Source organism: Metopolophium dirhodum, chromosome 1 (genome assembly GCF_019925205.1).
Source record: "Metopolophium dirhodum isolate CAU chromosome 1, ASM1992520v1, whole genome shotgun sequence".
Classification (NCBI taxonomy): Eukaryota; Metazoa; Arthropoda; class Insecta; order Hemiptera; family Aphididae; genus Metopolophium; species Metopolophium dirhodum.
Window position 1 is genome coordinate 114,338,972 of NC_083560.1, and position 72,089 is coordinate 114,411,060.

Below are 72,089 nucleotides of genomic sequence, written 5' to 3' on the forward strand. Positions count from 1 at the left end.
TTTGAGTAATTTATTTTTTGAATTATAAAATGTGTCAAACAATTCATTACACATTAACACACAATATTTTTTTTAAATGAACCAAGCGTGAAATATGAATAGATTTCTAAAATGATACAGCCTTACAAGTTTTAAATTATACATAGGTACATAATAATATATATATCCATATGTTGGTATTTTGATAGGTATAATCTACTAAACAAGTGATTAATGATTATACCTTATTTTAATACCTTTTTAATGATTTTTTTAAAAATTAAATCGAGTTAACTTAAGTTAACAGTATTTGTTAACTTAATCGATATATTAAAAATGTCTATTAACTTAACTTTTAATTTAATTGAAAAAAAATACTTAACTTAACTGATTTAAAAATATCATTAACTTGCCCAGCCTTGTTAATACTACGTACCTATACACGGCTACACAGGGGGCCACCAATCATGCTCACATACATTTTTTTCTTTTAATAATGGATTTATTCTAAATTCTGATTTTTAGCATTTTTAAGTATAGGTTAGGTTTTTTTACTACTTGAGGATTATCCTGCACCGATACAACCTTCTGTTTTAAAACGAGAACCCCACCTTTTATACTGTAAATTATTTAGTAGATAACTTTTTGAAAATTTCAATGTACCACATTCAAAATTTGAATGAGTAGCTTCTTAGCTATTAAAATATTTGTATTGAGGATAAGTCCTTAAAAATGGTTTTATATAAATATAAAATAGACGTAAAATTGGATCGAATATTTATTACACTTGGGCCATTTTTACAAATTATCGATAGATTAATATTAATAACTACAATTTTCATATCACCATAGCCCCCATATCTTATAAACACATTACCTACCATGGCTCTTTTATCTTTTTAACACAAAGTTAAATAACTAAAAACTATTTGTAAGCATTTTGAATTTAATACGTCAACAATTTCAGAAAAATGATCTACTGTATAATTTATAGATGATTAGGGGTGTTCTCGTATGAAAAACAGAAGTTAGTGCCTCCACAGAACACTTCTTAGATAATACAAAAAATCCTAAGAATTTAAAAAAATGGTCTTAAAACATATTTTAAAATTCGAAAATTCAGATTTTGAACAACTACTTATTGAAGAAGAAAAAGGGGGTGAGCATGTTTGGCGGATCGCCCTCTATAATAAGTCGTTTTATGAGCGTTTCTGAAAGAATTACATGGAAACAACTGCAAATCATCTAGATCCAGTATCGATAAACTATCAAAATTTTAATTTATTGAATGTCGATAGGTAGATCTTGAAACAATGATGTTTTAATTATTTTGTTTCTTGTTATATTCCACATTTTATCAGATTACTTAAATTATTTACTTATGACATGTAGGTAGGTACTTTTAATATTTTATTACCTGTTTATATTTATTTTTTGTCACAAACTAAATATGTATGTATAAGATAATTTGGTGATTAATATGATTTACCTATTGGCATTGGTTTACAGTTGTTTAATATTTATATAAAAATATTATGTGGGTAATTGAATAGTATCACTACTATGGTTTTATATTATACTTATAAATATATATATATATTATATTGTATAGGAAATATCTTACCTGTTGTATCTTAAAGTCGTCTATATCTGCGGAAACGACATCGGTTTAAAATACCCGTGTAATTGCCACGTTCGAGACTTATTGGATCGTTAATGTGTTCCTATATCCCATATAGAAATGTATAATACCTATATATAAGTTATACCTACATATTATAACCTATAAGTACCGTCAACATATACCGTTTATTTCCTATTTGACTGCGATCATTTCAAATGTGTTAATCGATACTATACAGTATGATAAATATAATGTTGCTATAATATCATCAAGAAAATCTGGGACAGGTATCAAAAATAGTAAATTAAATTCGATTAAAATTAGCATTGAATTTTACTATCAATTATTCAATTACATATATACCTATTTAACAACCAACACATCATTGAATAGTCAATACACATTGTATAAGTTATTATAGCAGTACAACAACAATGATTATCATTTATTATCTTATTGGTTATTGTTGTATAGTTGTATAACAGCGGTCCTTAACCGCTGTAGTCGGTGAGCCCCATATCAAGGAACCGCGATTTTATTATAGCAGATACCTATTTCAGGGCTTGACACCGAAAACAATTTGTTTGTCAAGCCTGCACCGAAAGTTTAGTTTTCGATGACGACTGAAGGCTTGAAGCGATGGAAAGCGACCTTTTTCCGTCCAGCTGGCGTAAAGTGGGAATCCCCAAAAGTGCTAGGCACGCATATCACGCGTATCCACTGCACAACCAGACACTGTAACATGGTCCTTACAAAACATTAACATTTGGTTACATCTTATATTCATATTATCATGGCTAAATATATAGGTATGATCGCATTGAGACGCATTTTCGTTATGGGCTGCGCACGTACAATTATTGCATGTTTTAGCGTGGAAAGGAATCTCAGCTGGCAGTGATTTTTGGATTTATTTAGCCAAGAAATTAATAATTTGTATGGTTTTGATATCAAATAAATCGAAGTGATAATATTCACTGCCAGTGGCGGCCATGACACCTGCGTATCACAAGTTGCGATCATACCTATATATTTAGCCATGCATACATTATAACCTCCTTGCATAACACCTGAACGTTTTTCTTTCATGAAATATTATTTTCGTACAATAATCTGGTTGTTGCATAGATCCCCGCCGCATAGTGCATTACGATTGCCGTGATTATATATATTTTTATTCTTATTTTATTTTAAAATAATAATTATTATTTATCCTGACATCTATATACCACGGTCCTTAAAAAACATAAACTTTTGGTTACATCTAATAAATGAAGTTGGATAGCGGGTATTTACTTACGACTAACACTCTATACCTTGTTTCCAATTTAGTACAATTTTCTAATTATGATATAAAATTATATCTTATCACCATCGTTACGTCGGGTATCGCCGTCGTATTATGCGAGGCTGAGGCGCATTATAGCTAACGGAATAATAAATGACAATACACAGCAAATTAAATATTGACATATATAATTATATTAATTGTTTTATTGTTATTTTTATCGTCATTGTATTTTTACAGTGGATATATACGAAAGACTCAAAAAGAAAACGTAATGATAATGTTATACTTTATAATGATAATTACACGTGTGTACCTATATAATTATTATGTATAATGTAATTAGGTACGTATATATCTATGAAAAAGTTGATATAGGTAAATATAAACGTAATTTGATCCTATGGAACATCGTTTAGGTACACCTAAACACAAATACATATAATATAGAAGTCGAGTACATAATATATGGTATATATATATATATATATATATATATGTGTGTACACTGTATACAGACAATAAAATAGTACATTTAGCATATAATGATATAATATATAATATATAATATAATAATACATATATAGTTATTAATGACTAGAAATACAATTAAAAATAAAAATATGTAATCGTAAACTTCTTAAAAAAATCTAAATATTTCAGTCTACGTTATTTCTAAAATATACATGTCTTACATGCTATGTAGAGCTATATTACTAGATGCGCTGGTTTAAGACGTACATTCTATACCTATTATACCTATGAACATCACGACCGTGAAACACATACCTTGTAGTAGGTACTAAACATAATTCACACCATCTACTTTCGTCTGTCGTCCTCTATACCTACCTACATTGTATCACGATGAAACGCCACCGTACGATTAGTCCAATGAAATATTATCGTCTCGAGCTTATTGATTCTATGCCTACATTAAGTACACGTCTATCCTACGTCTTGTAGACACTCTGAACCGACTCTGATAAGGACGATAGCTCTTTTTTGTCCTGCGGGCTATAGAAAAATGTCGATATTTGTTCAAACGAACCATTTCACGGCGAGCGATTGTGTGTAAATTAAGCCACATTAGTATGCCATAATAATTATGGCTACACTAGTTAATCGTACCTAAATAAAATTATAAGACACGATAATGGCGATAGGATCCCATATACTGAACCCATGTCTGTATACAGAAATATTCGATTGCGAGACCACGATTACACCCTCGGTGGTATTTCGTTCAAGGGGATGGGAATATCGGATTGCATAAAAAATAAATTAAATGTTGTTTTTTGAAATGGAAATTACCGATAACAATCATCGCGGTTCCACGATTATCGTGTAATCAAGTACCTATTAACAATAAGTAATTACAAAATTAATGATTTAGTTTATTTATATTCTCGAAGAAAGTGGCGAAAAAGAATTGATATTGATCAAAATACGCCTTAACACACTTTATCGAATCGACGACCGTCGCCTGACAACATATTCGGCTGTACAGTTTTTTCAGGCTAATTTTGCATATTCGAAAATATAATAGAATATTAGGCTTTTAGCGATGAAAAACACCCACAGCCATTATATATTTATATCTATATTTTTACGTACACACAATACAAAAATGCGCGCCTAAGGTAACCCAGCAAACAAAATGCGAAAAGTACAGAAAAAAATGTTGCGAGTAGACTCGACGGTGATACAATATATAACAGCAGCCCTACAGCTGGTGTAGGTACATAACAATAGATAGATCATCGACCTATGTCGCTCGTATAAATTCGCACTAATAATAATTATCAAAGACCTAAGGTAAGACTGCTATATTTTAAGATATAAACCTATAATCTATAATATTATGCATTATTTACACGACACGTAATACAATTATAATATATAATATGTACACTCGTACGCGGTGTACGAACCGGAGTCGTACAATTAAAATTTAAGTATAATTTTAACACGTTATCTAACTATAGGCACACTGTATGTGCATAGAAACGAAAAACAAAGTCTTAACAAAATAAAAAAACGCGTCAAATATATATTTATTGTACCTATAATATAATATCGCACGTAAATAATATAAAATATTCGCAGAGGTGGACCACGGGAGAGGAGACGTGAGATTATCGGAAGATGAAACAAGAAAAACACTATTGGAAGTGGAAGAAACGGAAGAAAAACCGACGAATATACACTTATCGCGGAGTCCACCTGTTGGCGGTGGCTATGGTAGGACTGAGGAAGGGTTGATGGAGGACACGTCGTCGGTTAAGTTTGTATTGTATACAGCGTGCGCAGTATACCGTCAGAAGGAACTCTGGTTAACCCGCGTATAAAGATTTTAGAGAGAAAAACAATTTCCAACGGGAAAGACGCTCGATGTGTATAAACAGCCGACTGGTAAAATAAAAGCGGCTACAAGAAGGGAGCCAGCTGACATTACGAGGACGCAACCGTCAGGTGGTCGTCCATCTCTTCGTCGGACATGGCGACCGTGGTGTGGTTGTACAGGCCCTGTGCCATCAGCTGCAAGGCCAGCGGGTTCTTGGAGCCGCTAGACTTCTTGATCTTGGCCCGCTTGTTCTGAAACCATATCTTTATCTGGGCTTCGTTCAGACCCAGCTCGTTGGCCAGTTCCTGGCGTCTGCGCTCGGTCAGGTACCGGTTCTCGTTGAACTCCTTCTTCAACCGGGACAGCTGCTCTCCACTGAACGCGGTCCTGGGTCGCTTCTCCTCCGGACACTTGTCCTTCCGCTTCATCCTCCTCGAACGGGGTCCTGCAAATGGCCAAAAAAACATCCGATTATTATATGAAAAACGAGCACAAATTGCACGTTATTTTAATATTATATAGGTATATTACAGGTACCTAGGTACTTTTAGGTGGTGGGTATAGGTGGGTAATAATCGGTGCCAATCATGTTAAAAACTGTTAAACTATTAATTGTGCCTTTATTCACACGATTACCTATAGCCTATAGGTAATGCAAATAGTTCGCGGAAATTCTAAAAACTATACTAAACATTCCTCCAAGTGTACCGTAAAAAAATTAATGGGCGAAGGCGAGGAGCTGCAATAAATTTAAATACGTATTTACGTGCACGGTGCACCGAAGTGATTTATTTAGATTTTTAAACGCCGATCGATTTTTTTCCTTTTTAAGTTTTATGTATATCCCAAACAAGAACATTTTTCTGAAAATCTCATATATTATGTATTGCTATAATTATATTCATAATTTTGTATATTTTGTACACTAATTTATTAATGCATATTGCATTTTTAGCCAGCCGATAAGGTAGGACCTGAGCCAACTTGGGTCACAGAAAAAAGCTCAAACATCGACAAAGCTCGCTTTCGTTTTTCAAATTCGCGGCTATTAAACCATCGTTCAACGACGTAGTGATCTCTCCGACGTACACTCGTTTCGGTATTTAATGGTCGGCGGGCTCGGGATATTTATAATAATAATATATATCATGTCGTACAGCGCAAACACGCGCGTTATATTAATTATCGCATAACGCGTTGTCCCTCGTCCACGATTGTTCGTCGGCCGGTTGCGCAGGTTTTTGGCCCCGCGCCAAACACGACGACGACAGACGATTGTGCGGCGAATGTATTATTATAATATGTTTTATACGCGCGATGCACACATCGATATCGCGATAATAAATTATTATCATATTATATTTTGTCGTATTTTATACGTGTGCGGGTGTGTATAATGCTGTACTATAAATACGGCGGAAAACCGGCGATCTCTGCCCTGCAGTATAAGCACAATAATAATATTATTTAATATATTATACGCCTGAGCCGCCTATATAATATACCTGCCCGCCTATAGCGATGTGTACAACGTGCAGAGTTCCCACGTCAATTATTACCATCATAATATTATTATTACACACACGTTAGGTTAGTACCGACTGGTGTGTGTGTGTGTCTGTGTCTGTGTGTATAGCATAATATACTTACTCGAGTAATAAATGATACTGTGATCGCCGCACGATCGCAATTAAAAAAAAAATCAAGCTCGTTTGGCAAACGTTCGCGCGACGCCGCGACGTGCCGGTGGTAATATTAGGTATATTATTATTTGTTAATGATATAATATTAATACAATAACGGTTCCTTACATACATAATAACAACAGTGGTAATGATACCGGCCACGGCGTTGTCGACAAGATATTAGGTAATTAAAATAGTTAAATTTGAAATAATAATGAGTCACACCCCTCCCCATAGTAAAAAATACCTTCCACATTTCTGATTTCATGAGTTTATACAATTTTAAGTCGTATAAGTAATTTCTGCCTGATTTATTGAGTACCTAAATGTCAAATTTGTGTGAGAATTAAAATGTTTACCATCTCCATGTCCAAACCAATATAAATCCTGCAGAAAATCAGCAAGTAGCTAATTCGTAAAAACGGTTTGTTTGTTTTTCTTAAATACCAACATATTAATATTGAAAACAGTACCTAGGTATACTAATTAGGTATACATTTTTATTTTATTTTGGTAATAATTAATATTTATATATGAATAAACAACAGTGTTTACATAATGTGATCTAAAAATCGTTCAAGTTCCTTGAAAACATAAATTTCATTCACTTTACGAGTTTATTTCTATATGTTATTACCAGCAAAACAGTTAAAGCCGGGAAACTATACTGCCGTCTAATTTACACAAATTAAAAATTACTTTTCATGAAATTGAACAACCCTATGCATATATTAGTGTTTATTATTGGGTCCGGGAATTGGGGTTCAACTTAGCGATTCACCCCTTCACCAGCATCGCGCCTCACGGAAATTTGCGTTAAATATATGTCCGACTTTCTGTGTATACGAGTAACGGAGTTTTCGCGCCCCACCGCAAAATGTCAGACGTGTATTAGTACTTACATATAACAAATGTAGGAAGCCGAATATAGGTGGGTATATTATTATATTCATGAGCTGTAATGAGGGTGTCTCCGCGCAACAGCTATTACAGATACATGGAAACGTCAACTTGAATGCTGCTGTTAATATAATATATAGAGCTGTTATAATAATATAGCGAAACGCTTCCAAACTTTACATTGCATACCTACGTTTCGTATACATAGTACTGTATACGATTCATGAAGGTGCTCGGCAGACTAATCAAGGTAAATGCAACCGCACCGACTGACTAGGGAAAATGAACTTCGCCAACTCGAGCAGATATAGTGACGATTACGTATAAGTATGTGTTTTAGCATCCCTGTAGACTGCATCGCTCGAATTTGCTGCCCATCAGCATCGACTAACGTCATACACTAATACTATACTAGTATATTATTTAATAAGTTATTTATCAATATCAAAAAACATATAGGTACTTGATATTACAAGGTTGACGGACCAGCTCATCCGCTCAGAATTTTCTTTTCGTATATAAACGTGCAATATGATATATCATTGAATACAAATTTAACACATCGATTACAATGACCCACTTGCTATGTAGGTACCTGCAGATCGATACCCATTTGCCCACCTTATACATTAATTTCTATGGATAAATATCGGTTTTGTTATAATTTAAGTATTAGTCTTCACGTTTTTCAATCATTTGAATAAAGCAACATAATATTTATGTTCTAGCAGTTTCGAAGTTTTTTATCATTACGTATAACTTTAGACTATTATAGGTATGGAGTAAGATGAAATTTATCATAGATCGCATAAAGAGATAGATAAAGAGTATAAAACTACTTTTCTGGATGACTGTTTTTTTATTATTATAATATTATATTATTGTTATAGCATTGTAACATGCTATATAAAGGGCAGAATTAAAAAGGTGGAGATTACTGCGACCACCGAAGCCGCCTTGTACCGTAGCGAATAAACGAGTATTTGAACGAGTTAGATTGATACAATAATTGTATGACTGTCATATTATCTATAACGATTATATAAACGCCAATTTGCATTTATATCCAAACACCGTAAAAAAGTTTAATTATATATACAGTATTTCTGTTTACGGTTGAGCTTACGTGTAGCGCGTGTCTTATGAATAAATAAAATGTTTCGGCCAACAATAATTGGAGATGTAAATCCCTACCAACAACATTATTCAGTATAAGTTTAACTCGGATGTCATATAGAATCATATTGCTGTATAATGCATTAATGCTACAATATAAAACAAAACTAGATTTTAAATTCGTATTCGCAACGTTTTCGTCTTAATCGAAATTCAAACACGAAAAAAATCAATGATTCCTACTGAGTCTCGTTAAAAAAATTAATTTTCGTGGGCTAATAACATCCGCCGGCGACTACTTACAAAAAAAAAAAATGAAAATTATTTAATATTGTTGATACAATATAAAGAGCTACTTGAAAGGCACGATCAAATTATATGACACCTAGAACCATTTTTAGGTAATCAAACGCAATTTATAGGGTCTTATATTCTTTATTCGGCAAATCAATTTTGGGGCGCCAAGCCGGAAGCCCTCCTAGCACACCACTTCCCGCATCACCGGTACACAATGTCCCCATAAGGATAACCTCATTATATTTGTACGCGCGTTATACTGCACTGTCTATATATAGGAATGGCGGAATCCGGCTCTGAGTACCTACGAGTATAATGTTATATATATCTGACGTGCTGACCTAACCACCGTTGTCCGGGAATTTTTCAATTCGAGTCGGCAATCGTAAGACACGTATAATAACAATATATACTTATATACCTAGCGTAATTACGACGACAACCAACGATAACATATTATGATATTTACTATACGCCGCCAAAGTCGTTTCTACGGGGATGATGATACTTTACAATACATTATATTGTGTTACACGTTTCTACATCGTTATAACAATATTGTGTAGGTCTATGCGATGAAAATATTGTATACCTGTGTTTCACCTGTGCTCCGCAGCCGAGTGGGCGGAGCCGTCAGACGAATCCCCTCGGCAACCCATAATACTACGAGCCTGTTGTAACGTCGATTATTATTTGGGAACCATCGTGAAAAAAATCTAATGTACCCATCTATATTATATACGTGTGTGTGTGTGTGTAAGTATACCCGCAGCATTACGTCCCCATGATCTTTTTGGTTTTTTTCTCCCATTCTTTCCATCTAAAAAATATTTCATCACTGCGTATGTGCATATCATAGTGTAACTACGACAGCCGGAAGTCGTATTTTAGGTCCGACTCGTACACGTTATTATAATCACCATCATTCATAGTCGTCGTCGTCGTCTCACATTCACCGTCGTCTAGGTGACATTAATTAGTTAAGCAATTAAGCTTAATTGAACTTTTTAATTCCACATTTGTTATAGAATGACCACTTTGCTGATTTATGTAGTTAACACCTTCCGTCGAATTAACACCATAATCGCATGCCGCTTTTCACTATAAAAGTCAAAAAACCAACCGATGACATGCCGATCAAAAAATAAATACATAAGGACCAACCGTTCCACTTTAAACTAATTTTAAATTTATATAGAAAAATGTTATCAATCAAGTAGCAATCAGTCACACGACAGCTCTATACGGTTTGGATCCAAGAAAAAAGACCACGGGTTGCAAAACTAACCAATTGATTTATATTAATTATATTATTTTTATAACTAGTAATTGAGACTTATGAAATATTTTATCAACAATTTATTTTAGCAACTCAAATGTTAAAAAAAATGAAAAATACTAGAGGTAGTGAATGACTAAAAAAAGTATTACATTTTATTTATTTCTACAGTGGATAATAACATTATAGGCACCCAGTATATAACCTCAGATGCAAAATACTGACAATTTAACTTAATGTTTTGGATTTTTTTATTTAAAAAAAATGTTAGATTGGTTTTTGAAATATCCGGTAGTTTTCAACTATTTTACGTTAAGAATAACAAGGTTATATAGGTACATAAGATTGTTTATATTGGTACATAAATTCAAAATATTAGATAATATATTATTGTTTATCTACGAAACCTCTAAGGTTTCTAAACTTTCTAAGGATTAGTTATAAACTGTTAGACGAAATACTTTCAGATTCAGAAATGTATCTCCAGCCTCCACCCTCCGGTATTCCAGGACTAATCAGTGTAGAATATAATTTCCGGAATAGCATTACCATTAACCGTACGATGTGTGTTATACTGTGATTTTTATGCACAAACAATTAATATTATCTTCACAGCATCTCAAAAAAACAAACATATATTGACACGTGTGATATGATGGTATCGATTAGACCGAACGTCGGAGAATCGCGTCAGTACGACACCCCCATCGTGCTAATGCGTTTCCGGTATTATAATGGGTACCTGCGTCTTTGAGACGCGCGCAGGACCGCCTCGAACGACGTTCTTCGCATACGCACATCAAACCGCATATAGAACCGCCGTTTCGGAAGTGTATACTCGATCGAACAATAATATAATATGCACGTTTCATTAATAACGAATAACGTTTCCGGACGTCTGAAAGGCAGATACCATTAGCGCGCGATCGTCCGGAAGTGGTGGTGTATGCACACACACACATCGGACAAGTGCGATCTTTTTACCACCTACCTACCTATTACTCGGGCGATGAAAAATCGCGTGTATAATAAAATATCGCACGCGCATTGTGTGTGTGTGTGCGCACTGACGTGTTCGCCATTATGTAAACGGGTAAATCACGACGTTTGACAAATGAAAACGCCGCGCGTACATAAATAACACGATGACGACGTGTAGACGGCGGCCGCGGTGGCGGTTTTCCGGGGTGCCGCCGCGGACGTGTTTACGCGATTTTTCGTCGGTGTCTATCGTCATCTGTTTGCGTTTTTAACGTTTCCTGTCGAAATCCAAACGAAGCGCGACGAATGTATTATAAATACAATATTTTTTCGTTCGCCTTCCTATATATCAACCCGTACTATCATGTGTGTGCGATAAAAATCGAGACAACGTCCGTCGACGCCAATACTATAACAGTGGATAGCTACTTAAAACATCGGAAGTAAGTAAATATCAACGATAAAATATATATATATATACATGCATCAATGCATAAAATAATTAACGTAAGCACTCTTGAAACATAAATCATTATTATTTTTTCTATATATGCGTATGCATTGACAAGTGACACGCGTGGAGGTAAATGAACAAATGTGCAGTGTTGGTTTATCCGCTGTTTGCCTCTTTCTATTAAGGTAGATACATATTTTTTTACTATAAATATTGACGATTCTTTTGTACATTATAATGTACTTTTGTATCTTTCTAAGTTATTTTAAATTTTAATGATGTTTTTGATTTTTTTCCTTGAGTAAATCAAGTGACATACTACATACATAATATTTAAGCAAAAATGAGATGTATCTGTGACCGCTGCATATATTGTATTTTATACGAACGTAATTTTTACTCAGATCCAAAAGTATTACACATTGACTTTGAGTAAGTGACTATCTTGCAGGCGGCTTGTCAAATAATTGGATATTATTTAGAAACAATAGAATGTTTTTATCACCTATATGTCAGCACTGAACACACATACATTTAGGTTTACAGAATAATATTTTAATAATAACATATTATGTTGTTTATAAATAATGAACATTTTTTTATATTTTTTCACGAACTATAATTTTAACTAAATAATAATAATTTTATAGTAATAGTTAGCTATTATAATGATAAGTACATAATTAATAACATTAATAAAATATTTTTTTCCATTTATTCTGGCTTTTTTCCTAAAATCAGTCAGTATACCTACTATAATAATATAAATTCCTAATTAATTGTTTTAATATTGTTTTAAACCTTATTTTCAGTTTCGTTGTGGTTTATAATAAATATAATTGTTGATTGTTTTATTAGTTATTTCAGATTGGTTGATACAACATCTTAAAATAAAAACAATACAATTCTTAAATTAAACAATTAATTGATGACAACCAAAATTTTTATGTTCAGTGTTTCTAAGCTATGTTTTAATCTATGTATATCCAAATAGTTGCCAGTGAAACATTTTTTTCGTTTAATGTGGCCCCGCTGTGTTAGTTACCCGATAGAGTGGTAGAAAGGGTGATATTAAAATTGTAAATACGTCTCTGAATCTAAATACCTTTAAAAGTGTATTTATTTTATTTCAGAGCGCTGTGCAGGGCCACCAAACTCGCGCAGGTACATTTTATTTATATTGTAGAACCTACAACGTTGTTTTTTAATGTTCCGACGACGAAATGACGATATGATATTATTATAATGGGTACAGTAATGGGTACTATGTAATAGGTATACACAAAATGTTATGACGATATTATTACCATGTTATATACACTATAATATATTAATATGTATACAACAACGGTAGTAATATATCGTCGACCGGTGAAGGCGTAAATAAACGTTCCCGCGGTGACGGTACAGACTACAGACAGACGCGCGCGCGGTTCTGGTATTCCAACGCGTTGTTTTTAGACCATTAAACGAGCGTTGCTGTCATGACGAGCGGTGGAGTGGGACGAGGAGCGATGAAAAATGAAAAAAAATACTAGTCCGTTCCGTCCAAACCGATTATAATCGAAAAATAAAAAATAAATACGAAACAGAAGAAAAAAGGACGCGCGGGGTCCGTCGTAGTCCTCTATACCTACATATAATAATATTATATTGTACAGGTACGCCATGGCGGCTATTATATACGCGTTTACGTAATGATACGGAAAAAGTAATAATAAAAGCGCGTCTGCGTGTGTGTGTGGACGACGGAAAAACACCATCGTACCAGTGTAATATAATATCCATACCGGCTATTACCGGACACGACCGACGCGACGACTCGTAAGATGTCCGATTATACGGCCTTCGCGGCGCGCCGTGTAGGCCTGTCGTATAGTGTTATTTAGTGGAGAGGAGGGGCCAGCTTGGAAATCCTGTATACACGTGGATGATTATTATTGTCGGGATGTTCGAGTCGTGAAAGTGTTTGTTTTTATTCATACCTAGGTATATATGTAAATAAATAAATAAATCTATCTAGAAGACACATCTATAAATGCGTGTTTAGTGCATACATTATACCCGGTTGACGATGAACCGAGATGGATTCTCATCGTTTGCATTTCTCAATATTGAAAGATACCATGCTATATCTTACATGAAGTAAGCCCTGCGAGATATTTTGGAATTATATACCAAACAAGACAGACGTTTAACATTACTGTTAACGAAACAATTTTAAAGTAGGTAAGTTAAAAGCCTCAAATAAAAATAATATATAGTGGGCTGCAATTGTAACCCCCCGCGCCATCATATATTATTACCCTACTCCTATGTGGGTGGGTAGGTCTAGGACGACGCAGAAACCGTAAAACGCGACGAGAATAAAACCGTCCGTTGATGACGTGGTATATACTGTAGGTACCACCCCTATATACCTGGATGGCGATCGACCGAAGCGATATAGAGTTTTAATTAAAATCCCGTGACGCGAGGATATTAATTTATTACGCTTTTCATCGTTGTTCCGACGTATTCATTTATATTGTATCGATTAAATTCTTCGTTCACGCACACACACATACAACGACACATACACAGACCCACACGTACAAACGCATCGGGTCACTGATCAAGATGGAAGATGGTTGGGTTATAGAGGGTGGTTTTAGTTAATATATCTAGTGAGCGAAACAAATGTGCAGCTAATAATATGCTCGTCATATAGATGTTTGCCTACAATATCATAATGCAGCGGAGGGCGGACGTTGTAAAATTTAGTCGATAGGACTACCAACAAAAAAAAAAATAACAACGTATCATGTCAACATAATATGAAACACAATGTATAAAATGATCGATTGTTATAAAAAAGAGTTCAGGACGTATTGCACTAAAAATCCTTAAAATATGCAATTAAAACTACCAAACTGTGCATCTACAGTTCTTTATTTGAAAAAAAAACAAATGTTTAATTATTTAGTTATTATATAAAATAACTAGCAGACACGGCAATGCTGCACGGCTATTACTAGGTTTTTGTGATTATGCGAGCAGTATATTATCAGATAGGCAATCGGTATCCTGCGGTAATCGCGGACCCCGCGTGGTGCGTACGTAAGTGTATAATTTAACTTAACTCTAAAGTATCAAAAAATGCAAAAAATTGGTCCACCGAAACCGTGTTCGAACTCGATACATTCTGTACTAAAATAGACAAGCTTTTCGCATAAATAATAATAATTATTATTATTAGGAATGCATAAAGGACACAGTCAGTCGCAAACATGTTTTCTTTTATATATTATATAGATAGAAGATAATATTATGTTAAAACTTCAAAAATAATAATTGCGTCGAACTAAGAAACGAAATAACAATCACTGCATTACACAAAAAGATTTTTAATTCTTCACACAATGAGTTGATATAGAATCTAGGTATCATTAAGTTTCTATTCGTACAATTGCCGCAGGCGATTCGATAATAGTTTTGACATTATACATAGTATTGTATGAAGACCGAAAATACGACGAATACCTTGGTATGTCATAATAAAAATAAATATTTCGATCCAGCTGCGGCGAACCACATGTAGATACCTGCAGTTTTCGGTGAAGCATATTAATAATTTTACGATTTTTATTTTTTTCTACGAGCGAAGTCGGGTTATTCAGTTAGCGGGTAGGTATACTGTATAAATGTAAAATATTATAATATATTTAGAATGTTATATATATATATTATATAAGATTGCTTCTCATATATATGAGATTTATTTAAGGATTTTTTTGCTTCTATGGTAGATAAATAAGTATTAACACTAATTATTTAAATTTCAAAACAATTAAATTATGAAATACGTCGCATCAAGCGGATATTTTTTTTAGCCAATTTGGTTTTAGAACGTATAATTAAATTAACGTATATAATCGACGAATATTTATTTTGATTGTCTACAAGATATATGCTTCTCATATAAAATATATAAATTTAGTGATAATAACTCTGAGAATATAATATAGCCCGTCATCGGACCAGTGCTCGTAAAGCGCGTGCGTGGCGTAAGCAGGGGCGAATTATAGAAAAAGGGTGGCGGACGACTCTGAAACGCGCGATGGCGCGATTATAGCTAGGGAAACCGCCTGCCATAGTGCACTGTATGTGGTCACTAAAGTAGACACGTTTTTCGTGTTTTCGAACTGTCCCAAACACGACCCTTCGGTTATAGTGACAGTTTTATTATCAATTTTCCCTCATTGTTATATAACGTGTACCTACCTATACATATTAATTATACTATTTAAAAATGTTTTAATTTATAATATTTCTTTAAAAACTTACTAAATTTCAATCTCAATATACAGTTTTTACAATTGAATACGGGCTTTAGACAATATGTGGCTACTATAATTCACTACCTACCTATACACATTCCGTATTGGTTGATTCGTCGAATAACTGAAGGGCTTATAATTTTATATGTTAATAATTTGATAAAATATCAATGAAAAAAATATTACTAAAATAATAGTAATATAACGAACATTGTTCCGAGACAAGTACCTATATACTGCAACCTTAGAGCCAACGACGGAACCCCCTCCGGCGTCGAACGTGAGAAATAATATTATTTTTGTGTATAGGTACACCATACGCGCGCGCACACACACACACACACACACACACACACACACACACACACACACACACACACACACACACACACACACACACACACACACACAAACATAATATAGGTTCGTCATAGTGAAATAGGGGAGTAAAGTCTGCTGTGTATGTGTGTATGACTGTATATCAGCGTAATACCTGCGTACCACCTATATTCGGGCGATAAAATCAATAACACGATACACACTCACACACACACACACACACAAATGCGATCACAGTGTATATGGGCACATGTCGTTCAACGTGTAGGTCGATATGTGTCAATATCCAGGTGTAGGTACAATAATGTACGGTTTTCCATGCCGGTTTGTACATACGGTCGCATGATCACCGCAATAGAAAAATAAATAGTAATAATATGATACGATGCAACGAAAAACCGACTACCCATAAGACGTGTACCACACACAAACACACACACGATTCACACATAAGCTGCGACGTGAATCAGAGACCGATTAAAGATTCAAACGTACCTATACATACCTATACGCGAGACGACTTTGTGCGTATGTAGCTGAGCACTATACAGGGTGATCGGAATTCCGAGACGTCACTCCGCGATCCGTATGTATATGCGAGTACTATGTATGTATTATGTACCTATATAGATCCCATCTGGACCGTTTTCGTAACACGTATATCATTATATTATATAGTTACAAATGTGTGTATATATATGGACTTGTACGATCGCCCTGTATAGAGATCCAGACGCGCGCGACTACGGAACCTATAACTACCTATATATACCTAATACAATATGTACGTAAACATGAAACAGTCGTGGAATGTGTGTTCTGTACGACACATCGTCAAGTCTTGTCGTATACATTACACCACGTAAGATGCACTATTCTCGTCTATATTATTATACCATATAGCCAGGGCTACGGGTATGTACCTGTTATTTACCTGCAACATATTTGTATATTGACCTATGCATTATGTTACCGCTGTAATACATTCCAGACGTAGTAACTATGTACAATAATATATTATTAAAATAAACTGCTGCAGAATTGCGCGGTGGTGTATATTATACATACAGGGCGATTTACTAAACGCGCCCTGTAATTGATGTTTTTAGCCAAATGAAATATTAAGCGCGTGCAATGAATCGCCTTGTATAACAATATATTATTATGAACCTACGTGCAAGTCCATAACAGAGGGTGGGTTTGCGAAGTCGAGCCCTGCACGATATATTTTGTTTAAATTATGTTACGACAAAAATAATTCTATAACAGTCATAAACTAATTTATGTATTGTGCCTATAAACATTAAACAACCTGTACACATTAAATTGTGATACAAAAGTTCATTTAAGTTTCCAGGCTATCCAAACAAATACATATTATATAATTATGTGTTAACATTTTTGTCTTTCACATATTTTTGGATACATTAATAAAATGTAGGTATATATTTATTCAAACGAGTACCCTTGGGGTGCCGAGGAGCACTTAATACTTCTACCATCATAAATTGCTAAAGACCCTATATCAGTTATATAAGGATATACATTATACAGTATATGTACCTATATTATGTACTTGATAAGTAATATTTACTGCAACGTATAAAACGTGTTGGGGGATTGTCAGTTTTCGTTTCGTATTTCTGCATACGACTTACGAGTCGTACTTATACTCTTATGAAAATTGTATTTATGTAAACAGAAAATAACATCACAATATATAAAGTATCTGGTTTGAGCAGTATCAAAAATGATGTTCACCAATATTCAATCATGTTCTGACTGTTCTAGAGCATCGTGATATAGATTTTCAATCTATATAAATTATAAATAACGAGAGCGGATTATAAAAAATTGTCATGAAGAAATTCAATCAGTCAACAATCAATATGGAATCTGCAGAAATATTAAATATCGTGAGAGAGATAACTCAAATATCACCGAAATATAACAAATATTTGTCCAGTTTTTTTTTAAATAAGAAGCCATTTTTTTTCAACCGTCTTTGAGTTGGTTTAGAACGTTTAACTTTATTCTCCATTGCTAGTGGTCATCGACAACTTGCCAGCCCCTTTAATCCAGCGTAAGTGTCTCTCTTTGTATAAGTTATAACATTATAATTGTGCGTCTCGCGTTGCGTATATATATCGGCATAGCGTCTTTACAATGTAATACACACGACGATCATCCATAACGTGTCTATACCTATCCTATATATTGTAACTACATCTATAATATAATACTCGTGCGCCGGTTGTTTACACGACGGAATGGAATTATATTTTATATATATAGGTACCAATACACGTTATAAATTATGGGTACGTCGTATAATAATAAAAATAATATTATTATCATTACCGTGTATGGTCGCGCTGGTGTGCACCGTGCAGCGAGTGCACGAGGCATTGAAAAAAAAGAGCCGGCCTGGACGTTGCTCCGGCCCGACGGGGCGTGGCCCGTGTCGGCTCTGATAGCCCCGAGGGTTCCGAAACGCACCGGGCACGGGAAAACGCCGGTGCTCGTCCATCGCACACAACAGCCGCACGTAGGTATATACCACGAGCGTGGTAGGCAGGTAGGTACCAGCCGCGGCAGCCATGGTACAACGACAGCAGTTCCTAATATAACGTCGTCAACCTCTGCGGGTTTTTGTGTCGTAGTCGTCGTCAGTGTAAAGAGTCATGACGTACACCTAAACGAGCGCGCTTCGTGCGGGTCTATTTCGTTTTCGGGGATGGGATTTTGGACCGAGTGAAAAAAAAAAAATTAAATTGCCAATCAACAATGGAGGGCGCCGTTCTATGAACAAATTGTGCAGCCGATAATATTGTGTATACACGGCAGCAGTTACTTTGTTACCACGGCCCCACCCCGCTGCATTGTGGTTTCCGACTGTTGCGTACGCGATATTATTATTATATTGTACACGTCTTCTGTCGTCGCGGCGAATGTTATGAGGGGGACCGCCGTGTGATGCACACAACAATATTCGCATCTGCTGCATCGTAAAATGTGTAATATTTTATAGCGACGGTCCGTGCGATGCAACCATGTACGCGTGTATAAAATAATATGGCGGCCAGAAAATATCTATACGACGAACATTGTTTTCATTGCGGTCGAGAGTAGATATTGGTAGGTATAAGTACTGTGGTAGGTACCTATATCGTGCGTTATAATAATATAGAATATTAACACGTGAGACCTCGGGGCGACGCGCCGTTGCATAATATAAATATCGCTAGGTACCCGTATATAGGGTGTAACCGTAACATGTAAACGACAATTGACAAATGGTATTAATTATAATATATACCATAATCATTTTGGATATGATCAATTTTTTTTCTTCGTGTGATTAGAACAATACATTACAGTCATTATTCATTGCAAATTTTGCTACATCTATCGGTTCTTTCTATCTCGGTCTATGGGTATAATATGCCAGAAGCCAAGCCTTAAATTACATGCTTATAAAGTTATAACTATATTTAAAACATTTAACATGTTTATATATCTTTATGGACTTACGTCTGGAAGATTTTGACATAGGTGATGAAAGTATGTAATATATAATAATTACAAATTAAAAAATCAGTGGCATAACGATATGGTGACATGGGCCCACGAGACAACGACTATAGAAGGCCATTATTAAATACTGAACATTTTAGTCGTTATATATATGACAAACCAGTCTTATTTATAGTATATTAGTATAGTACTTATACATATTTTTATTAAAAAAATATGATTTTATATGGTTATTTTACTTCCCAATTATAATAGGTAGGTACGTTTGAACGATATTGAGAGAACAAAATATTTCTACTGAGGTGATTAAATTGACAGTGGTTGTCGTAGTATTTATTTTTTCAATATATCTATATTAATTTAAAAATAAATTACATTTGTAAATCTGGTGCTATATAATTAAATACATATTACCTATAACGTCCTAAACTATTATATTTTATACATTTCTCAATGTTTTTTTAAAAAAAAGTGTTGTTAAAATTGAGGGGCCGATCGCTCATTTGCCAAGAGCATTGTAAAATATGATATAGGACCCTACCATGGAACTAGTAAGACAATTTAGTTGATTTAGGAGACAGTTGAAAGAACATTTAGAGGCTGCAGGTCATACACCATTCACTTCAAGTCTTAAACTGTACCTCTGCAATTATATTGGTAACACCAGTTATTAGTTATACCTATCTGTAACTATAATCAATTGTGCACTGTCTCGATGTTTAAAAAATCAAATCTCAAGTGGATCAGGCATTCGGGTGGCACGCAACAATACTATTTAAATGACTATATTATGAGAATTAGAAATCTTTGCAGCAGAACGACGCCGTTCATTTCGGGGAATATTTAATCATATATTACATACGTGTGAAATGAAAGACACGCAGATGAATCGATTAAGACGAAAACCAAAAAAGTTTTATTTCTTATATCTTATACATGTGATTACAAATCTTTTTTCTGAAATGTTCGGTAACAGCCACCGATTAAATGCGACTATTATTATATAGTGGAGTATAATGAATTACAAAATATGTTGACAGTTAAGCAATTGAAAATATTTCAGCGATCTATCGGACCTATCGATATGACTGCTCTTACTACACACAATTTTGACTCAGCGTTGTGAACATAATATTATAACTGGCGGTTAACACAAACATAACCGAATTCTTAAAAAAAAGACTAGTTTGTTAGATGAAACGTCAAATTTGATTAAATAATGTTCTTACCGAATACAATTTTAGATCAAAAATGGGTCTCATTTTATTTTCCAATGCAACTGCCGTTAATCGACAATAATAATTTGTTTTATTGTTTTCGAATTGGTTGTAACCAGTAGGTAGGAAGTCAAAAAAATATAGCAAAACCAAGCGTGTCGTAATATACTATTGTATACCCAGCAGTCAGGTACAGTGTCAAAACGGGTTATATTAAAAATGCATCGATATTATAATAGTTATAGTGGCCCGTCGGTGTACTGAAAATCGTACGTTGTCACTGTCGACCGGGCTAATACCACGAGAAAATTAGTGTCCATTTCAACCGGGACTGAAAATACCCTGCAAACACACACACTGCCGGCTTTGCCGAGAAAAATGAATATAAATCGCGTACACACACACTCACTTTATGCACGTGCGTGAGCTCGGCGTAACCCGATATTATTTTCACGCTTTTATTTCGTCCGAGTGCCCCTGATGTCCGACTAAATAACTATATTCATGCCGCGTCATGGTACGACGGTGTGCCTACGCGTGTTATATACGCGATAATATTATTATAATATTACAGTGTCAATGGAGAACGGCGCACGCACGTGCATATTTCGTATAATTAAGATATTATTATTATTGCTGTGTTGTTAGGTAGTCAGGCACCGATAACGACACGCATAAGTGCATAACGTAGACCGCGGTAAATCATAACGACCTTGACGGCGATCGTTTTCGTGTGGGTACGTTACCCGTAAAATGTAATAATAATATTATTAAATGATTCGTGTGGTGTGTGTTTTTCCGCCGTATGGGTTACCTAACGCGTATAGAGTCGGTGTAGGTACCTCGGTAGGGGAACTAAGAGGGACATTCTTGGGCGGAAAGGCTGCAGCGCCCAAACCCTGGGCCCCACGCTCGATAAAATAAAAATACCAAAATTGGTTTCATCAATTATATTATTTCGTAGCATTAAAAATGTTTTGTTTCTTGAAGAAATATCAGAAGACGTTTCAGCAAATAATTGTCGTGGTCAAATGTTATGATAGATAACACGCACATGACCTTAATACCAGCTAATATGATTTTTTTTGGTGATATGTAAATACTATATTATGCACTATTTTTACCGAGCACACACGACGAGTAAAAGAAACTCTAAATAACGTGATTGTGATAACTGTACAGGTTAGGTGCAGCGAGTGTGCTCACCGAGAATAATGCGTCTACATCAAATGTATTGTTTGTGTACCGTATAAACTATAGACATTCGAGTTGGGCATAACCAATCCGAAGGCCATATAATTTTCTATTATTTACAATACCGTGGTCGGGCGTCGTAAACAGTTTGCAGGCTCATATAGATGCGATTGTTCGTTTGCGCTATGATTGTGTTTCAAGTATGAAAGATGTCGTAAAAACGAGTTGGAAAAGCCAACCCCCACGTGTATGATTTCGGGAACATTCTAGGATAGTCGGATATTCCTAGACTGAAACGAGATTGTTCCCGGGAATGAAAAATAAATTAAAACGTTATTTATTAATACCACGTTAAAATAACGGTAGTCCAGAAAATCTAATAGAAAACAATATTATTAACAAACGCATGAACTAAATTATTATTATTTATACATACAAATTTGAAATCAAAAATACTAGGATTCTAGTTTTGTTTATAAATTAAAATAATTAATTGACATAATCCTAGTTTAAATCAGTATTTTTAACTGCAAGTGTTGAATTTTATATTATTACACTGATATAACACAATTATGGAAAAATGTCTACCCAAATATAATTATCTCAACTCGTCGCGTACACAAGTTTATAAGTCTAAGTACACCACGTTGGCCTATAATACGGCTTATGTAAATGTTTTAAAATGTAAATCGACAAAGACCCGGGGTGCGTGCGTACGTTGTTATCAATAAGGCGGTCGTGCACGTCATCATAATATTACTATTATATACAGTGTGAACCAATTAACGTCGTCGTGCTTAGCTAATTACGATATGGATAATAATGTTTTAAAAAGTTTCAAGTGTCCATCATACAAATTTCATCGTTTTATTTCAACGTTTAACTTCTAAAACGATGTCACATTTAACTCGTTCCAGCAACAGAAGTAACGATTTCGCAATAGCTAAATTAATTGTGAACGATCTATGTTTAAAACTGACTTTAGACCCGATTGGAAATCGTACCCATCGATATACAGCATTCCGGTCCGATTGTACGATCCACTAACAAAAAGATGTATCGCGGTGTTTATACAATATAAATAATCAACATTATCGGCAACAAAGTTCGTATAATATATAGGTAGAGTTTGTAATCGTTATAAAGGTACTCGTGATGGACAGGAGTTGAAGCGAAAATAATTGCTCACTTGACTATATAATATACGAACGAGCAGATTAAGAGGATTATATGGAATAATGGCACGACGTTTGTAGCGATAATGTAGACGGTAATTTATTTACACCTGGCATTAACTCAATAGTAATTACTAATTAGCATGTCAACTACTGGCGTATCGAAGCTGTAGTCCGGGCCGGTTGCTTTTATACAAATCACGACTGCGAAGCTAATACAGGATATATTGGGATGCAATTATAGTTACCTAAAGTGAATAGGAAAATAATAGACCAGGAGATGATGTAACAGTTTTTTTACGGATAAAACTATTTTTATGCAAAACTTTTTTGGATCAAAACAACAAATATGTGCTTTCGTGCAGCAAAATTACGACACAATAACGGACCGAGTGGATAAATTTCTGGAAAATCGAAACAATTTACCGAGCAAGTGAGAGGGGTGCATTAAATGGATACCTCAGATATATCATTGCATTATATTATAATAACGGGCGGGATGTAAAAGCGTCGGGCGTGATAATGTGCGCGGCGGCGTGAAAGGGTCATGTAGGCGGGAATAAGGGGACGCGGGAAAGGCTTATCTACGGCGCACGCACAAAGTTTGTTCGCCAAAAGCAGCCTTTGCGGTCGTCTGCACATACAACGATATATTATGTCGTATTATATATTATTATGCAAAGTACATCGTGCGGTAAACGTCTGTAGTCAGCCGTTGTATATAATGTATACTCGTTGATATAATATTATATTTATGGTCCTCGTCAACGGTTTTTTTTTCATAAATTAATATTTTCGGAATGTAATTTTGGGAACATTTAGAGATTACAGTTTCAGTGTCGAATTTATTACGATCGTAAATTAATGGAACCAGATCATATCTAAATTAAGTAGCTAATTTAAGTAGATAAATATGATGATAGCTGACCGATGATGAAATATACTTTTAGGTAATCTTTACAAGGTCAAAAATTCCTATTTTATTTTTTGACATTCAACGGTATTCTAGAATGGAACTATTGGCGAGAAAGTTGGAATTCGAGTAGGAATATAATATTATCTGGGTACGATTTCTTTGTTCTAACTGTAGGTACAACTCAGTTGAGTGTGTTGTATTTCCTATATTACATGGTTTGGGTTCTATACATATATATATAGCCGACAGTTTGAAAAAAACGCTTTTATGCCTACGTGATTTGTTTGTTATGAATTTAGCTGATTCTACATTTTTGGTTTTTACTTTTATTCTATACAAATATACAATATTTGCGTTGTAATAATAACCATTGCAAGCGGGGTGTATGTCTGCACACGCACGCACCGGGTGGGCGTATTATAAATTGGCATCATAATGTCATATAGGACGCGTCTCGTATATAATAACTACATAATATGATAATTTATAACGACGATGAACTGTATATAATATGTGTTGTAAATTATAATACACACGCCCGTATTGTATCTATATATGGTTATATTATACACGTTTAGAGGGAGCGTTTCGCGTCACGAAAATTCCTCGGCCATCACGTATATAATATTATGGATTGTAGGTATATACCGCGGTCGCGTCGTTCGTTTAATATTCGCTATTGGACAGACCAGGTCGTTAGGTTTATACCGCTGTTGTTGTATACACCGCGATCGATTCAAAACGAAATAGGTAATCGCGTGCTCGCTCGTTTTTCGGAGGAAAAACGCCGTAGGTACTACACGAAATAAACAAAAAGTAATTTTGTTAATGCGCATTTAATAATATGATGCTTTGGTACTTTTCCACTATCGCACTACGCACATAGTTAACTTAGTAGGCCGGTTAATGTGCTCCACCAGCTGGATTGACAAAATTATATTTTTATGATCGACCTGCGTAAAGCCGATATCACGATTCTATTACGATATCGTACTCTGCTGCACGTGTCAGGGTGTGTTCCGATATATTTCAATTTATAAATCACTAACTGCGAAATGGCTTTTACTGATCAGCATACGTTATTTTTTAACTATTTATTATTTTATACTTGTACTGACGGAAAAAGTACGGTAGGGTTTTATTTGTTTGCAAGTTGCAGCGAAGTTCTTCATAAACGCCAGACGTATAGGTCACACGAGAAGTCGAGATTAGAGTTCAAAGTTTCACGATGGTGCTCGACCGAAATCTTTACCTTTCGTACATTTATTGTACATCATTTGCGCAAAGTGCAAGTTGTTTGCTAATTTTCAGCATACAATTTGAAGCTATAACATTATTTAATTTTAAAATATTATGTAGGTAGTTGGTATTTCTGTTAGTTTTATTAAAAATACATAATATATATTACGAAATGGTTAAAAAACTGATGTATACGTAACCATGGACAGTCCATAGATTTTATCACAATATGTATAAGTAAGTATTATATTAATTAAGGATTATTTAGAATTGAATTGAATAAAACCATTCATTTTTAATTTTATATACGTCATATTCTTAATAGTTATTACCTATATACAAATTTTTAATAAAAGTTCTATTAATATATGTAATGTACAATTTATGAACTTTTTAACATTTGTATACCCTGCAGCGTTGCTAATACAAAATACGATTGTTGCATGGTTTTTATATCATTATCTGTTTGTGTGCCATTTTAAGAAAAAAAACTAAAACTTTGTTTCATGCATTTTCGTCACACAATAATAAAAAATGCTGTTTATCAAAAACAAAACATTGTTTCTTCATTTTCGTATAATTAAGTGTACTTTTATTTTTGATCCAAAAGAAAAATCGGTCCTGGAACATGTTGTAAATATATAACACAGGTACCATATAGGTACTTAGAAATAGGCAAACGCCACTGCTACAAGTAACCTATACGCCGACAAACAGTATTATTGTACATTTATAAATACCTAATCACATGCATTAAATAAGTCTGGTACATACGTTTATACATGTGCGTAAAACGTGTAGGTATATATACCAACTCCGCGGGGTAGTGCATACAGGTACCTATATATGTATTAAATGGCCGATGTTGTAGTTCTATACAAATGCAAAAACGGCCATTAGAAGAAATGAAATAAAAAATTACACGAGCTCATAATATATGTTTAGGTATATATAAATACACGTTTAATATTACTTATGTCCATGCCCGTATATAATGTTATATCAGTATACATAATATAGGTATATAGGCTATAATATTCTCCCTTTGTAAAACGCGCACTCGGTACCTATATAATATATTATAACACAAGATTTTTTTTCATTTTATTATTATTTTCTTTTGTTTCTTGTGATCGCTTTTTAGAGTCCGCTGCCATTATTATTATTACAGATAGGTACCTAGATATATATGCGCGTACTACTATATTATATAATACTACCTACCTATCTACAATTATATACATTATTATAATAAACCTATATACTTATATATATACGACGACGACGAGTACTACCACGATGTATATTACGATAATGTAGGTTGATACCTAATATATATATATATATTATGCACACACACATATACCAATACCCATACAGTATTATTATTATTTTATAAACTGACATTAAAATAAGATCTCTTCGGAGATTTGCCGGTTCGTATGGTACCTATGTTATATATATATATTATACGCACACTATAAATAGCCGGTTGTATCGTCCGATCGGCGTGTATAGGTACATACTTATATATTATTAAGGTACACGTGGATAAATTATTATCGTTACTAAGCGCATTCTCTCTGATCTTGAGAGACAATAATATTATAACAATATAGATAGGTATAGATTTAATATTGTCGTTGTCCATGAATTTTATTGAATTTTCTGAATTTTAATTAGTCCTAATTATCTACGAATTACATTTATGACACTGCCGAAAATTAAAAGCTGAAATACAAATACTGGCTGCTGGCTGGTATTTATAGGTATGTAATATTGTATAATATATTAAGTACACTAATATTATAAAATATGATTGCGAATGTCTTATAATAAGTAACACTAAATCGTATACAATATAATCAAGTATCATAATATTACATTTAAGATTGAAAAAAAAGTCTAAAGAAAATAATCCGCAGATTGTGCTTAGTATTATGTCTGAAGCCTATTTAATTAAGTTTATAACTAATATTTTGGAACCGTTAAAAACGATTCTATACAATGGCATTGTGTAAATGCATAATTCTCTAACCTATATAATAAATAATATCAAGATCGAAAACAAACAGACAATAAAAATACAACGGATTAACTAAAGCATTACTGCAAGTGCGTGAACAAAATAATATCACCCAACAGACCCTATAACGGTTTCCCACACTTTCGATGTAATATTATTAGCTATTTATCGAGTTATTACGTCTCGTGTGAACAATATGGTCCTAATAATGTAATGAGAGTTATGAATAATTGACTGCAAGGTTATAAGCGTAGACGATTAAATGGTTAGTGTATAACACAACAAGTGCAGTAAAACAAAACCAAATAAAATGTTTACACACATCGTTTATGTAAAATGATGTGAGGGGCATGAGGGATTTGCGAGGCACGTGCAGGGGTTGATTGTGGAGTCATAAATGATTCGTGACGGAAAGTGAAATTGAAAAGGGAGCCGAGACTTGGGATATCAGAATGGAACTTAATCGATTAGGCCAACGTGGACTTGAAAATTGTGTATTATTACAACATAAAAAATGTGTTCCTTAGTTCTTAGCTTTTTATATTAATATTAGTATTAGTATGTCCTGAATATAATTGATAATTCTGCAATGTTTATTCAAGTTTTTAATTTCTCATACTTTATATTTAAATAATGTAAACGCGTGAATAAAAGTGAAGATGCCTGTGATAACAAATAACAATTTAGTGACGCAGAAGCTCAAAATAAATTGGTACCTACTTGCAATTATTGTTAAATGTTATTATCGTTTATCAATTTATACTTTATACGCGCACACTATAATATGCATATTATAAATAAAATATAATATAAACCGCGGTCGTGGTCGTGGTCGTCGGTTATTGTGCGAGCGTGGCGAAATAAAACAATCGCAGACACTGTGCGCGCGCGGTAATTGGGCGGTGAAACGCGGCAGCGGTGCCGCACAGACCGTTCGCGTTTTATCGATCATCGCGCTCGTCTCACACACCCACGCGCACGCGCGCGCAAATAAATGTAGGTATATATTTATTCTATTATTTTGTTATACGCCGACGCCGTTCGGTTAAATGTATATATATATAGGCCTGAGGACGAACCCCACAAAATGGGTGTCGGAATGATCGAAATTATTTCGCTCCGACGCGGAAATCGGCGAGAAAATTATTAAATCACGTAGGTACATGCACGCGACTTGTTTTGCACTGCGGCATAAGGTAATGTTCGTGAATTGATGAAATCGCGGATTCCGAAGACTGAAATGCAATATTACAAATATTGAAAAATATTGTTCGATGATTGTTTTTTAAATTGTACGTTCAACATTAATTTTCCTAACCATCACCTTCGCGCATAACCTGTAGTACCTGTATAATTATATGTATATATGTCTATGTATATGTATAATTCGTTAAACATCAAATTATGCAAATAAAATTGTCTGCTTGAGTTTTTTGTAGGTACCTACAAAGAGTCTGCTACTCTAGCATCGTATCGAAACGAGATTACAAGAGACTACTAAAATAGGAACCTAATGTACAAATATAAAATTTTAAATTCAATAATTATATAAATATTATATGGCAAAACACGAAAAATAACAATTTTTATGAGGATGTACCTAAAGTTAGCATGTGTATACTTTATATATAATCGAAAATAATACGAATGAAAATTTAAAATGAAATTAATTCGATCGCAATGACATGTCCAAGATCTCTATCATTATGTGACACGATATCGCTGCTGCGATGAGCACTAAAATATTGCGCATGCAACATAATATATATTATTACTACCATCGAGGCAGAAACAATAATATCGGCACGGCCACCAAATGCTTACCAGCTCCGATAAGGTTGTTATTATGCACATTTTTCAATACCTATAATTACTGAATATGTGTAGCTAAAAAAAAATATAGAACATTACAGAAATTATAAAAATACAACTTTTGTTTTGTTTTAAAAGATTGACACCCGAGAAACCACCAAACACTTGCCCTCCCACCATGTCTCTTAAGTCTTAACCCGTCCCTATTTTTCAAAAAATCCATACTACACATTTGACTTACAATGATATAGGGCATAACTTTTTATAAATTTAAGATAATTAAAATCGTAACACAGAAATAATTAAAGGTATCCAACCTGAATAATAATTCAACAGCGTTTTTAAAACTTCTTTTGTCTTTCAACTGTAGAATACCCGAATACAGCACTCTTTTTTGTATGATGTAACGACATGGATTGGTTCAAATTCCTAGACATACCTAACTAGAACCTATCTCTCTTATTGTGACACATTTTTAATTATTCGTCGGTAATTTTACTATTGTTAGTTATTGGGTACTAATTTAATCGTTGCAATTAGTTAATAATATTAATTATTATACTATTCTGTATACATATTATATACTTTGGTAATGTACATTATACATCAATAACATTTAAAAAAAATATAACGAAAAGTCTCCTTCACGATGGGTTGTACCTACCGACTTTACCGAGTACCGACTACCTGCAGGCGTGAACACTATAGCCACAATTTAAAATAGAGAAGTAAGGATCAATTTGATAAAATGTTACTGAAAACAATTCGTTTTTGGTAGGTACCTACCTACTTGTCATAAAAGATTTTCATTTTTAAAAATTCAAAATTGTTGAATTGTTGTGTATAGTGTAATACTGTAATATACATTATACAGTTAACTATATATACTACATTAGTGATATTACTACCTGTACAGTACAGAACCTATAAATTATAATATATTTTTTTTATAGTCTTATTTATTAGTACACACTTCTCAAATCCGTAGTGCACACTTTCAATTTCGGATTACACGCTTTGTGTCGGGGTTACTAAAAAAAGGGGCTGGTCTTAACATGGCACTGGACAAAATGTAGGTAGGTTAATTTTTATAGTATACTTATACTTATTCCGTAAAATCAGTACCTATATAAAATCTATTTATGCATATGATTAATAATACATTTATAGATATTTTAAAAAGATATTCTTAGATTTTTGAATGTAGGATATTAAAATTCGATTTTGAGGAACGCATTTTTTTCTTAGATGTAAATTAAAAGCTAATAACTTGGCAAATAATTTTAGGTAATATTAGGAAACTAATAATGTTATTATTGGTAAGCTATTAATTCGAAACCACGTGCGTGCGTGATATTTTAAATTGCCTCGACGACGACACAATATGCGACTTTTTAACAGAAAAAAAAGACTGAAAATGTTTTGAAAATCGTTTTCTTTTACGTAGGTATGACATAAATACCGTCTCGTTGCGGTTTTATGTCAAATCACAAAATGGGGTCAGGAATAATTTATACGGTTACACGTTACACATACATGGCAAAAATTCCAGGAATTTCAAGAGACAGAAGCTCGAGATTATATTATAAGAACGATGCGAAGTGCTACGAAACGTGGGCTTAATACCTGTATTATTTATACTTATATATGTATAGTGATCAGAAAAAAATCGATCGTCTCCGACTACGGAATCTCGTTGACGATTTAATTACTATCAATTTCGATGAATTTCTTAGGCGTTAAACTGTAGGTATATAATAATATACCTAAAGGTATAATATTGGTTAAACCCGTTAAACGTTAATTAATTTGACCTTTTGACAAAATTAATATATCACAGTTATACGGCGTGTTTAACGTCGAAACGCTCTCTATTTAATTATACACAATTATTTTGTATATATATATATATATATATATATATGTAAAACAATAACATATGTCAACGCGTGATTATAGTGAGACACTGCGGCGAGCTAGTAAGATTTTGGTAATTTGCATCACATATTTATTTTATGAAAATTGAATAAATTATTATGTGTGTTTAATGGAATTGTATTTCAATAAAATTTCTTTATAAAAGCAATTGAAATTAAATAACCTAATACAATATTTAACCTAACTTATTGTAACAATTGCATAATATGTTGAATGTTTTTACTTTTTAATTTTTATTTCCAGTCGAAGTTTGACTTTAATATTATTCAAACGTTATGATAACTACACCTAATACATGACGAAGAAACAATTTTTAAAGAAATCACATCCACTAATTCTGTATAGTAAAAAAGAATTTTATCTATTTTATTTTAACAATAATTAACATTCATGGTACACAATTATTAACAACCAAAACTTTTGATTTCATATTTCGTGAAATTGTAAATTGCTCCTACCTATATAATATAGATATATATATATATATTTATATATAAGACTGCAGGCACAATACGAATATAATTTTTTTTTAATGGACTTTTAAACCGTGAACTCTGAAACGTGATCGAGCAGGTTCATTATATATACCCTGGGTATAACATGGACAAATTCAATAACGGGTTCGGGAAACCAGCGGATATCCAAAAAAAAAAAAATTGTTACCTGAGAAAAACTGGTCCCGTTTTGAATAGCTGCAGTGGTTTTTAAAATGCGCGTTGCGTACAAAAATAAAGAATACAAACAGCGAACTGCGAAATCATTAAATTTGTTTTCATATATGAAATATATATGTGGTACGGTATGTCACTGTTATATATATTATATTACCTACCTACCTACTATGTACTTGTATTTCGTATAGATGGATAAAAAAATAATTGTAGAACGCAAAAGTCCTTCTGAACGAATGACCGTGTACCAGCTATTGTGACTTATTGTAATAGTAATAATATTTTAAAATGTTTCCAGTCGATAACCGAGACGCCATCTCGTATGTATATGCGGCAATTCTGCAGTGCATTACTACAATATAATCTACCGACATAATAGATCCTTATATTAAATATGTGTTTTTATATTCTACTTTCTCAATTGTTAAGTACCAAGTAATTAAAATAAATAAATATTAAATAAAGTTAGGGTTGTAAACTGATTTATCAATCCCTTCACATCCTAACAAATGGTATAGAGAATATTTTACGGTTATCGTAGTTCATATTTAAAGTTGTTGCGAATATTTAAAAATGCAGAACCTGCCTATCCGATTATATATGAAATACATCCTATTTTAAATCTACTAAACTATTTAATATACATAAAAACAGACTCAAATTTACTATAAATATATGTATAGATTTGTACCACGAAAATAATGTTAAATTTTACTAGTTGTTTAAACTTTTATTTAATTTATCTTTAACTTATCAAAACGATCTTATAAATGTAATAGTACAAAATCGTATAAAATACACAAAGTATGCAGTTAAGATACCTGTGTACCTATACAATCGTTCTTATTTGTTGTTATAAAAATGTGCCTCTTTCAATAAAATATTCAAAATGTAGTGAGGATATTTTAACGGACTAACCACTGAAATGAATTGTGTTTTTTCATTAACAGTCAGTTGTGCAATAACTATACAATAACACAATACACGTAAGAATATCTATAGTTATATTAGGGGTATCTAATAATTTACATTTTATATTTAATACAAGTGCGACTTCCAAAACCAGAAAATTTGTTTAAGTATGTATTTGGACACGAAATTCCCATCAACCAATCTATAATAAAATAACTGGTGGAAAATTAACTTAAAATAAACATATTTTATTACTACGAAGTACAGGGCTTGGACGTATTTTATGTAGGTAGCAGAAAAGCCTAAATATGTAAATAATAATTAATATATCTGTAATTCAAAAAATATTCATAACGTGTAAGAGAAGACAATGATTTTTGGCACGGTCGAAAACCAAAAGATCCGTAGTCCGTAGATAGTATGGAATATATAGGTACAAGTAAACGAACGACTTTTTACTGTTGTACCTACTACCTATACTTATATTGACTCATTGTATAAAAGGAATTTTGACATTTTTTCCCTCAACAACAAACGTTACACCGTCTCGGTGGTACGTGAAAATTTTGCAAATTCTGCGACGATTTTGCAGTGGACACCGATGTGTCTATAGAATAATAAGTAAACAAGATAAGGACATATATATTAAACGGACGTAAGCCGAATAATATTATAATCGTACGAGACCTGTGAAAACCGGTGTGAAAAGACACGCCAAAATTTTATTGCGAATTTACTCTGCAGGTAGCTTATAAATAAATATAATATACGTAGGTATTAGGTACCTATATAGAATTGGTGGTGGTTCGTAAATTGCAAACGGAATTATTGACATAGTTTTAACTAAAAAGATTATACTTTAAAAATCTCATAAGATTTATTTGTTTTCTCAAGTATAAAATACCTTATATAGGTGCATAAATTGGAAGTTTTTTTCTCAAAGGATTATATTATGTTTAATGTGACCGACAATGTTTATAAATGAATACACAAACATATTATATTTTAATATATACAATAATATATATATACGACCGTTTTAGCGTAGAAACGGATAATCTATTTACATACATATATAGGATGATTGTGACGAAAAAATATACAAAATTGCGTTCTCGGTTAAAATGACGTACGTCGCAATTCCCAAAGTGACCGGTGCATGCAGACATGCAGTGGTCTCCATAATAATATATACTAAGACCGATGTTTAGCTCCTCTGCAACTGACCGCGACGATCGTCAAATCCTGATCAATTTCGAGTGCCTTAATCCACCGATTGATCCACGCGTACCTATATAATATATAACTCCAAGGATCAACGAGGATTTAAAAGTCTATTCTCGGCGGAGGTGGGGTGAGGGGTGAATCGAAAATATCATTATTTTTCAACAACAGTATACAAAAAACCTGTATATATACCTACGCGAGTCGTCGAACCGAAATTTGTACACGCGGCTCCCGCTGCGGTTTCGGCGACATAAGGCCCGTGTGTACAATAACACACTAGCGAACGCGGAACGGGCAAAAAGATAAATAAAAAAGAACCGCCATTGTCGTGAAATAATATAATAATATATATACTATATAGTATGTAATAAAATCGTCTTTTGTCGCCGCCGATGTGGTCCCGCGCCGCCCGGGGACCATTATACGTCGTTTGTGTTATTATTACAATCATTTATTTATCGCGATATTATATCATGTCATTATATACCGTCGGCGATGTTCGTACATGCGTTAAACACGACGTTGTGCGATGCCGCCGCCCACCCCTACCCAACCGAAACGAGGGGGTGTGGTGAGAAGCTGCGACGGAGATAATGTCAAAAAAAAAAAAAAAAAAAACACGAGAGACTATTACGCGATTAGGGTGGTTTTGTGCACACACACACACGCGTATTATTTATATACATAACATATTGTGTGTCTGTGCGAGAGTGTGAATACGTTTGGGGATTTGCCGCATGCATATAACGGCAGTCGGAGTCCGGAGAGCATAAACCACCCCCGTCGTTTTTATGCACACATAAACATATATCCATCGTATATATAATACAAAACCGCAATCCGACAGCACATGGATATTATATAAACGATCGTATACGCGTATTATTAGGCATTATTATATATCGTGTAAAATCAAACGTTATTGTCCTAACCACGTATGCATTTTTTTTTTTTATCTGTCTAATGAGAAACAACTACGTCAGCTATAAATTTGATTCATTTATGTCTACAAAACGCATACAATATAATACACATTTCTTTTAGCTATTTTTTTTCTTATGATTTTTTATTTACTTTTAAAAAGATATTATTGTTTTAAGTTATTTTTTTTTTTACAAAATGTATTCTTATTCAATGGAATCTGAAATATTTAATAGCTTATCGTTTATTTTTACATCATTTAAAATGTTTATGTACGTACAAATCTTGAGATTTGGAATTTTTAACCAACCTGTAATACGATTATAGACGCAGGTATGAGGTAATAGGTAGCCAGGTATAGGTATAATACTGCTATAATATAACAAGTTCATAGAAAAACAAAATTAGTTGGTACAAGGTACCTAATGGCGGCGGATACCGCCTATAGGTACGTATAAGCTATTTTTTTCGGTTTATTCCTAAATGATTTTTAGCGCTTTATTTTAAACACTGTTTAAGAGTTTTATTGTGCCAGAAAAATTAAGATAGTTATTGTACATTCAGCACGGAGGACTCGGAGGAGGCTAATTTATAAAATTATCATATTTTTGTTTTACACAAAATCAGGGCACGCGCTGTTCTTTATTATACAGTTCGTTGGTGGTCGATTATAATCTCGACCTCGAATGACTTTAAAAATTAATTATACCAAATAGATTTTGTGCCCAGCAAAAAGTTGATGATTAATTGTATAGTCGTGTCGCTTAATAAATATTGCGCCACGATTGTTGAAAAAGAACATAAACGTGTCATCGAGCATGTATATTTACCCATAAATTTATTGACAACACATTGAAAACAAATCGTCGAAAAACATTTTGGTAGGTCGCACAGATACTGTATTTATTATAATAATGTTGTACTGCCGTGTCATCACGCGGTGATTACGATGTAGGCGAATCGAGTATAATACCTTAGAACATCAGTTAAGTATTTAATTGTTTGTCAGCGGCTATTGGGTAAGGGGCTACGTGATGCAATCTACATACGTGGTTCTATATTGAAACATTATATTAATTTATAAATATTGTGCTCAATAGACAACGGTCACTACAACCACGGAATATTATGGTGATTTTAGGATATATTGAAATTGTTGCAATTTTTTTTTTTTATCGTCATAGTTGACCATTACAGTATAATAAATAGTTACTACTAGAAAGTAAGTCCTACTCGAATGCCCAAGTTAATAAGAATGAATAATCATAGATAGATACGAGATCTCTATTTCTTCCTGGTGACAAATCAAACCATTTCAAAAACAATTTGGCACGACAAATTAGGTAATTTCGTGGCAGGGCGCGTTTACAAATTCACTCTATATAATATGTGCATGCGATGACGAGTCACGTGACACCACAATTAAATATTATCTATCAATTATCACATCCATGCGGAGTATTGCGAATATAATTATATTATATTAAATTGGTACAAGTACATAAACATCGTGAATATTGTGCAGGACCAAACGCGCGTATATCATTGTAATCTGCACGTTATTCGAAATGTACCCAAACCACACACATTAGGAATAATAAATATTATAGGTATATTATACCATATCTATGTACCTGGTACATATATATGCCAATAACCACTAACCATGCGGTGATCCACGATGTTAGCTATTAAACCCATTAAACCAAAAATATTCCATCATGAAAACGTTTTATAAAAGCCAAACGACTGAAGATAAGTCGATGCCAGCTGAAATGATGCTTATATTCTATGTCAATCATAATTAATGTAAATGTGCTTATATGTGGTGTCGATTTAATGTTTTAAATGCGTGCATATTATAATATAATCAATTATTCGATTGGCGCGCTTCCCGTTTACTTAATTGTAGCCGGCCAGTCGATTTCCCGCGAAATGTTGATCTAGTTGACCAAAACTTGTGATGGCCTGATGTTAGTTATTGATAATAATTCATTATGGGACAAATTTTTAGATTATTTTACGTTTAAAAACTCAATGTATATAAATGGCTATTTATATATATACACTATACAGTATGTATAGGTATAGGTGTATACACTATTTACTGTTTTCCAGTTTTCCTCATAATATAACCTAATATAATCAATAATCTTGAAAAAATTCCTATTGAGATATATTGCCTACAGGCCGCATGGCTTACAGTAAAACTGTATGCTCGGGCGTCGGGAATGTGCGAAAATCAACGACAAGACGTCATGCCGACACGTAGGCGCCTAAAAAGCGGCACACATTATATGGGTCACGAAACTTCCGAGATTTTACGATGTTTAAGTTAGGGCCCACACCAAAGTCGAATTTTTCCTCCCGAAAATCACTCGAGTTAACATTGGTGTATAATGTTTTGTTATCTATTAGGTATAATATTGCGTCATAACTAATAGATGATAATACCTAATAGTCAATAATAAGCGTTCTAATATATTACTGCGATGAACTCGCGGTCGGCAAAATATTTTGAACAGTCGCTTAAAAAAATAACGACGTTTGACAATAGCTAAGAAACAAACGATAAACTCGTAAACATTATCATTTTTACACATTAATCTCGGTTTTTAGGTACATAGGTAAAGAACTCACAGGACACTGTTTCGAAATAATATAGCGAGTTGTCACATTTTTAAATACGTACGTTCAATAGACATGCGTGTTAAATAGCTACCTATAATATTATACCTTTATAAGTAGGCATATCATTTGACTTTTACTTTTCGCTTACCATTGCGCAACATTGCACGTTTCGCGCGTGCGCACAAACCGTTAAACGGCCGATATTTTATAATAATATATATCAATATTATAATAGGCGAACAATCGGACCAAAGACAATGGAACGGTGTACACACAAACACACACACACACATTAGCTGTAGGTATAGGTCGTGTACACGGTAAAGTAGTCGTCAATCATTCGACGACGACAAGTGCAACGAATATATCATTACGAAAATCGGCTATAGACATGAATGCGAAATATATATTATATTAATATATATAATTATATCATTACATGCGCATGTGTACACAATAACACACCTACGCGTATTATATATTAGGTATAGACATAATATCTATACCTAATGTGTATATAATATTTTTTTTTATACCAGTGCACATTATTATTATTATTATACCTACATAATCATTAATCGTATTCAACGTGTGCGACAATATAATATAATATGATATTATCTTACGACCGTATCAACGTGTATAATATTATGTATATATACGACGGCGGCGAATAGAGACGATTTTTTTTTTTTTTGATTTTTTTCGTATTTATCTACATAAATTATACGTTATAAACGCGTGCAGTATAATACGCGTATATATTACGTAGGAACGGAATCGAAATTCTCGCGGATTATTTTTTTTCTTTCCATTGCGCTCGTACGCGACGAATGACTTAATTTCTCGTATGTTAATTTATATATTATTTAACGCTAATGACTAAATATATATTATACTATGTATGTGTGTGTGTGTGTATGCATATATAATATGTAAACATATACGATTATCGCACGACGTTTAGCGACGTTTGTGTATATACATATTATATTATACCTTACGCGAGAACGCGATTATATAGCATAATAGTAATAATCATATTATTATCTGCGGTTTGTTCGCCCGATTAAATCGCGTTGAAAACGATTTCGCGCGTGCATAAATAACATATTATAATATACATAAAATTGAATTTACATAATTGCGAGCGACAGCGGCAATCTGGCAGCCAGAAATTAAAGGCAAACACAGACGGCGAATATAAAAAAAACATCGCAATTGCCGACGAAGGACTCATTATTATACGTACACATACAACTGTTATAATATAATCTAAGGACCTCAGGTATAAGTAATATTATCAATTATGTGATATACGGCAGAAAAACGAAGACGACTTTCGGAACAACCCTTCATTGTCAATGTATATTACTCTCGCGCGTGATGTGCAACAGAGCGGAAAACAGAATAAAAACTTAACGATAATATTCTAATATAATATGATAATTAAAAGCCCGTTTTCGCACTCACCCGAAGACGGTCTGTCCGAGTACCGCGTACAGTACACCCAGGCCGGCCACATCTCCTTGTCGTTAGACTGCTGGTCGCCGCTTCCGGTCGCGTCCGATCCCGCCGATTCTTGTTCGTTGCCCGAGTCGTCTGGCTTGTGGTGGTGCTGGTTGTTCCGGCCACCGTTTGCCGACTTGCTGTTATCGCTGTCGTAGCAGTTGTTATTGTTGTTGCTAATGACAGGCGAACACGCCGGCAACGGCTGTTGGGCCGGCTTTCGCTTGTTGACCTTGTCCGGCGCGACAGCGGGCGCCGTTCGTTTGGGACCGACAACCGCTGCTTTGGGACGAGTTGGAGCGGGCCGATGCAGCGACGGTGTGGACTGCTGTGTGTGTGGCTTGTTCTGCAGCAGAGTGCTAAAGTGCAGTTTGGCGGCGGTTGCCGGGGGTGGTGACGCGGACAACGGCCTGCCGAGGCGGTTGTGCTGCTGCAAAGGCTGGTGGTGATGGTGATGTAGGTGTTGCTGCTGCTGCTGTAGGTGGTGATGGAGTTTACTGCCGAATTCTGGTCGAAGTATGTTGTCGACGGAAAACGCCAATCGGAACGGGCTTGGTGAGCGGGGTGACGGCGAACGGTAGCTGCTGCAGTTCTTCGTGGTTCCGGCGCCGGCGGCCATCGGGGGACCACCACCGCAGCCGTACGACGACGATACGTCCGATGAACCAGAAGTACTGGCCGGTCGGGAAACGTAACCGGTGGGCATCATTGGCGGCTGCTGCAAAGACGGTTGTGGTGGTGGCGGCGGCGGCGGTGGTGGCGGCGGCTGTAGGGGTTGGTGCGCTGCTGACTGCACCATTTGTGACGACGGCACCACCGGATTATGGTGGTGGTGTAGGTTGCCAACCGTACCGTTCAGCTGCAGTTGCCTCGCGAATTCGACGTGCTGAGACTGTAAGTGGAGCGCGGCTGGTGGTCGGTCGTCGGTCGTTTCGGGCGATCCACCGTCGGTCGGGTGGTGGAGGGTGTGGTGTTGGATTTCCCGGAAATATTCAGCCGCGGCTGGCACGATTGGCAGGAAGTTGAACCGGTACATCCAAGAGTTGAACGGAAACCCAGGCGGCACGTGACCGCCACCACCGGCAGCAGCGGCGGCGGCCGCAGCCATGGCCATCGTGTACTCGACCGCTGCTGCGGCCGCTGCGTTGGACGGTGGCTGTAACGGGCCGTGATCGCCGTTGTGGGTGGTGTGTTGTTGCTGCTGCTGCAGCTGGACCCATCGTGGCACGTCGGTGGTCACTTGCTGACCCTTTTGAACGTGTGTTGATGGTTTCTTCCTCACGGGTTGCTGCAGTGGCGGCGGCGAAGAGTGACGATTATAGAGTGGGTCGACCGCCACGGCAGTCTTGTTCTGAAGCGGCGAACATATGCTCAGCGGTTTACTGCAGGCCAATAGTGACGATTCCTTGGCCACGGCTTTCGGTGGCATCCGATCGTCGTCACCGTCCGCAGCCGCACCGTCACGCACAGGCCGGAACGCAGAGACTGTGACGTCCGGCTGCGGCTGCTGTGGCGAAGTCGTCGTCGATGACGACGACGGCGACGACGACACCACTTCTTTGGTCTGATCGCTGCAGTCGTCCAGCCCGGGCCGTCGGTTGTTGTCCGTGGGGCCGGGGCTTGAAGCGTTGTTCGGGCTGCAACGTTCCGTCTCCAGGGCCATGACCTGCAGGCCTGGATCCGTCGTGAAACAATAAAAGTCGACAATCGCGGGCTTATGTGTAATTCGACGGGCCAAACCTACACAATAATATGACGTCGTCGGCAATGCGTACGATGATGATGATAATAATAATAATAATAATATAAACGTTGCAAATAGCGTCTGTTTAGCGCGTGTGCGCGGCGGCGGTTTCGCGGTCGGCCGCGCGTATTACCCGAAAAACGGCGGCGACGGAGGCGGCGTGCGACTCGTCTCCGCGGCTCGATCTGTTGTAATCGTCGTCGTCGGAACGAGTCTACCGGCGCCACCGTGCCGTCCGGTCACGGGCCTCCGTGGCCGCCGCGCAGGCTCCGCCCGTCCCCCGTGCCATGGTTACACGGGGCCGGCGGGCCAACGGGCGCGACTGTTGGGCCACGCCCACCGTACCCGCCGCCCAGCGCTATTGGCCGGCCGATTGAGCTGTTCGTTCACCCCGCCACTGCCTCTATGCGCACAGGACGCACCACTCCTCCGCACGTACATGGCTCTCTCACTCGCGCTCGCTATATTGTTGTTGTTATTATTATTATTCTTTTCATGCTCTTCTCTGCTACTCCTTCACCTCAACACCTCTCGTTCGACGCCGCCGCCACTGCACAACCGTCTCCTTTTCACAAATACGTTTACGTATTATATATAGATAGATATGTGTGTGGGTAGTATTATATATAAGGGATCCGCAACGTCACGAATGTATATAGAAGACAAAACGAGAAATGTAAATTAATGACTGCGAGTGTGCAGTAAATATATACCTTGCTCGTACACATGCACACACGCACATTCATACGTATAGGTATATTAACTGCACTGGGAGAAATCGATCCTTCGTCGACAGACTCTAAATAAACATATTATTATTATTATTATTATTACTATTATATATTTACAGTGGGTGCGATATAGAGGGACCCGGGCATCGGTAAATAAATTAACCAGATTTCCGAAGAACGCGCGTGACCCAATCGAACGACGACTGACACTATACGCTGGTTTAATGTATACAACTATAATAATATAATACATCACACGGGTAGTTAACGCACGGACGCGCGATAATAATGATAAAAACTCTGCGATGCGATCGCATAAACCTTTAAATATTATAATATACACTTATATTATGTAGGTATATCTATATATGTTATGTACATAATATACTATGAAAATAATTTAAACACCCGTCAAAATATTAATATTATAATATATTATATGAATAGCGGGCAGGCATCGTCTACAATATAGGTATACCTACATAATACTTATTAAAACTCCAGCCATAAATTATGAATTATATTTGATAATACAATATTTATTTTAGTGTAAAATACTGATAGTTGATAATACTATTATACCTATACAAAGTTGACGAACGATTTGAATTTTATATTTTTTTATATAATAATCTCACAAATTATATTAAATTGTACGTTTATTACATTTTTGAATACCAATATATTGGTACTTCAATTTCAGATAAGACAACCGGCATCAAAATCTAACTTGGAGGCCTTTAAGAAGAAGTAGTGAATAGGTACCTACCACATGAAAAAGAGTAAATAATAACTATATAACATATATATATGTTAAAATCTTTAAATGTGTAAATTGTTGTTTTGGGCATATCAATAACTAATAGGTAAATCCTTGAATATGTGTTCGATGCCTGCAGTATTAAGTAGAGGTGTTCCGGGTACCCGGCTATCGAGTCCAAACCGGGTACCCGGTATCATATTCAGTACCCGACTAATACTCGTTACCCGGCGAATTATTAAAAGATGACTTGGACAGTACCCGGTACCCGGTGTAAAGCTACATTTTTACCCTGGAATATACCCGGTACCCGGTTTAATAAACCCGGCACACCCGGGTTATTAATAAAAAAAAAAAATGTGTGCCCGCAATCGACCAAACAAAAATATTTTATAAAATTATAATAGTACTAGCCCTTCCGGCCACCATGCTAGTTGTTATGACTATAAATCGTTACGTAATTAATAATTATACGTTTACCGATAACGATTTAAAAATAGAGTTACCACGCACAGCGATTATAAATGTTGACAATTGACAATATTATCTTGTTTATCTAAAATCTACTATTTATAATCAATGGGTATAATATTATTAATATTTAATATTATATTGTTATGGGTTGTAGACTTGTAGCTTGTTAGTTGTTGCTTTATTTCTCAGTTGTCAGTTGGTTGTTCATACATAAATGTATAAAAGTGATTACTTCCTAGTGTCTACCTACTGGCTTACTGCTTATGAGTTGTGAGTGACGATTGATCACGAAAGTTGTATACAAGGTACGAAGTTCATACTATATAATATATAATTAATAATTATTATTTTAAAAAAAATTATTACTCGACCAATACTCGAGACTCGGTTTAAAAAAAATTATTACCCGACTAGTACTCGAGACTCGGTTTTAATAAAAATTATTACTCGACCAGTACTCGAGACTCGGTTTTAACAGATATTGTTACTCGACAAATACTCGGTACCCGGTTTATAAGTAAAAACTGTACCCGGAACACCTCTAGTATTAAGTGTCAAATATCACAAATATCCACAAATATTGGTAGTGATATAATACTGCAGGCATCGAACACATATTAAAGGATTTACTTATTAATTATTGATATGCCCAAAACAACAATTTACACATTCAAAGATTTTGATGACCAACTGCTCACTGATTCTGATCTCGTAAAAAAATCTATGAGTTCTTAATCGGTAGGTATTTCTGAATTTTTAATACTTCAATCATGTGCTCAATGTAAAGGGGCTGTAGAAAATAAACGAAAACTCAATGTCTCAATTATTATATAAGGTAGTAAAAATTGAAAAGTGCTTCGACCGTTGCAAAGTAAACTTGTTTATGCATTTAAACATCTTTAAATTTTTAAAATCAAATCACGAGAAGTATTAAAATTTTTGGCAGGCGTATATAGCTAATTTATATACATAAATAAATTTTGATCTAATGACAAAACGACATGTGCATGCGTGTGCGTAATTTGTGCGTAGCTACTTGTCGCCGGCGACTTTGGTAATTATTATCGTTAACGATATTTATATAAATGACTATAAATACGTTTTGTTAAAAATAATATTTGTCCATAGCAGTGATGGGTACGAGACTAGCCTTCCGTTTACGGATTATAATATTATGATGAGCGTGAACATTTTATCAATAAACAATTTGTTTTACTTTTCAATACTTTACCGACTGTACACGTAGGTAATTTCTATTTTCTGTACACGTTCCAGCTTAGTGAGAACTTAACTACAATTATCCCTAAAATAATGACCAAGGATGTGCAGATTAAGTACAGTGCATTTGGTAGAGACGAATGGCATTAAAAAATTGAATTTTTCAGAGACTAATACATACAAGTATTGACTAGGTAAGTTGAGTTAGATTTATAATAATTGAGTTAGCATCACTTCTGTTATAACATTTCTAATAGTAATGTAATTTGTTTTCTTTTTAATAAACAAGTCATTTTTTTTTCTAGAAGTGCTTGTCAACAAATTTCCAGAAGTAAGAGAGAAAAAGTTTTCTTGTATTCTTAGTCGTTGGTTTTTTGGAGCAAAGGACAGGGATGGAGGAAAAAAAGAAAGAATGACTAAGAAAGCCATATCATTATCTAACTCTAACATAACTTAATATTGTTTTATATATTTAAAAAAAAAATAAACATATAGGAAAGATGTGTGCATCTATGTTTATTGTTTATATTTAAACATGTTATGGTAAACATAATTTGATCAGATTTAAGTTTTTTAATGTAATACTGTGTATTATTATTACACATACTTAACTTAAATATATTATGTATAACTTTATATTTATAATGCTATACAAGAAATTAATTAACAATAAAACATTATTATACAGTTAAAAATAAATGTTTCTAATAATATTGGACACTGGGATGGAATTTAGATTAGAGTGGTTAGACAATCGTCATAATGCTATAAAGTATCTCAGTTGGAATAGTAAAAACTAAGCTCTCATTATTGTCTCATATTTATATTTTCGAGGATTTGGCCAGCTATATGTCACTATAGTCTGTACTAAAACAGAATTTACCAAGAATACACTAATCTCATTACCAAAAATGGGCATTAATTAGTCATATAGTTAATTTTTTTGAACTATTGATGAACTTTATTAGGTATTTAATTTTCTAATCAACTTAACTAGTTTAAGAATCCATATTAATAATTTAGCTTTTCCTGGTTAATTTAAAAAAAAAAACTATTCTATAAGTTAAAATCATATTTATGCATAAGTATTTAAAGCTAATTAATTAAATTACTAAAATAATTACTAGAGCTAATTGCAGGGGCGCCCGCAGAGAGGGGCCAGTGGGTGCCATTGCACCCACTGGGTTTTTTTAATGAACAAAAAAATTAGTGTATAATAATGTAAATATGTGACTACCTATATCGGGCTATATGCATGTATAACATAAATTTAGTTTTGCACCCACTAAGCTGATTTTCTGCAGGCGCGTTCTGAGCTAATGTGTAATAATAATGATAATAATTGGATAGGATGCATATTTGATGAAATACCTATTTAGTTATTATACTACTAAACTTTGTGTGACCCTGGTGGTGATAAAAAATAAATAAACTTTTTTTGAACTTGGTTAAGTTAATATTTTTTTTTGGATTTTAACTAAACTTTTAGGGTAAGATATTATGTTTGTAAAATATTAACTTATATCTTAACTTTCTAAATGTTGACTCAATTTAACTAACTTAAGTTAATTACTTTCTTTAACTTGCCCACATTTGCTACTTACCACGTATAGAATATAAGTAGTAACATGTGCCAGTGCTGGAATGTCAGTACTTGGTCAGTACAAATGCCAGCATTGGTAAATCGTTATCGTCCCAGATATATGACAGTACTGGTGCCAACACTGGCTGCCAGTAGTAGCCAGTACTGGCGCAGTGTTGTGGATTTCCGATTGGGATATTAAATACAATCGCATACAAAACACTTTATTACCTACGTAATATGTATTAATGGATGTTAGCATATTACTATACTACTAGTAGATAGTAATAAGTTCTGAAAGTCCTTATATTCATTTTGGGTTTGAAAAAATGATACTTCCAGTTTTAAATAAATTTGTTAATGCTATTGATTTTACAGTCATCTTAAAACTGGGTCTTAATAAAGATGGCCTACATCTTGCTAAAGTTCTAGAAGTCCGATTCATGTTTCGATAGTTAATTGCAAAGTATTTAGTAATCTAGTGTTTCCTATTGGAATTTATCATGCAACGGAAAAACTTCCAAGCATTCAACAGTCTTTACATGAATTTATTATAGACCATAAGTCATTATTAGATAATGGTTTTGAAATAAATGGTAATATTATCAGATTTGAGATAGAGCATATGACCAATGATGCAATGCTAAATTGTATGTCCTAAACATGTAAAAGGGCACAGGTAATGCATATTTTGGTTGCAATACTTGTGCACGGAAAAGCTTCTATAAAGAAAGGCGTGTAGTGTTCTTGGAAATGGACTCCCCTCTCAGAAGTAAAGAGTCATTTAGAAATATAGTTAATGAAGAATATCATAAAGGAGATAGTCCATTAGAGTTATTTCCTATAAATATATTGTATGTGGTCTGCTTAGACTATATGCATAATGTATGTATTGGTGTTACCAAAAAGTTGGTTGAGTTTTGGGTTAGGCAAAAAAAAAATGTACGACCAAGACTTTTCGAGAACATATTTTGGCTTAGTTCAGTCGTTTACCGAGAAAAATAGATGATATTGATTACTGGAAATGAACCTCCCAAATTAAGATCTTTCCTGCTCTACTTTGGCCCTATTATTTTGAAATGTTAACTAAACAAACAATTGTATTTGTATTTTATGTTGCTATATTGTGCAATCAAAATTTTAGTGTGCCCTATTCTTTGTCCTACTCAAGTTAATTCAGTTGAACAACTATTAAGACAATCTTTTATTCCATATACTTTATATGGAGAACATTCTGTATAACATTGTTATTCATTTTATATTAAACTACGCGCAAAATACCCACAACGTGAATAATAATGATAAAACGGACCTTCATCCGAACAGGAACGCTTAATCGATACCCTAGAGCAGCGTTTCTCAAACCGTGGGTCGCGACCCATTGGTGGGTCGTAAGTCAATTTTTGGTGGGTAATGAACAATTTTTTGAATTATATATATTCCAAGAAATTTATGTTAAATTAATATTAAATATACTTATATTATTATAATAATATAGTACCAAAAATTACGTGGGTAATAAATAATAATTGTTTGTATATTTATTTATTACGACGGGTATTAATACGCCTCATTATTAAAAGTACATTATTTTGTAAAAATATATTGATTATAAACCTATAAAATAATAAATACCTAATAAAAGTAAAAAACAAATTTTGTTTTTATAACTACTTTTTGAAAAGTTAAAACACGTGGGTCGTGAAAGATTTTTCGAGGGAAATTTGGGTCGAAGTACAAAAAAGATTGAGAACCACTGCCCTAGAGCTATAGGTTTGTTCAGGGGACATGAATAATAATAATAATCGAAAAATTCCGTGATGTTACAAAATATATTACTTGTTGTTTATTGATGTTTAAATACTATACCTAATGTATTAATCATTAATATGTAATAAGCACCTAGTCCATTATTAATTATTATAAAATGTGTCTGTAATTGTGTATAATATATATATACAAAAAAAGACAATGATCGTATTGGTAAATTACAAGTATCAGCCGTAAATCTTATAGTATTACAATAACATTTATTGGCATAAAATTAAAGATAACGTATCATACAAATAATAATTACAAAACTGAAAATATTTATTTTAAAAGTGTGGTACACTAGGTGTACTTTTAGGTGGTACTATGGCTGGACTAGCCGGCGCCTGCGAAGCGTCTAAGCTGAGGAGAAGACCAGGCCACACGGGTAAATCACCCGTTTACTGGTGGTCCGAGGGTATTGCGGACCTGCACCAAAATTGCCTGACAATCCGGAAGCGATTCCAAGCTTGGCTTAAGTGTGTCGGCCAGTCTGGAGTCCAGGAGGCGAGACTAGCTTTCTCTTCAGCTGGAGGGAACTGCTAACAGAAATCAGAGAGGCTAAGAAACAGTGTTAGTCGGACCTCTGCGCTTAGGTGGATAACGACATCACTTAGTGTATTTTACAAATTAACGTATTAAAAGTTCTGAAGCTAAACACCTGTGAGTAAATCGACCAAATCGGGGTGAAATCTACCTTCTTATTATTTTTATTATAATTTGTTAACCGTTGAAGATACACAGGCACAAATATTCTTTACATGCTTATAGCTAACATTAGACATTTAAATAGATGATTCCTCACCTTTAACAAAAATAGTTTATTGGAAAGTTACGCTATTCAGAGCCAAAAGATATTTTCGATTTTTATTATTACCTATTTTCATTAATTATTAAATTTAATTATTTATACAAGTATGCAAGGATGACACAACGTCTCCGCTCAGAATCATTTTCATTACTAAATGATTCATCATTGAATTCAACATATCCATTACAATGACATAGGTAGGTACTACACAACGACTGTACAGCAGCGTCTCCTTGTCCACCTTATTTATGCTGTAACTTGAAAGTTGTAACAAAAATATTCGTCAATAATTAGGTACTATATAGTTTAACAAATACATTTAATTGTACTAATTATGCTTATTATTAGAAAACAATTTAAGGGAATGATATTTGAAGGGTCTTGGACCTTGGTCTATAATTGGGTGTAATTTTAACATTTTCTCCGGGCGTAAAATTCTAGTCTCGCCTCTGTATATTATATAGGTATAATATAATATTATTACATTGTTTTTATTGAAGTAGACTGTGACCGAAGTTCATCAATAAAGTTAAAATAAATTTGAACATAAACCCAGTATAACTCGTCCATATCTAAGTATAGCTAATGGCTAATACCTATACACGAAATAACATGCATAGGTAGGTACTGCAATACTGCTACCTACTGCAGTCTTTACCTAACAAAATTATTATTATTATTCAGCTAAAATATAGTATTTAGAATTGTATCGTAACAAGGGAAACTACCTAAGTACCTAACTAACCCATTATACTACACAATTAATAATTACATCCAACACGTAAGTACCTTGATACCTATTTATATTATAATATTATTATTATTATAATTTATATTTATGCGGGTCTAACGTTATTGTAGGTATATAGGTACATTAATTGAGTAATTTTTTTTCGCCCTGTTGCTTGAATAATATTATAATAGTTCAAACGCTCTATTATATTTTATTATAATAATATTTATACATTCGTGTAGAAACACAATCACCGAGCTGTTTTAATAAACTCGTCGAAATCCATAAATAGGCATTGCCGCACGATGGTTATACATAGATATACATTTTATTAAGCCCTGCATGTATAATACCTACACGGTATTATAATACATTTCGGAGACGCATGATGTGCGTGACGTAACCACCTTGGGCGAAAAATCATTTAAAAAATTCATAAATAAAACATTTTTTTTTTTTATTTTTTTAACGAGCAATAACATTATTTTCTCACACCGTATACCCAGTAGGTACACATGCGTATTATACGTATACGTAATAAAATATAATATAGGTACTTACTATATACATGTATATAATAATATTTTAATATATATAGGTATATACGCACACGTTCGTGATCACATATTTTATATCTCACATTTCAATCGCATATCGTACCAGTTAAAAAATATAATACACCTAGATATACTTGTACCTGCGACGGTGCAAATACTTTGACAGTGTAATTATTAAACATAATGTATTCATCAACTACTTCTATATGGCTAATTATGAGTGAATATATTATTAAACAGCATGTAAAAAATGTACGTGTGTGCGTGAACGAGTATATAGAGGCACTTGAGGTTGTGGGTAGAAAAAAATAAAAATTTAAATTGAAACGGTTTCTTCAAAAATATTGTATTAATTTTAACAAGTAAAAAAAAAATATTTGAATACACGTCATGTAATACATGTAAGGTAGGTATTCAAAAAATAAAACTCAATGACTAATAAGCATAATAATCGATGTAGGCGAACGAAGATGAAGAAAACACTGATAAATCAATTACCTACCTACTTAGTATTTTTAATTGTTATCATTATTATTTTACTTCGTCATAAAATAATAATTTAACGGTACCAGGTTAAACAACATTGCGACATTTCAATTAGTTCACTTCGCACGTCTTTTTTAACATTATTGTTATAACGTCAAAATGTATGTGGCACTTATAAATTCAGTGCTCGAATTGGAACAAAATTTGAGGACGGAATCACCAACTAGATTCATTTTTCCATCGAACTGTTGAAGAAAATCGTAGCAGTTTTACTGCCCCAAACTGTGGTGACACAAAAAATAACACATCATCGTGAAATCAATACATTCGTTGCTCCGCTCAGAATCTAAAAATTATGAAAACAAATTAGTACAAGGTTTTGATGGACATATTTAAAGTTGTTAGTGTAAACTCTAATGGTATAAATTGTTAAACTGTACTTATAATTTTATTTTTGTACATTCACAATATATGCATTAAAATAATAATGTAATTTATAAAATATTATAAAATATATAATATTACGACGTCGACGGGTGGCAATAATCCACCAATCACTTATAGGTATACTTTAGTTTTTAATTGTTCTAATTTTAGCGTTATAATGGTGCTTTGATGAAAAGTACGTTTATGTTATATTATTATGTCAATCGTCCGCGGAAATTGGTCATGACTTGTGACTAATTTAATATTGCCGTGGTGGTATAATACAATATAGAGGAGTGGATGTTATATAAATGTATATAATATATTATAAGACTGCCGCTGCAAGCTTGTGCCGAATTTATTACAATAATGCATGATAATATGTACGATCATTATATAGATAAGTACGAGGGGAACCACTTCGAAGAGCGCCCTCGCCTTTTATTCCGAGTCAATTTCCTCATCGTATTAAATTGTATATTAATATTATGCAGCAAACACGCACGCACACTGCCAATTACTATAGGCGTGCTGTATACATAATGCATACACCCTGTAAACAAAATCTAGGGGTGGCCAAACAATCGACAGCCATGCAGATATTATTACTCCGAAAGAAATACTACCTACTATGTAGTTATATTGACATGACGTGAATACGTGATTGCAGTAGTTACATATTATGCAGTGATCATTTAACATTTTAATAAAATTATATTTTGTTGAACAACAAATTATGAAATAAGTATTATCAGAAAACAAATTAAACTACTGACTATGGAAGGTTTAATAATTATGTAAATTAAATAACTCGTATTTTTTCTCGAAACTTAAATGTTCAAATGTTAACATATTTTAGAAAATTGAACTCTATAAAATGGTTTTATTATTTTTTTTTTTTGAAAATGATTAAATTAAAATATAAATAAATATTTGTAGTATTTTCGTATCTTCATTATTTCAGTAAATATTTCATTGCATAAACCCTCGCGGTACACCTTCTATAGATATACATTAATATTGTAAGTACTTACCTACCAAGTATAAGTAAACTACCTAAATAAAAAGTAATCTGTATACTAGAACTATTTTTTGTCGTCTACAGAAATAATATTTATTTATTTTATATCTATTTGTAATAAATTGCATGGTTGACATAACTTCATTATATAGTTAAAATCATTTTAACATTAATTTTAATTGCTGTAGCTTACTAATTAATAATTATACAATATTTGTGTACCAATAATTTTATATATGGTTAAATTTAAGATAATATTTTATATATTTGAAATTACTATAAAATAAGTTTCTGCAACTATAACTTTTTAACTAATTAATTTTAGTACTCTCAACTAAAAACACTCAGGGCCGGCCCTAGTTTTGGCGGGCCCAGGGCAAAATAATTTTCCATGTATTTTTTTTTTTTGAAATATGTACATAATATATTTGATTATATTTTTAAATAAACCAGGCTCCACCTATCCAGACTGCAACAAAACATTCTCTGCCAACCCAGTCCCTTGAATAATATTCTCCAGAAATGAATGTATCATTTGGAAGCTTATCGCTAGATAGCGATATACGTGTAGGAGTTAAAGTCCTTGCTGAAGGCGAAGATTATCCATATGTGGCAGGAATAGTTCACACTATAAAGGATGCTGAAGTTATTGTATTTTTCCTAGGTTCAGCGCAAATCAATCAATTACAATCTTATCCTCGTGACAGTGTTATACCATACCGGCCACAAATTGAACCTAAAAAAATTAATTAACTTAAAATATGTGTATGGTTGTGTAAAGAGTGGCGTTGAAAAAGTATTTAAATTCCACAATGGAAAAAAAACAAAATAATGAAGAGAAATGTTTGAATTATAGCTATAATAAGAATAGTAGAATATTATATTTACTTTTATTCCTTACTATGGTGCTTTCGGTAAATGTAAGTTGCGTCCCAAAAAAAAGGTTCCGATAACAATATACGTAAGTTGCGGCCCGGTATTTCTCAGGTACATACGTAAGTTGCGGCCTGTGTTTCTGTCATGTATACGTTAATTGCATCCGACGGAAAATCCGTAAAACTAACATTTATAATGTTTTTATCGATGGTATTTATGATGGTATTATCAAGAGTATATTCTGTTCTCTATCTGCAAAATTTTACTGTAGTAACATTTCATACGATGAACACGTCATATTAGTTCACCGATAACCGTTCTATACGAGTGCACGTGGAGATTTTTGAAAATGAATGTGATCAATTTTAATACAATGCTAAGTGAAAAAAATAAACATTAAAAGTGATTGCTGGTCAAAAGTTTCGTTTTCACAAGTTTTTAATAAATGATGTTGAACGTTGGTGTCGCACCGTCAAAACGTGTAAGTGCTTTGCAAAAGTAAATAGTCTTATTGATACTGAAATTGAGATTTTTAATGAACATAAACATAAGCCATTACCAGAAAATATTTTAACTAGACAAAAAATTAGTAACAATTTAAAACGGAAAGCAGTTGATGAAATGTTTATTAGACCATCAAAAATGTTACATTCTGAACTGAAAAATGATGATATTGAAAATATAACTTCTGGAGATGTTTTATTGATAAAAATTAAAAAGAAATATACATAATGCTCGATATTCAAAGCTACCCAAATTACCAACTACATTAACACAAATTCGTGAGACTTTCAAAAATATGGAATTTAAGACAATTAAAGGTGAAGACTTTTTGTTAGTGAATAATAATGAAACAAACATATTAGGTTTCTCGACAGTTCGTAATTTACAAGCTTTGTGCAGTTTGAACACGATATTTGTAGACGGTACTTTCAAAAGTTGCCCGAAATTATTTTATCAACTCTTCACGATTCATGGTGTGTTAAATAATAATTATATCCCACTTGTTTATTTTTTACTGCCATCAAAGTCAACTAATTGTTATACCGATGCATTTCAGCATTTAGTTGAAGAATGTAGAAAAAATGACATGCAATTCAACCCAGTTCGAATGTATGTCGATTTTGAAAAGGCTATACATACTGCTGCAAATATAGTCTGGCCTTCTATTCAAGTAAAGGGGTGTAGATTACACCTCGGACAAAGTTGGCACAGAAAGATTCAACAGTTGGGGCTTAGTACAGATTATAAAAAAAAAAAATACAGAAATAAGTATTTTTTTAAAACTCTTTTTTAGACTTCCTTTCTTAAATCCACAAGATGTTGAAAACTGTTTTACTAAAGACATTATGGCAATACAACTACAAGATGCTCGAGTATTAGAATTCACAGACTATATATTAGATTCATATATAAAAAATGACGCCGACTTTCCACCAGAAATATGGTCAGAATATTTATCATCGACATTACGCACGACTAACAATTGCGAATCTTTCCATAGAAAATTAAATAGTTCGTTTAATTCTTCTCATCCTAATATTTTTAATTTTATAGATATTTTAAAAAATATACAAATTGATACTTATATAGCGTTACGAAGTCAGGGCTCAAAAAATAGAGTAACAATTGAAAAAGAAGGATATATTAAAAAAAAAATGCAAGAATTAGAAACTAAAAAAATTACTCAAATTGAATTTGTGAGGCAATTGTCATTCAAATTTTTACCTACTTCTATATAGACTTAAATAAGTTATACTGAATAAGTTAATAATTGATAAAGGACAAAGTTGGCACAGAAAAATTCAACAGCTTAGTATCGATACAAATATACAATTTTAAATAATAATGAATAAATTTAATAATTAATATCAATAAATAATAATAATGTACATAATTAATTACCAATATTTTTAACAGTAATGTTGACAGTCCTAAGTCTGATACAATGGGAAGGAAAATATTGGTTGTAAATTGGTAATATACATTTTAATACGCAATTTACACATACACAAAAAATACCCGGGACGCAATTTACATATACCCAAAAAATACTCGGCACGCAATTTACATCAATAAGGTACATTGGGACGCAACTTACAGTCACCCGGCGCTTTACCGTTTTACTAGTGCATATGACCTTACCCAATTCCAATCAAAACTTCATGGCCAAAATAACTATTTTTAAGATTACTCCGCCTATGTTCCTAAGAACAAAATTAATCCTTTATTATACTTTTCAAAATACATATTTGAAAAAGTAGTGGTTTGTGTTACGGTGGAAGTACAAATCGCTTAAAATAGTACTTTTCAGATTGCATTTTTGAAAACTTGTGCATTCGTCTTAATAACAAATTCTAACCTTGGGCCATTTAATTTGTGCTTTCCACGTTATCCCACATTAAAACGCCTTATTCTGTCTCTCAAAATAGTTTCGAATACAAATTCGATGGTGCACCCTTCCGCCAGCGCGGTAGGGAAACTTCTGGCAAGGGAGTCATATGCCAAACTTGCCACTACAAAACCGGTGTTGTGACAACGCTGAAAATGCGGAGGACATGAGCATAGGTTGTCACGGACCGTCTGCGGTCAATGACATGTTCCCACGGGGCGGTTGGCTAATAACTGGCTGTCCCCGGGGGATTCAACGTTACGGGCCGATTCGGTCCCCACCAGCCTCTTGTTCATGTCTGAGAATACGTTTAGAGGTGACTGATTAATTCCAGTAAAGGGGCGCCTCAACCCACCCTCTTGTCACAACATGCAGGAACTGTTAGCCCTGACTTGTCATGCGTGTAAGTTTTTTATTTTTTGTGTCTTCTCCTTTCAGTAGCCCAGGTACTGTCGTTTTAAAATTATTCCGTAACCACACCTAGTGATAGTATAACAACTACCACTATAACACCATACACCTGGATTTCTGGATCTCTGTGGCCAACAGGCAGAAGACTGCAAACAAGCATTTTCGAAAACGCTGTGTTTATGTGCAGGAACAGCTTCCAAACCGATAAGAAGTCTCTAATGAAAACATTTTCCCGGAATATTGCTTTCAGGGAACACGTTGGAGAACTCGTTCTTACCTAGATGAATTTAATCCGAGGGCACCCACCCTACAAGCAATATCAGAGGTTTTCACACAACATGAAAATACAACTTATCTAAATCAGCAAATATTGGTAATTTTTTTTAAATTTAATTATGAAGTGTTATTATTATTTTTATTTTATTATACCTTCACTAAATCTTTAATAATTATCTCTGCAAATGTATCAATCATATAATGATTTGATAAGTATTTGTTATCGACGCTCTTTCTTATTTTTCTATGTGTAAAATTACTTCAACTTTACCATAGCAAATATGAGTTGAATTTGTGTGAGGGTATCGAAAACAAAAAATCAAATCTTTTACCGTGTTGAAATAATTGCAGAATATTATGCTGCAGTTAAATCCTATTGCAAACATGAAACAGAAAACAGACTATATGGCACAGTGGTCAATATTTCTATAATGAAATAACAATAAAACATGGTAAGTCAAAACCGAAAGAATCAACAAGAATAATGTGACTAAATCGCGGTGTGTTGGTGCATTTTGTCAACGTATTTGTACCAAAAATCGAAGTCACTGAATTCAATCATTAATCAATTGATTATTTTTATTTTTTTATTACAGAAAACGGTTCAAAAAAGAAGGAAGAAAATACCTAAAAATGTAAGAGTTTTATAATTTTAGTTAAATATTTTTTATTTTTTCAAGTCAATCGCTTCCGGACATTCACGTCCTAGACGTAGGCGTCGTCGCAATCGACAACGCTCTGATGGCTGCCCCTTCAGCGCCAGTCATCATGGTGGCTCCCCCAGCCCCAGTGGCTTCCGCTCAAGCGCGTGCCCAAACAGACACGAATCCTGCGCAATCTGCCTCGAGACCTTCCGGCCTCTCCATTCCCTTACTGAAAGGCCAGCTTCTCTTGGCCTCTACATCCCCTTACTGAAAGGCCAGCTTCTCCTTGACTTCGGTCGAATAGGTTTAAAATACCAATGCCACGACATGATAGTCGATACCCAACAGCTGGAACAACTTTCAGCGATAGCACTGCCGATGGACGAAGTGAGCTTCGTCAGAATGTGGAGGACCCTGATCCGAAAGCGAGTTCAGGATGTATTTGAACTAGAGAAACACCGACGCACCGAGCATTTTATACATGTCATGCCGAATCTCCCCGTCCCTGCTCCTCTGGCGATCTTCAATCACGGCCGTGCCCTAGGAACCGTCTTCGACATGATTCCTCCAGCACGCCCCGCCGTACCACAATTGTGGTGAACACTAGACAATGCGATCTTAGATCACTGGTGTCTCATGACAGCGAGGATAAATACTCTTTACATGATGAAAGAGTTTCCAGCTAAGAATGAATACAAGGATAGAGCCATTAGTATACATCAATACTTGATGACCACGCTGTACGTTCTGTAAAGTCCTTAACCAACGAGCCCTCCCCTGCCGATGGTTTCATTCGCTTTGTAAATGATGAATTATTTACAAATCCATTGCCGTTCGCTAATTCCGACATATCCATAGTAGAAGGTCGAGAGAGAGTCCATCTTGCGTACTTACGCTGGAGTATACGTTACAGGAGCCAACTCTTAAGAAGTTCAAATTTATACTAGTTTGCATGTTTCATTGATTTGTTTAGATCACCAAAATTATTTTCTTTTCATTCTATTGTACATACATTTTAAATACAACTTTTTATATATAAAATTCAGATAACTATAATTATAACCGATGTGGGTTATATTTTCACCAACTTTTTGTTTCGATCGATGGGGTTTGAAAATTCCGGCGGCTCTGTATGCATGCGCACAAGTGGGTTACGAATTATGGTGAATATAGTTATATCATATTATAAAACGAGCATCAGACGACGGAATTGTAAACTGAGTAATGACGACGACCCGTCAGCCGACGAACGGAGTATGTAAACGGACGAAATTGAACGTTTCGTAGTAGACGACACTAGCGTCACAAGTGGTTTAAACTGAAACAATAATGTAAGTGCAAGCATATTTTATATTACTATACACACTGTTAGAAACTAGCGCTCTGGTGAGGAACACTCGTACTATTTATGTGTGAACTTAATGTATTGTCAGTGTTGACAGATAGTACGATCCTAGTGGGACATACGATCACAAGCAAGATTTTCAAGGGAGAAATTGTAGTTTAAGAGCGTTCAAGAAGTTGTGCAATATGCAAGCGACACGTATCGGACTCAGACTTCGATACGAGGTGGTACGTAAATATTCCTGTCGGTACGTAACTATTCCATATCGATACGTATTGAATTTTTCTTCTTGAAAATCTTCATTGCTGCCTGTGTGATCCCCACCAATGTTAAGGATGGCGATCGTACTCAATACGATAATGTTGAAGTTTATAATTATAGCTTTTGAATTGGAGGTACGGCAGAAATTTGGGAGAACTAAGTCCCATCAAACCCCCACTTTATTCATGTCAATATATATATTACATATTTATTATATAAATCCTACTTTTGTTTATATTTATGATTACAGAATTTCAGTAATAATTTTAATTTAACATATTATACAACACAATAACTAACCGATACACAAGACACACGTCAACGTTAAATAAATATAATTTTTACCCTCTTAATATATAGTTATTCTTATTATTTTTTTTAATAACTATAATATGTATAATTTAATTTAGATTGTGCGACAAATGGTTGTAATACCTTGTTTTAGATTCTGAGCGAAGCGATGAATGTATTGATTTTACAATGATATTGTTTTTTATTTTTTATTTTTGTGTCTGTCGTCACCTTTTAGGACAGTAAAAATGCTTGGATTTTCTTCAACAGTAACATGGTAAGTCAAAACCGAAAGAATCAACAAGAATAATGTGACTAAATCGCGGTGTGTTGGTGCATTTTGTCAACGTATTTGTACCAAAAATCGAAGTCACTGAATTCAATCATTATTCTATTGATCATGATCGTCAAAATATAACACTGGTTGAACTATAGTTGATCGTCGAAGCGTCTACTGGTAACAAATAAACAATTATTACAGGGAATCAATAGAAACTTGAAAGTTCTTACTTGGTTTGTATGACATGGATGTCGATCGTTTTCTGTGTTCCATCCCGGTCCGAAACACTTGCGTAATAACGCTATGGCCGTGTACGAGTGGTTGCGATCGGTGAAATTTTTAGAGTTCAAGAGTACCCCGTTGTAAATTTCAGAGCGTCTGCGCCGACTTACTGGCGGCGATATTTTAACCTGTCAAAAAAGCGTTACGATACATTGGGCCCCCATACAAACAATAAACTCTACTAACAATACTACATAGATTTTGTTGAGTGCATCTATGTTTGCCTGTGCGGCCAAGAGGCCGGAGTCGATGCTGCGAAGACGGTTGGGTACCTACTGGTTGTCCCATCCCGCCTCCATAAACAACATACGTAGATCATTTTTGTATAATCAACTGGCCTAATATTGGTTATACACTATTATTCATTATTCTATAATAATTGTTGTATTAAATAATACATTTTTTATCTAGATCCTGTTCGATGGTAAAAAAAAGGTGCAAAAATTTGTTAGGGCCGACAGATAGGTACCCCATATATAATGTCCAGAAGGTGTGGTTAGAAAGAGGGGCTCACAAACCTTTTGTACCCACTACCGTGACATTGAATGAGATAGACCAAATATTTGTGAAGTACAGATATCCCTCGCGCCCGAACCACAACATCCCAGTTCCTAGAGTATATTAATTTGCCATACATAAACTTCTTACAAAATCTAATTAAATGTTTTTAATAAATTGATTATTTTTATTTTTTTATTGCAGAAGACGGTTCAAAGAAGAAGGAAGAAAATACCTAAAAATGTAAGTGTTTTATAATTTTAGTTAAATATTATATTGAATATTTCAAAAAAAGTACAACAGTAAATTTTTTATTTTTCTAGTCAATCGTTTCCGGACATTCACGTCCTAGACATAGGCGTCGTCGCAATCGACATCGCTCTGATGGCTGCCCCTTCAGCGCCAGTCCTCATGGTGGCTCCCACAGCCACAGTTTCGCTCAAGCGCGTGCCCAAACAGACACGAATCCTGCGCAATCTGCCTCGAGACCTCCCAGCCTCTCTATACCCTTACTGAAAGGCCAGCTTCTCCTCGACTTCGGTCGAATAGGCTTAAAATACCAACGCCACAACATGATAGTCGATGCCCAACAGCTGGAACAACTTTGAAACTACACGAAAACGCGTAGGTAGTGCAGTATGTTGTATGTAGCTCTAGACAAACGAACGATTCGGGAGTACAGGACATAATGAATGTTATTGACGATTATAATATATTGACAATTACTTATTGTTGATAATAATATAATATATAATATATACACAGTTTATTATGAACCTTTCATACGGTCATATGGGGTATCACCCAAAAATTGAAAAACAACACTGACGCGCCACGTCTAATTATAACAAGAGCCCCTTGATAACGCCGCCGGTACGTTTCATGTGTACCTAATTTTTAATAACTTATAACAGCACACAAAAAAATCTATGCGACGTTTCATCAGGTACTTCACTATTTGTAACTTTTTTTAGCACACAAAAACAAACCGGTGATATCGTGCATACATTACAAAGCATCGTTGATATAAAAGACAATAATAACGTCCCCGTAACGTTATGAAACATAAATTGCACAATGGGTGACTACAACTCTACAAGACACAAGTCTACACTCTACAACACTGTATTCTTATCAATGTAGATTCGGTTCTATACTGTTCAACAGTTATCATGCTTATGTGTTATTTTATTGTTTTTTAATGCTTATGATTGAGAAAAACAGTTAATCACATTTATATGGCTGAATTTTTGAATATAAGTTATTTCAAGACTTTTACGATATGCCTTTATACGTCTGCAATAACATTTTTGTGAATTAATGTAATACAATACACAAATATAAAAATAATATTTTCCAAACTTAAGATAAACACGTTCCGCGCTGTGGTATACTTTTAAATTCTATGGTAATGGGAATAAAAATCCCCAGACTACAATATTACTCACAACCACATTAAAATGATTGAACAAATATTTATTAAACGTTAATTAGAAACTATAATTCACTTTCCCCTACCGTATAGAGAACCTTGCAATACCTTAAATTATTGGGAATTGAACACAGGTTATAAAACTATTGTATATTATGAGTTATTACCAATTTTAAACGTGTAGCGTCCTCTTAATAATTTCAGAAAACATATTAAATACCACAATAACACAAGAACTATTTTAGAGTAAATTAATATTTAAATTAAAGTCTTGCAACCAATCATGATATAGGTACCAAGTGACTAGAAATAACTTTAAATTTAAAATAAATTGTGTGACCTACAATTCATAGTAAATTATATTCTAAAAAATACCAAATCAATTTTCTAATAATATTAACTTATGGGTATATTGTATATAATATATATGTATAACTATATTTTTTTTATATATAGGTACATTATACAACCTGTATGATTTTATAATAAATTAATTATAGCTCGTATTGTATAATATTTTACCTATACATAATACAAACTCATGTCTTTACGTAATTCGGACGCAAGGAAATTGACAAAAGAATTCAAAATATTGCTATCAAAGATTCAAAAACTAATAAATTAATACTAAAAACTAAACTTATCATAGAGACGTACATAGGTACGTATCATAGGTACGTCCACCACCGTTATTACTTATAATTTTAATATATACAGACTATACAGAGTACGCACTCATGTGTGTGTATCTGTCGTGTGTATGTGTGTGTGTGAATTTATTGGTTTAAAGTGCCGGGCGGCCGTCTTAGCTCGGTCGTGTCATAAATCGTGTATTCAAATACTCATCTCTACTGTAGTATTTTACATACATAGATACCTACCTCATATAATACATATTAATTTTATGACTATAAACATTATCATTAAATGTTTGTGGCGTTAAACGAAGTTACGACGATACTTCTTTACCGGACACATTATCGTAAATCTGTAGGTCCGCTGAGCCTTAAAAAAATAACAATAATATAATATACATATAGGTAGGCACCGGCCAATAAAAAAATGTATACATAATAATATTGTGAACCAAAGACGATCATTATTTAAAATTCAATATATTTTGTAGTACCTATACGTTTTGTCCAACATTCGTCGTTCACGGATATAACGACTAACGAGACAATATTATACGATCGCTTAAAATGAAATGTTCTCCAAAATATACATCGTTAATATTATTAATAATATTAACGACAACTACAGCAATAATAATTTGTGGACGGGTTGGTCCGCTCTGTATCTATGTTGTGCACAAGAATTAATGTCATAGTTTGAACAAAATATAAAATGCATATTATTGTAATAGTAGGTATAGGTACGATATTTTCTCAATATGGTTTTTATAATAATATAGAAATGAATTCTATGATTCACTAAAATATGATTTTTAGATTAAAAATGTTCAAATCTACCTTTCGTAAAATTCTCGGTAATTTTCTTTAATTTAGTATTCTACAGTTTACTTTAAATCGAGTAAGATATGTATATATATAAAGATAAAAGATAACTAAATTCAAATCTATCTAAAGATAAAAGATAAATACATTTTTATCTAGATACAAAAAAAGATGTTTTTTTTTATAATACCTACTATAAAGTCTAACTTTTGAGAGTGCAGCTTAGATACTACTTAGGACTTCAATATTATATAAACACCGGCTATATATTGTTTAAATTAATTTAAGCAGTGAACATTATTATTAATCAATAACTAAGGTATAACAGAAAAAACATTTTCAAAATTAAGTATAAATATCAAGGAAAAACTATTTTTAACAACTCGTCATAGTAAACTTTAATTATTATGAACCTTTACAACGGTTTTAGTATGTACCTATTTGAATTTTTTTAGTAGATATACAATTATTGTTATTATGTAAAGTACATCTACCTAATATCATGTATACTATGTACATTGCATAAGTATATACTATGCATAAATAAGAGAACATTTTATTTTACGTGATGATCATGTCATAATGATAATATAATGTATACACAGGTGACAGGTAATATGAATAATTTATAAATATAATATTTATAACATTAACGATACAACAAAGATCAATATACTATTTATAAAATTAATTTATAATATTATTTATTTAAAAATCTACAGCACAACACCATTTGAAATGTGCAGAATTCCGGGTAAACGATAAACACTGTTACAAATATAATGTTTTTACTCTTTAGTTATTAGTTTACTGCTGATAAATAATAATTATATAAAGATTTATATAGCTTCGATTACTTAAAATCGTACCCAAACCTAATTGAAAATTCAAGCATGATTGCAGTTGGTTGATACAGTTGACCCATATCGGTACAATACACGTCGGAACTAGGAAAACACAATTAAATACGCGGTATATAGCTCTGACTGAGTAGCTTACTCTTCCTAAAAATAACTTATAACTTATAAATTAATATATTATAATCATTTTTCCACTAATTTACTGTTGACGAGTCACCAACACAAGATAGCAATGAAATTTAGGTATATTTGAGCACTAAGCTGGGCCCCTAACGAAAATATCAATAATAAATAATATGTACCTAATATATAATATTATTATGAACATTCAATTTTTTTACTGAGATGACCACAATTCAAATTTAAAGTATTAATTATCAAAAAAAATTAATTGACAATAAAAAGTGTATTTTATTTTGTTGTATAAAGATGAATTTATCTAGATGGATGAATTTTTTATCTTAGATAATTATTTAGATATTTTATATTATTTATCTAGATAAGATAAAAAATAACTAAATAATTATCTAGATAAGTCTTAACACAGCCCATTACACGGCCCGCGGGCCGTATGTAGCCCTTTAATAAATTTTGTGCAGCTCGCACTAAAACTGTATTTTACATTCTAAAATCCAACATTCTACACTCAAGTAAATAAAATAAAAAACTTATATCAGATACTAATATTTTTTTACTTTTATAACATATAGTTATTATCATTTAAAATGTACTAGGAACTTGGAATATTTACACCCTGGTCCCGGGGAAAAAAGTACTTCGCGGTCAATATTAAGCGCATATTTTAACAAATGCATGTGGCCAGACAGTAATTTTCAAAAACAATATTTGGCATTTTCAAAATCCTAGTGGGGACTGCTGACCTATAAAATTTGAATTGCGGAATAAAAACTCCCAGACCATTACTCAAAACCACATGAAAATGATTGACCAATATTTTTTAAACGCTAATTAGTTTCTATAATTACCACATTATTAATAATTAATTATAAATAGGTAGGTACATAATGTATATAATATATAACAATACTACTATCATTGATGAAGACCTTAACAGCTGTGTGAAATTTCATCAAGACAGGATTATATAGTTGAAAACTTAATAATGGCACTTTTAGGTGGCCCCCAAGAAGAAGCGTTCTTTGCCTCACTAAGAATGCTTTATATGTGCTTGTTGCAAATATCGAAAGGGTACACTGTAAGCATACAAGATGCTTCAGGGTAATATATAATAAAATTGAACATTTTCTACATTTTTAACCATACAATATTATAATTTGCAAATTTTTGTAATTTTTGATGAATTTTGTCAAAATTTATACTTTTAATGCTTATAAAAAAATAGCTTATATAATAGCCTATGATGAACCTTGTATTACATTTTTTTCTATCAACATTTAAATTAAAAAAATTAAAAATTGAAGCATTTGCAATATTTGAAAAAAACATTCGTTTTATGTTATACAAGTTTTACATTTATTGCTATTTAGAATTAAAACGTTACACAAATTTGGTGTTTATCGTTATATAGAATTGAAATAGTATACGATATTTTACCCAACATTTTCTTATAATCCAGTAAGTAATTCTCTACTTCATTTGTTTCAACAAAATTTGCAGTGTTAGCAGCAAATGCCAAATTATAATTTATTATTTTATTAATATTTAATATTGGTATTCTATACAACACATAGGTAGGTATTTTATATAATTTCTGGTCTGTTTTGAGAGAGTTGATATATTATAATATATAAAATTACCCCTAATACCTATTAAATTAAAAAATAATAACTAATGCGGCCTTGCACAGAATGGCCCGGATAAGAAATACCTATATAATAAATTCTCAGGTTTTTTGGTATGGCAATAATTATTTTTGTTTCTTGTTTTCCGTTATAATTACGTTTACAAATTTTAACAATTTTTTGTTAAATATCACGTAATAATCATAGCGTTTGCAAGATCTGCTATAAATAGCTCTAAAATGTGTAAAATCTTTTGAATATGTTATCATATATAGAAAACAAATACTAACATTTGGGTGAAAATGTCGAAAAACTGCATAAAATAATAATATTATAAAAAAACACATAGGTGTCGTTGTAAAATCAATACATTCATCGTTCGCTCAGAATCTAAAAATTAAAAAAAAATTTGTAGATGACGAACGATATTTATCAGATAACAATGGTCCAGCTGCGAACGAACGAGCACTAATATTTCCCACAGATTCGGGATTATCTTTATTAGCAACTTCTAATACTTGATGCATAGACGGAAATTTTGGACTTGCGCCTGAATATTTTAAGCAACTGTATGTTTTTCGAGTTAAAAAAAATTCTATTTTTGTTACAGCTGTTTACTCTGTTCTTGAACGCAAAACATAATAAACTTATAAGTGTTTGTTTCGTACTGTTATGAACGAGTGTGAAAAACAAAGAAAATTAAATTCGGTTAGAAACCTGAAATCTACAGTAATCTGTACTTTTGAAGTGATAAAAATGTGTGCACGACATAGTTGCAAGCAGTGGCGGCTCGTGGGTGCAGGTGGTTAGGGTGCGACTTTAAATATAATAGCGGTAACCTAACCATAGGTATAACAAATTATTTAAATATACGAAATAGATCTATTTTGTCATGCATCTTACTTTTTATATAGTCGCAGGTCGCAGTAGAAAATGGAAATTAAAATAATAATAATAGCAATTAGCAACCGACAACGCTGTTAATTTTAAAAATAAATTACCCAATATTGTATTATATATTAATATTTTACTGTATGGACAACACTGCCAGTCGTCCAAACCCGTATATAACATCGCAGCAACAATAAACGTACCCACACGCACACGATTGCGGCCGTCGCTTATAAGTTATAAGTTATATACAGGAGCGTCTAGAGACAGCCCCCTCGGAGCAGTTTCTCTTATCACAAAACCATTATCACATAACCGATCATTATCACGGTTACAAAATTTAATACCATTTATATGGTTAATACGGTATCAGTGAGCGCCAAATTAAATTCAAATCATTTGAAAAATATACATAACTAATAATTTATTATTATAATTATTATAATTTTTTGTTAAACCATTCATTAACAAATTTTAATTTTTATACATATCCATCTACATATAATCTATATAAAAGATATATATTCAGTCATTTTTGTATATTTTTCTATTATTACCTAAAATACTAATGTACTGTATTGTCTATATTGACATACACACAGCATTTATTTAATACAGGTAAAACCATTTTCAACTGTTATCTGTATTAATTTTTATTTCCTGTGGAAATTTTCTTACTTATTAATATAACACTTTCTATATGAACACATTTTTGTATGAATATTGTTTCTTAAATATTATAGTAAATTGTTTTTTTGATTTTATATTTTTAAAATATTTTAACACATTGTTCTTTGATATATTTTTAATTATGTATTTTGAATGTGCATACTGCAGCATCCAATTAAAACAAAATATAATTTAGCTCGACATATAAAAGTCACGCACTTTACTGGAATTAAGAAAAATAATCCTCAGTTAGAAATAACTTCTCATAATTTTGCTTCATTAAAAGGTAGAGATACAATTTTCAAAAATATTGACAATGTCTTGTAATCAATATTAGTAGGTATGTATAAATAAAATAGTTGAGATTTTATTCCACCAAAAAACAAACAGTAAAAGCACCAGAAGAACAAAGATTAAATAAACCTACATTAACAATTAGAAATCAAATAATCGCCGATTTAAAAGGAAATGACAAAACTCCCTACATTCATATTGATTCTGGCCACAATTATACAAAATAAGACGTAGTTTATACCATGGGTGAAATAATCGTATATTTTTAATTAATTTTCTACTAATTTTTATACTATAATAATTTTAATTTTAACTTTTTAACTTTTTTTTTTAGTTTTTTGAATGACTTACCAATCTTAACAACGTATTAGAAATTTATACTGAGTGTAGTACTGTAGTGAAACAATACAATATTATTGAAATTATGTAATCTTATAATGTAATATCAATTAACTATTTTATATTAACATATTTATTTATTTATTTATTTTATATCAATATAATAACGTAGTTAACGTATTAAACTTTGTGACCGTGATAATTATCGGTTATGTGATAATGGTTTTGTGATAAGAAAAACTGCTCCGAGGGGGCTGTCTCTAGACGCTCGTATTATATACGAATTCTGAATATTGCTTGTACGACGCTGCCGGTCGTCCAATAACGGTATATAAGAACGCAGCTTAAACGTACCCGCACGCACACGATTGCCGCGCGTCGCTACGCGTAATACGAATATTGTTTGGACGACGCTTCCGGTCTTCCAAACACTGCTCGTGTGTAAATTCGTACGGCGTACCCATAAGCTCCTGGTATCTGAGAGAAATAACCAGTTCGCACACGACAATTAATGTAATAGACAAATGTAACTAGTAGGTAATTTATAACTATTTTACTATTTAAAAATTTGCAATATTTTTTAAAAATGGAAAATTAAGAAATTTTCTTAATTTAATTAATTTTAGTAGGGGGTGCGATCGTCCCGTCGTCCAAACCACGAGCCGCCACTGGTTGCAAGTATAGTACCCGCAAACAAAATTTTATAGTTCAGAAGTTTTTTTTAAAGATAAATGTGTAATATGTTGGATATATTGTAAAGTTGATTAAATTTTAACTGGAACGAAATGTTGAACGGATGCAAGTATTAGTTCGTATTAAACCAATAAAAAAGAAATTCCACAGTAAGACTACTATTTAACTATTAATAACCTTAAAATAATTATCTTATTGTTAGTAAGTATAATTAATAAATTTTAAATTTCTCAGCTTTTAGTAGAGAGTATATAACGTGATAATATTATTTGAAAATGTACAGTTTTTGGAACATTGTTCCACTGAAATATATGTCACTTCGCCATACATCATAATATTATTATTATCATGAACCACAGCGTATAATATATACATATGATATATTGTAAACCACTGGGCGGTGAGTTGTTCGTATTAAATGTCACCGCATAATATACTAGGTACCTACACGTGGAGTTTAGATACCGGGAGAGATAATATTAGTATAATACCCATCATTTAGCGGTATACGTCTGTAATACCTACTGCTGTGTATATTATGGACACGTGGACTAAAAAAATAATCATAAATAAATAAATAAAAATAAAATGCTGAGATCAAAGAATCTACCAAATCTTGCGTACACATAAGTATATAACCTGTAAAAGTATTATAGAAATGACAACAGGTGTAGCGGATACATATATATATATACCTATTATGTATATGGCTGCTCTTGGTTATATGAGTACGTATTAAGCACTGTCGTACACCGGACGACAACGAGGCCTACGTGGCGATCGTATCGATTAATCAGTATTCCCAATTTTTTTTATTAGATCGTTCCAAAAAAACAAATTGGTCGACCATTAATGTGACCGGTTCGCGCGTCCGTGTTTAAATTTCCAGACGGTAAAAAAAAACCGTACACACCCAATTAAAATTCGGTTTTTTTTCTCTGTTATATACCGTATTAAATACATAACGCAATTATATGCATGTTTTAAATTATAATGCCGAATGATCCTTTGTTTATAACTATTCACGAAGAAGACAGACAAAAAAAATAAAAAAATCAGAAAAAACAATATTAGGTAGGTATCTATATTATATTATACCAACAGTTACAGCGCGCGGTTATTATATTATTAATTATTTGATGGAATCTAATATACCTAGGTTAATACACTATACACATACGACATACAACTCTCACGGTCGAATCTCATATAGGTTAGGTTATGGGCGAAGATCCCTTTCAAAACGCAATGAAGATAGAAATAGTTTTCTGTTCACATTTCTAGTTACATTATTGAATTGCAGCTGATTTTCTGAGTGCATTTATCAAGTGTACATTTCAGAGTATTTTTTCTAAAGCCGTGAAATTATTTTGGTATATTTAAGAAGAGTAACTAAATATCAACCAACCTAAATAATTAATAATTAATTGTTGAACAGTTGAAAAATAATTGCTCGATCAAGATCTGTAATTTTTTTTCTTTCAATTTTTTATTTGGGTACCAGGATAATTTCTGTAATTTAAACAAAATTATCAAATCGTCGATTGCAAACACATAATTTATGAAATATTTGGTCAGCCCATATTTTTATAAGAAATAAAATCTAGAAGATACGTAACTATATAAACATAAATATATAATTAAATGCAAATTGTGCTAAAAATTCTAACACACAATTAAAATATGGATAAGAAACAAGACACTTTAGATTATGGTTTGGATATGTACAAATTCTAAAATTCTGTTCCAGTAACACCAAAATTGCTAAAAAACTATAAGTCTATAAACGTTAAATAATCATAATTGATAATATTAAACTAATATCACAAAAATCGTTTAGGAAATAAACTGCATTCGTTACAATATTTCATATTTTCATATATTAGTTATCTCTTAAATACCTAGGAAAACCAATATATAAAAATTATTGTTTTCATAGTAAAAACAAAAATCAACACAAATATTTCTTAGTAAGTTATATATGAACTTTAGTACTGTAGAACACAATGCCTGACTAATGTGTTGTTTTTGATTATTTTTGTTATATTTTTGCTTGGTATTAAAAATCAAATACAAATAAAAGGCTTATCATATGTTTTTGTTATTGGAAATTAAAAAAAAAGTGAGCGTAAATCTCGAGGTAAATCTACAATATTTTTTTATGAGCGTTTAAATAGTTATTAGATATCACTGGTAAATTAACAAAATCTCAAAGGAATAATATAATTTTAATTATAATTATAAAAAGATATATAATCTTATTTTATTGTAATTCAAAAACTAACAACAGTAGGTACTTGACATTTTCACCAAATGTTTTTATTTTATTATTTTCTATAAATGAAAATTGAAAATGTTCTAAATATGTTTTGATTTTATGGTTGTATATTAAGGGTCAAGTAAGTTTTTTAGTGGTTGTGTGATAGGTGAATGTTGAAAGGATGCTTTATTAGAAAATGTTTTGGGTTGTTTATTAAGTTAGGTTAGGTCAGGGGATGGTTTTAATGATTGTCTTTTGTTTTTCTCTGTAGTAGTGTATTTTACTGAAAAGTTGTCTTTTAGAATTTAGCTGAGATCTACAATCGTGAGCTAATTTTGCGGTATCTGGGCCTTTGGTGAGGCACGGTATTTAGACTCCATACGTTCGGGCTGTCTATTTCCTGTAAGACGGATAAAGTCACTAAGGGACGACAATGTCCCCTCACGTATCAGCGTGTTCAGAGTGTTGGAAAATTATCATGGAAATTGGCAGAAGTATTTTTTTAACGTAAGAATAAACAAAGTCAACGCTAACATTAAAACACGTAAATATTTTTTATTTTAAAATTTCATTGTTTTAATGTTATTTATTATAGTTTTCGAAGACTGTTGAATACTGGCTCATGTTATATCGTCGGAATCCGAGTGCGGGATGTCGTTGGCCCGTACGTTGGACACTGCGTAAGGCATTAGGAGATTGATCCTAAGATTAGGAGAGTTAAATCATTAAAATCGTTTCCTACAAGCGTAGTGTGATCCAAACCTTCACCATCTATAGTAGTCACTTATTATTCTTAAGTCAATTTGTTTTAATATTATAAAATATCTTATTCATAAGATTTTTTATAAATCATGTACTTGATAATTTGTCATCTAAGTATAGATTTTATAAATATTATGATATAAAAGTGAAATATATAATCACTCTTCTTACCATTATTTGGATTACACTTTAATACAAATTTGTCCAATAGCAGATGAAATTTTATGTTTTGTTTTTTATATAAGATCTGCTTTATTTGTTTTGTGGAACTGTCGAGATGTTTGACTACTGGTTTTCCATTGCCATAGTCTCCCTGTATATTTATACCCTTATATTTTATACCAGTATTTTTGTAGGTGGCCTCAAAGTTTTTTTTTACGTAAATGGTGGTCCGCATAAATAAAAAGGTTAGGAACCGCTGATTTATACTATAGTAAATAATTCTTAATAATTTTTTTTTAGTGTCTGTAAATTTATTAAGTTTATTTCATATTCCAAGGTTCATTGTTTAGTTTAGACTATTAGGTAAATTGTGCTAAATTACGTTCTTTGAAAGTACAGTAGTTTTTATTTTATTTTGGAACATCGGGTTTCTGTGTAATTTCGTAAACTATATCATTTTTGTCATGGCTGTCGTTTACTATTCGTTCAATATTAAAAGACTTACTAACATTTAAAGTGCAATTTGATGGTGAAGATTTAGCAGCAGCCTTGCAGCATACATTATCCGATTTAACGAGATTCTCATCGAGTCTTATCCATTCTGGAATCGGCTGAGACGAAAGAAAATCACAAATTTTGTTTTTTTCACGAACTGATTTCTTTGTATTCTGTTGGTTTGATGTAGTGTGATTTTCTATACCAAATTTAAAAAAATGATGTACAGATTTCTTGGGACATACGGTTAAATGGTTATTTTTTGAGTTTTCCTGTCTTCTATCATTATTTTTTAGAAGGTTTGATTTTTTTGAACATACTAATAACTGACTAGATTTTTGGATGTCTATTTGATTTCCATCACAAATATTTGAAAAAAGATTCGATTGTTTTGAACATAATGATGTAAGGCTGTTGGTTTTGGCGTCGATTTGATTTGAAAACTGATTAACCTGTGCTATTTGTTGATGCTTGTCTCTTTTTTTCCTTTCCAAAGTTAGTTTTACTTTTAAAAACTCGCATAAAATGATATCTCCATACTTCATTTGTTTTTTAGCATCATGTGAATTTA

General features: G+C 33.2%; 2 protein-coding genes across 2 annotated transcripts in view; both read right to left on the bottom strand.

The window, feature by feature from the left end:
* Positions 1 to 3,087: 3,087 nt before the first annotated feature.
* LOC132934208 (segmentation polarity homeobox protein engrailed-like) lies at positions 3,088 to 41,472 on the bottom strand. The gene is made up of 2 exons (XM_061000485.1): positions 39,498 to 41,472; positions 3,088 to 5,683 (listed from the first exon to the last, which is right to left on the bottom strand). The coding sequence occupies exons 1-2, from the start codon at positions 41,194 to 41,196 to the stop codon at positions 5,346 to 5,348; spliced, it is 2,037 nt and encodes a 678-aa protein (XP_060856468.1). The 5' UTR covers positions 41,197 to 41,472; the 3' UTR covers positions 3,088 to 5,345.
* A 29,961-nt stretch (positions 41,473 to 71,433) lies between these two features.
* The window catches only part of LOC132951899 (metacaspase-2-like), a 1,832-nt gene continuing 1,176 nt past the window's right edge, over positions 71,434 to 72,089 (bottom strand). The window contains exon 3 of the mRNA XM_061023947.1: positions 71,434 to 72,089. This exon is cut by the window's right edge and continues 145 nt beyond it. Within this exon, the coding sequence (XP_060879930.1) occupies positions 71,434 to 72,089 (656 nt within the window).

What these genes read in the sequence shown, in the direction of transcription:
- LOC132934208 (XM_061000485.1), bottom strand. Translation starts at nt 41,196, where the DNA reads ATGGCCCTGGAGACGGAACGTTGCAGCCCGAACAACGCTTCAAGCCCC. An exon ending in CTCGGACAGACCGTCTTCGG is followed by an intron (nt 5,684 to 39,497) that starts GTGAGTGCGAAA and finishes GGCCATTTGCAG; the next exon opens with GACCCCGTTCGAGGAGGATG.